The sequence below is a fragment of the Talpa occidentalis genome, unplaced genomic scaffold (genome assembly GCF_014898055.3).
Source record: "Talpa occidentalis isolate TD23 unplaced genomic scaffold, MPIMG_talOcc4v2.1 talOcc4.7, whole genome shotgun sequence".
NCBI lineage: Eukaryota > Metazoa > Chordata > Mammalia > Eulipotyphla > Talpidae > Talpa > Talpa occidentalis.
The window spans coordinates 82,578,903-82,649,555 of NW_023605083.1; the positions used below are offsets into that span (position 1 = coordinate 82,578,903).

General features: G+C 50.0%; 1 protein-coding gene and 1 pseudogene across 3 annotated transcripts; one reads left to right on the plus strand and one right to left on the minus strand.

Moving 5' to 3' along the window:
* Positions 1-3,953: 3,953 nt before the first annotated feature.
* LOC119231460 (galectin-9-like) lies at positions 3,954-19,520 on the plus strand (annotated as a pseudogene).
* A 1,649-nt stretch (positions 19,521-21,169) lies between these two features.
* On the minus strand, positions 21,170-53,395 carry NOS2 (nitric oxide synthase 2). 3 transcript variants are annotated; one of them, XM_054689023.1, is made up of 27 exons: positions 52,988-53,395; positions 52,691-52,854; positions 50,172-50,256; positions 49,295-49,417; positions 47,838-47,986; positions 44,030-44,192; positions 42,741-42,832; positions 41,424-41,565; positions 41,191-41,330; positions 40,494-40,668; positions 40,310-40,411; positions 37,447-37,641; positions 36,054-36,136; positions 35,569-35,713; positions 34,570-34,674; positions 33,624-33,673; positions 33,108-33,282; positions 32,208-32,340; positions 31,268-31,346; positions 30,325-30,506; positions 27,894-28,057; positions 26,616-26,823; positions 25,010-25,097; positions 24,459-24,580; positions 23,894-24,042; positions 22,820-23,014; positions 21,170-21,619 (listed from the first exon to the last, which is right to left on the minus strand). In XM_054689023.1, exons 3-27 carry the CDS (start codon positions 50,178-50,180, stop codon positions 21,500-21,502), a joined length of 3,288 nt encoding a protein of 1,095 aa, XP_054544998.1. In that variant the 5' UTR covers positions 50,181-50,256; positions 52,691-52,854; positions 52,988-53,395; the 3' UTR covers positions 21,170-21,499. The 3 variants fall into 3 exon arrangements, with proteins under 3 accessions (XP_054544998.1, XP_054544999.1, XP_037348505.1); XM_054689024.1 differs by lacking the exon at positions 52,691-52,854; XM_037492608.2 differs by lacking the exon at positions 52,988-53,395 and having other exon boundaries at positions 52,691-52,940.
* Positions 53,396-70,653: the final 17,258 nt, after the last annotated feature.

A 70,653-nucleotide genomic window follows, 5' to 3' on the forward strand; every position in this document is an offset into this window, starting at 1 on the left:
TCCTCAATAAAATTTTAGCTATCAGAATCCAACAATGTATCCATAAGATAATTCACCACGACCAAGTTGGATTCATTCCAGGGACACAAGGATGGTTTAACATCCGAAAATCAATCAACGTTATCCAACACATCAACAAAAAGAAATATAAAAACCATATGATAATATCAATAGATGCTGAGAAAGCTTTCGACAAAGTGCAACACGCATTCATGATAAAAGCCCTTGAAATTCTTGGGATACAAGGAACGTACCTCAACATCATAAAGGCCATCTATGACAAGCCAACAGCCAGTATCATTCTCAATGGTGAAAAGCTGAAAGCAATTCCATTAAGATCTGGAACAAGGCAAGGATGTCCACTCTGACCACTGCTTTTCAATATAATACTGGAAGTCCTAGCCAGAGCAATAAGACAAGAGAAAGACATCCAAGGAATCCAAATAGGAAAAGAAGAAGTCAAACTATCACTATTTGCAGATGATATGATAATATACATAGAGAACCCCAAAATCTCCACAAAAAAACTAATTCCACTCATCGATCAATTCAGTAATGTGGCAGGATACAAAATCAACATGCAAAAGTCAGTAGCCTTCCTATACACAAACAATAAATCTGAAGAAGAAGAAATCAAAAAACCATCCCTTTTATTATCGAAACAAAAAAAAAATCAAATATTTGGGAATAAATCTAACAAAAGAGGTAAAGGACCTATACAAAGAAAACTATAAAACACTGTTAAAAGAAATAGAAGAAGACACAAAGAAATGGAAAGACATCCCCTGCTCATGGATTGGAAGAATAAACATTATTAAAATGGCCATCCTACCAAAAGCAATATACAGATTCAATGCTATTCCAATCAAAATTTCAATGTCATTCTTCAAAGAAATAGAACAATTATTGATGAAATTCATATGGAATCACAAAAAACCCCGAATAGCCAAAGCTCTACTGAAAAAAAAAGAAGGAAATGGAGGCATCACACTCCCAGACTTCAAACTATACTACAAAGCCATAATCATCAAAACTGCATGGTATTGGAACAAGAACAGACATACAGACCAATGGAATCAAATAGAAAATCCAGAAATAAACCCACAGATTTAATGTCAACTAATCTTTGACAAAGGAGCAAAGACTATGCATTGGAGCAAAGAAAGTTTGTTCAATAAATGGTGCTGGGAAAACTGGGTCGCTACATGCAAAAGAATGAAGCTTGACCACTACCTCACACCATACACAAAAATCAACTCAAAATGGATTAAAGAACTAGACATAAGACCTGAAACCATAAAATACATAGAAGGAAATATAGGCGAAACACTACGTGATATGCACATCAAAGACATCTTTACAGACACATCACCCAAAGCAGTGATAGTGAAGGCAAAGATAAACAGCTGGGACTACATCAAATTAAAGAGCTTCTGCACAGCAAAAGAGACAATAACAAAAACAAAGAGAAACCCCACCAACTGGGAGAACATTTTTGCACCCAACACTAATGATAAAGGACTGATCACAAAAATTTGCAAAGAGCTGATGAGACTCAGCAACAACAAAGAAAATAATCCAGTCAAAAAATGGGCAGAAGAGCTAAAAAGAAACTTCTCTGAAGAGGAAATGCAAATGGCCAACAGACATATGAAAAAATGTTCAACATCACTTGTAATCAAGGAAATGCAAATCAAAACTACCATGAGATACCATCTCACACCAGTGAGAATGGCACATATTTAAAAAACTAGCAACAACAAATGTTGGCGAGGGTGTGGAGAAAAAGGAACTCTTCTGCACTGTTGGTGGGAGTACAAACTGGTCCAACCACTATGGAGAGCTGTGTGGAGATTTCTGGACCTACTAAACATAGAGCTTCCATATGATCCAGCAATTCCACTCCTAGGTATTTACCCAAAGGACACAGAAACATCAATCCCAAAGAACACCTGCACCCCTATGTTTATAGCAGCACTATTTACAATAGCTAAGCTTTGGAAACAGCCCAAATGCCCAAAAATAGATGACTGGATCAAGAAGATGTGGTACATATACACCATGGAATATTACTCAGCATTCAAAAAAGATAAACACATGCAATTTGCAGCAACATGGATGGCGTTGGAAGGGATCATGCTCAGCGAAATAAGCCAAAAAACAAAAGAAAAATACCAGATGGTCTCACTCATAGCAGGAATCTAGAAAACTTAAATAAGGGACCAGGAAAATGAATATAAGAAAGTGAAAATCAAAATCAACAAAAAACTATGAACCAGAGACACTTTTTGGGGGGGGGGGGGCGGGAGGGGAGGGATTGGGGTCAGAATGGGGCGTTTGCAATTGTATGGGGGAATATAAAAATAAAATTTATTATTTAAAAAAAAATAAAATAAAAATGAACAATGATGTAAAAAAAAAATTAATATTAAAAAAAAAAGTTGTGGCTGACCCAAGAACATAGTGGGGAGGGAGGAGGTTCACAGGGGACCGTGGCTGTGGTCTGTTGTGTACACGTCAAAGAGGTTGGTCTCTGCAGAGTCTGCCACTTCTAGGGAAGGTGTGAGAAGGCAGAGGGGGCAGGGATGCATGGCCCAGGGAACACTCTACCCGCTTGGCTTCCCTGGTCTTCGCAGGGTCACCTCTGTGCCTCCTCACTGCAGGGACCTGGTGGTGGCAGGGAAGCTTACATCAGCGCCCCTCCACCCCTCCGCCTCCCCTACCCAGCCCACTCTGCTGTCTGTGCACACCAGCATTTCCCTTAACTAGGTGCTGAAGTCAATTAAAGGCGGTGTGGCTCATGTTTCCCTGACTGCCCTGTCACCTGGAATATTCTTCACGTGCATTCTCAAGCCCAGAAAAGAAGGAGAGACAAGAGAAGAAAGACACACTCAGCGAGGAGGGTCAGAGTCCCCAGGGCAGCCTGTGCTCTTGGAACAAAAGCTGCATCAGGATAGATTTTAGATTAGATTTTGTATTTTAGAAAGTTAGATCAGGGCCTCCCCTGGTGGCACAGGTGGTTGAGCACAGCGCTGTGAAGCTGTTTGCAGCCTCTGCAGCGCCAGTTGGATCCTGACCGGCCGCGGGTGGTTGTGGGGGGTGAGGGTCCCACATGGCGCGGCAGACCTCTCCTGTCTGCCCGCTGCTCCCCTCAACAGTGTATTTCATCTGTCTGCGTGTTCTGTTCCTCACTCTGTCTCTGGTGAATCCTCTCACCCTCCTGCGCATCTGGCCTGTACCCCGGTTCTTATATAAATAAATAAATAAATAAATCTTTAAAAAAAAAAAGAAAGATTAGATTTTAAATTCATTAGATTTTCTATCTGTGAAACATTTCTTTCCATATGATTATATGTTTATGTATAAGGAATAGAATTTTGAAAGAGAGAAATACTCTGTGAGGACCTCAGTATCTTCATATAACTCAGGCTACCAGTGGTGAGCTACGTGTCCATGGTTTCTCTCGCTGAGCCTCAGTTTCTCTGTGAATAAAATGTGTCTAACCAGTCCTTCCCATCAGCACCAGCAGCACCACCCCGTGTACCTGCAACCCAGGAACAAAGGCCCTTTCCAGCAGGCCTGCCATTTTCTGGACACTGTGACGGACCAAGGTAGGGACACAGTCATATACTCCTGGATGATGACATCTGGAAACTTGTCAGTAGGGGCAGGCACTTTGGACCTGTAAGACTCAAATACTAGCTCTCAGGGTGGGGCACATGAGGAATAGGCAGCAAGGGTCACTGGGTGGGAGGGGGCAGTGGTTTCTCTGCCAGAGCCTGCCCCTCCTCCAGGACTCCACCTTGCAATATATCTAGACTGAAGTCTCCTGCTCCTGGCTCCTCCCCATTGATCAATTGCCAAATCGATTAGGCTTCTATTTCTTGGCTAAGTCCTCTCTAGTGCAGAGGACTGTCTGGTGGAAGTAGTGCAGGCCGCAGGAGTGGGGCAAGATGGCTTTCAGCGCTGCCCAGCCAGCTATCCACCTGGGCCCAGTGAGTTCCATGCTGCTGGCGGGTGGTGATGGCTGAGTGGAGGGGCTGCCCAGGCTGTGGGAAGCAGTTCTGGGTGTTTGAGGAAACAACTCATGGTTGGCAGCGAGTGTGTGTCAGGGGAGGCGTAGGGGCAGGTACCATCCCAAAGCGAACACAGAAAGCCAGATGGGACAAGCTGGCACAATTCTGTTCAGCAACGCCTTTCCAGGAGGATGGCGTAGTCAGCACTGGGGTCTGTGCTCCCTCTGGGTGTCTAACCTGTCCTGGGTGCTCTGGGGAAGGCAGGCGTCCGTGATAAATGGAAGAATGGTGGCTGGTAGAGTGGGGGAAGTGATAGGGCTTCTGGGGAAGGGGCCAGTCCAGCCTGGCAGTCAGGGGCGCTCTCCTTAGAGATGGCTTTTCTCGGTTCAACCAACCACTAGCTGGATGACCTCAGGCAAGTGGCTGTTGCCTCCTTGGGCCAGGGTTTCCACATCTGTAAAATGCGGATAATCCAGGAGCCTCAAGCCCCCTGGCTTGAGGTCAGGACTAAGTGGGTCTCCTGTCTAGAGAGTTTGCAAGGTACCTGCCTGTCCTGGGGGCTGTGGGGCTGTTTCGTATTCTAAGGAGTCTGGGGGCAGTAGGGAAGGCCATTTGAGGAATTGTCTGCTTCCTGAGGGGTGAATTAGTAGGTCAAGGGCAGGCCAGGGTGTACGTAGAGAGATCAGAGAGGACTGTGTGAGGGGAGGGTGTGTGTGAAAAGCCACATTTTGCCCCTTTTTGCAACATATGTAGACTCTGTCTGCAGGTGTCTTGTTCAAACCCAGGAGTCTTAATGTCCCCACTCCATCCCTGGGAAAGCTGAGATGAGAGAAGTGTGGTCACTTGCCAAATGGCCCCAATGGTAAGTGGCAGAGAAGGAAGGTGTCTTGACTTCCAGGAAAAGGGGGAAAGCAGAAATGGAGCAAGTCATGCAAGTGGCAACCAGGCCCAGGAAGCATCTGTGTTCACTGTGTTGTGGGCCCAAGCTTGTCACAGGAGTCTGATTGGCAAAGAGATTTCCAAGAGGCAGGGGCAGGGGAGGGGCAGGCAAGCTTCCAGAGCCTTTCTGGATGGGAAGTAGCAGGGTGCTGAGTGCGGGGAGTGACTGAGACGGTGCACTGTGTCCTGCCTCAACAGGGCCCCTAATTGGCCTGTGCCTCCCTGCTGGCCTGGTGCCCCGTGACCAGCTGGTAGAGACTTCTGGGGTGGGGCTGGAAGAAGCTGGGCCAGGTGTGATTAATGCCTCGGTGGGGCCTCAGGCTCAAAATGTGTCTTGGGCACCCACACTCTCCATATGGGAGATCCCAGAGCTCTTCCCAAAATGCCATTTATTTTAATAAATGTTTTATTCTTTCCAAATGTTTTATTCTTCTGCCCTCCTGTGGGCAGAAGAGAATTAAAACAAGCCCTGAAGGGCCTCCCAGGTGGCACAGTGGTTGAGCGCTGGGTTGCGAAGCTGCCCGCAGCCTGTGTGGCACCGGTTCGATCCCCAGCTGCTCCCCGGCCACTGGAGGAGGGTCCCACATGGTGCACAGACCTCTCCTGCCGCTCGCTGCTCCCCTCAGCAGTGTACTTCGGTCCTTCTGCCTGTTCTGCTCCCCACTCTGGCTCTGGTGAATTCTCTCACCCTCCCGCGCTTCTGACTGTACCCAGTGCTTGTATAAATAAATAAATAAATAAATCTTTAAAAAAAGAAAAAGAAAAAAAAAAACAAGTCCTGAAGTCCAAACAAGAGAAAGAATGGGGGCAGTTGCCACAGGCACTGGGACTCCCCATCCCACATGGGGGGCCTCTCCCGATGAACCCCTGACCCCGAGGAGTTGGACCCTCACTTTCTCCATAGTGTGACAGGAAGGGCACATGGCCCAGCCGTCTTCTGCAGAGCTGTCCACACCACTAGGGTCTGGCTTGGGAGCCTCAGCCCATTCTCAGCTCAGGCCTGGCCTCGTCTGGCCCAACTTCCTCCCACTGCCAGAGGGGCGGCTGGACTTACAAGCAGGACAGGACTCACTGTGGCCGTGGGGGGCAGCTGGTAAGCCAGGAGTGAGTATGCTCAGCGCTCACTGAGAGAGGCAGCCTGTGTGGCAGTAAAGCACAGGTGCTGGGCCTATTCTCTCTCTCTCTCTCTCTCTCTCTCTCTCTCTCTTTCTCAGACTCACACACACACACACGCAAACACATACGCACACGCATGCGCACACGTCAAATTTCCATAGCAGCCATGACCAGCCAAACTTAAAACAACTCAAATCCATTCTCTTACAGTCTTGGAGGTGAGAAGAGAAAATCAAAGTGTCAGTAGAGCTGCTTCCTCTGGAGGCCTCAGGGGACAATTCGTCTCCTTTCCTTTTCCAGCGTCTAGTGGCTGCCAGCTTCCCTTGGCTCAAGGATGCTTCCTCCTCCATCTCTGTTGTCACAGCTCCTACTACTGACTCTGCTCTCCTGCCTCCCTAGGGTGAGGAGCCTGTAGCTACACTGGCCCCCCGGGAAGAAGGGATGGCCCATCTCAAGACCCCTCACTCCTCACACCTGCCGAGCTCCTTTGCCAGGTGTCCTAACATTTTCAGATTCCAGCAATGGGAATGTGGATGTTTTTTGGGGGGGTGGAAGTAGTAATTGTTTATCCTACCATCTCCACCTGGAGACAGCTAGTGTTATCAGTTTCCTTGACTCCTTCCAGAGATACGTCATCCCTCAATAAGTAAAGACATGTAAAATAGATTTATTTCACCATAATTTATACCATAATTTATTTCACCCTTTTCTGATTTAGATTCTTTTCAGTCCTTTTTCTGCAATGAATAACCTTGTCTGAAGACTTATATTCAGTTAAATATAGTGTTGGGGACACCATTTAAGATATATTGAGATCTTACAAAACTTTTTAGGGGCAAGCATGTCTTAAGATTAAGCTATAGGTGCTGCTGGGGGATTGTGGCCTCCTTCCCCTCTCTGTCCTCACTTTCCTTCTGTGCCTGACAGCCCCACACCCACACCCTCCATCATTCAGTGATTTCTGTTCTGTGGAGATAAATCTTAAGTGAAGGCCACAAACTTGCCAGGAGTGTTCGAAATGTAAGCACTGTCTCTCCTGACTGCACAAAATGCTTCTAAGAGAATTTCAGACTTCTATACACAAATGGGGGAAGCAGTTTTCAGGAAGTGTGCCATCAGCTCACACATGTATCAGGCTGACTTGCTTCTCCAAAACCGCTGACATGGAAGAGACAACCATGAGAATAGAGATGGAGGGGACTTGTGAATTGCTCAGACCTGGCCTGAGGTACAACATGATGCCCTCCCTAATGTCCATGGGTAGCACCACCCACATGAGTGAGGACACTGTGCGAGTGTGCGTGAGAGCTGGATTCTGCCCTGGGTTCTGAGAGGTCATAGAACTCAAGGTCACAAGGCAATGGCCACTGGACTGTCCTTGGCTGCTGGGTATTTTTTTTCAAATTACATTGTTTTTGACTCTTCCTATAGCAAATGCAGAAGAATAATAAGAACAACACATAGGCATCACCTGACTTCAACAGTTATTAACTCATGACCTGTCTTGCTTCATCTATGCTCAAACTTACATCCTTTTCCACTCTAGAGTTATTTTGAGGCAAATACAGATTTGCATATACTTCATTATATCTTTCCATTGCATATATTTCATTATGTTTCTCTCAATTCTTCCATAATCCTTTTTAATTTAATTTTACCTTAGGAATTAGAAAGTTTTACAGAAAAAAAGACCAGATTTCTATCTTCTAAAAAAAAACTGGGAACTTTAAAAACCCTGTGCTTAGAGAGTAATCGTTGCTTTGAGCTGAGTGGATCCTGCCCTTCTAGATGAAAGATATGAGATTATTTTGTCATAGTCCCCACCATTCCCTATTGTACCCTAACTGAGGATCTCACATATACCATATGCCTGAGTCCTATAGACATTTCCTTTTTGTAGGGAGTTAACCCAAAAGAGAAGTATGATAACACATTAACAATTTGAAAATGTGAAACTTTACTAGGAGATAGAATTATGTTTCATGCAGATTGTAAAAATCCATATTAGATAAAATTCATTCTAGGAGTAAGATTTGAATGTTGAAAAGTACCCAATTTGGCGATCTTACTCAGAGACCATGGTAGAAAGAGATAGTGGTGGTAAACAGGCACCTACTATGTGTCAACCTCTTCACAGATGTTCTTACTAAATCAGCGAAAAATGTTATACAGAAGGTAACTTTATCCTTATTTTCCAGATGAGGAAACTGAGGCAAAAAGAGTTTAGTAAGTTTCTCAAGGACACTCAGATGATGAGCATCAGAATTAAGATTCACACCTGGAGTGGGCACCTGGATATGTGTGCCCACCATAACCATCCCTCCTTTAAAGAGGCCTGGGAAAGAGAATTTGACAAAGGGCCTGTTGATGGGGCCTTGAAGCAGTGGAGCGACAACATCAGAGCTTTGGAGGCTACTAAGGGCCTAGAAGAAGGAATATAGGGCCCAGAAGCAGAAGTAGAGGAGGGGGCCGCCCAGTGACTGCAGAAAAGATCTTGAAATAGGTGCCACTAGGTGGCTGGGAAAGTAAAAAGGTCATGATCGCCATTGTCTTATGGGTGGGGTGGGCAGGGAAGACATCTTTTTCGTGGCCCTTCCAGGTGAGCAGAAAGGTTTATCCTCTAGAATAGGTCAATGGGACCCTTGTCCCTGAGGCCGTCTAAGCCCCAGTCCAGGGCCCGGATGTTTACCAGGAACTTGGTGGGGGGCCCAGGGCCTCTCATCTCAGGACAGGGTGCATGCTCCTTCCCTTCCTAGAAGGCCCTCCTGGAACCCTCATTTCCTGCATACTCTCAAGGGAGGCCATCTCTCTGTCCCATCGTGCCCAAGCCCGTGTCTCCACATCACAATCTCAGAATGTCTGTAGGACTATCTAGATTCTCATTGGCTTCCTCCTGGGCCTGGAAAATCAGTGAGGCCCAGACACCCTCTGTGCTGTTCACAGTCACACCAGGCCCCCAGGGAGGTGCCAGGCATTCAGGTGACCTCAAGCAAGCACTGAAGGCTGAGGGCAGGAAGAGAAGGGGGTGGACCCACTGACTGACCTACATCTTCTCCCCGCAGCCTCTCCCTTACTACGCGCCTATCCCGGAGGGTCTCCATGAAGGAAGTAAAATCACTATCAAAGGGATCGTTTATTTCTCCAGTGAAAACAGGTACCTGGAACTTCTGTTTCTCTCCAGCCTCAATCCTTAACAAGTCCCAGCACTTTTAAGCTCTGGTCGATTCACTCAGTCCCTCCCAGTCCCCAGCATCACCCACAGCACCACTGTCACCTGCCGATCACACGAGGGCCTCACAGGGCTAATACAGTCTACGGGCAGAACACAGGCCTGTGCAGAAGCATAAAATGTTGTGGTGTTGAACTTTGTACTCTCTGACCCAGAGTTTAAAAATAAAAAGATCATTCCCTTTATCTCCCACACTGTCCTTCATTCTGCTGATGTGGAAATATTTCAGCTTTGTCATCAAATGTAATTCGGCCACTTTGGGTTTCAAGGTCTTTTCTGGAAAATGCTAAGTCAATTCAAAATGCAAAATCTCAGTACTGTTTCCCCTACTTGCTCCTGAGGAAAGTCCTGGGGGATGTCTGGGAACAGGAAAGAGTTTGGCCATCTCAGAAACTGGCAGGCCCCCAGATGCTCGGGCAGCCCTAGCTGACCTCTGCTAAGGTCCAGGGGTGCAGAAGTGGGAGATTTTTGCTCAGCTTGGGCCTACATGCTGCTTGCCTGTTGAAGTCCGCAATGCCCATGGAATCCCCCAACACAGGGCCCTCTCTCACATGACTTCTGTCTCAATTCCAGCCGACTTCTGCCCCCAGTGGTCTTGTCCTCACCTGGCATGAGGCCGGGACCTTCTGGATCCCTTCATGCCATTACCTCAGCTTGGCATCTGCATTCTAGGCAACTCCCCCTCCATGGCCTTCCAGCCAGGTGGACACAGCCATGCTGCCATACGTCTTCTTTCAGAGCCCTGAGTGCCTCACAACACTGAGGGAAGTGAGGCCCCTGGAGTCCCTAAATCCTGCCTGCCAGGGCAGCCCCAACCTCATGTCTAAACTTCTGCCCCTTTCTCTCCTCCTCTCTGTCTGCCCTCTCCACCCATCCTGTCCAGTAGAAACTGTCCCCACCTCTTCCCATGGGAGCTTTTGCTCTGTCCCTTTCCTTATGCAGGATTTTCAAAGCCCTAAGGAGTGAAACTGAGGGGCCACACGGGCAACATGTAGGCCTAGAGCTATTTCAGGACAATATTCTCCATGTGAAGAGGAACAGAGACATCCTGATTCAGGTCATGGGTCCTTTCCTTGAGTGCTCCTGGCAGCGCGTCCTGTGCCTGTGGATGGAGAGCTCGCTGAGCCACCTAGATTTGAGAGTGGCCTCTGGGACTGTCCTCTCCAGAGAGAAACCAAATGGGCTCCACAGGGATGTCAGAGACAGTCCCTTGGGGATGGGACAGTGCACCTCCCTGAGCTCCTCACATGTGGGACCCCCTGAAGGCCAGAGGGAGCCTCAGGGCAGGCTGTGTTGGGGCCAAGTTCTGGGAGGGCTGGAGTCGCCTCAGCGGAGACCTCAGTCTGGAGCTTGCTCTTAGGACAGTAGCAAGATATGTCTTGGCAAAGGCAGAACAGCCACTCCTTTTGAGTCAGGCTTCTTGGAAGCTTCTTTTAATTCCTCAACCTTAGAGCCACAACTAGACTCAAAGGACATTTTGATGGTGAGGAACTTTTTCTGAAGAGAGACAGTAACAAACATTTACTTGCATGGGGACCCTTTTGAACCCCATGTCATTAATCACTCCCAAAGGCAGATGTAGCAACTTGAGGTTCTAGGTCATTGAATGGTGGTGCAGAGTGGGGGCTCTGAGGACAGGCCTGGCTGACTCTTTTCACACCTCAGGGGGGACACACACCTCCTTCTGGTACAGGGCAGGGAGAGGGCCACCCCAGACCACGCTAACCTGCCTGCTCTAAATAGGTTCTGCCGTCCGAGCATCAACACAAAACATATGAGACTTTAATGGGAAGGAACTTTAATACAATTAGGAAACAATACAGAAAAGGCAAAGAATATAGTTTCTAAATCAAGCTCCCAAAGTTACCCATCCCCTTGTGGGTAAAAGTTCACCCAACCAGGATTGGCCAGAACTAGACCCCAAAGCCTGCCACAAGTCTAAAGCATCTTCCAGAGGGGACCCACAGAAAAGGATCAGAAAAAACCAGACAAGTCTGGGAGGAGAGAGCAAAATCAAAATCAAGACAAAAACCACCATTATCACCTCCCCACGGGTCTCACCCACATCTGTGTCACCCAGTCCACGACCAAAAGACAAGCACAATTTCTTCACGTGTCTCTAGGCTCCATGTGCCTCCTCCAGGTCTCCTTCTGGTTCCATCCTGCTTCCTTCCTTTCTCAGTCTCCTCTTTAGCTTCTTCTCTCCCAGCTCAGCTCTACCCTCCCTTGGGATGGGCAGAAAACCTGGAACCTCCCCCCTTTCCTGGGGACCCCCTCTGTTACATTCCCAATGAAGGACAAGCAGACCAAAGTTTCTGGTGTCCAAGAGCCAATGTTTATTCACAGCCTCCCTCTTAGCCACTGTCTTCATAAGGGCCTTCCCACCCATTTCACAGGTTTTGAAAACATGTTGTCTTTTTGCCAGCTGAGCAGCTGGGAGCTTGCCTCCGAGTGTTCCTGGGAGGTAAAGAATCTCACTTCTAGTCACCTTTGTCAACTTCCTTCATTGACTTCAATTTGTAATTAGTCCAAGACCTAGGCTTCTCATGGGTAGTATCCACATTTTTCTTCACCCACTTCCCACTTATTTTTAGAAAGTCACACTGCAGGGGCAAGATGAAATAAGGGCACAGAAACACTAAGTGTAACTAGCAGAACAGAGAATGTCAACAACTAGTCTCTGCCCAGCATGTAAGTGGGCAAGTTCTTGACGAAGTTAGAGGTGAGAGGCCCTGCTGGGCCTCAACGGAGCTGTTTCCCAGGCCTAGGTTTTGTGTGAACTTCCAGACTGGTAAGACCGACGATGACATAGCCTTCCACTTCAACCCGCGCTTTGAGGATGGAGGGTATGTGGTCTGCAACACAAAGGAGCGTGGATGGTGGGGGACCAAGGAGAGGACGCTAAATCCCTTCCAGAATGGACATGCATTTGAGCTGTGCTTCCTGGTAAAGAGCTCAGAGTTCCAGGTGAGCAGGGACTCTTGACACCCCTCCAGCTTCCTGTCCTCAGCCCTGGGACTCTGTGAATCACCTTCACAAACTTGCATTAACTGGGTCAGGTTGAACAATAATATGTAGCAACAAGACTGTTTCCTTTTAAGGGTGTTAGTGATGGCTGCACTCTGCGGGTGCACCTGTCGGTTCTTTTATCCAGAAAGAACTAGTTGGGGCTCCCTGGTGGCAAAGTGGTTAAGTTTCAGTGCTATCAAGATATTGGCAAGTACTGCGGCGTGAGTTCGATCCCTGGAGCTGGCCCACATGGCGCAGCAGACCTCTCCTGTCTCACCCGCTGCTCCCATCAGCAGTGTATTTCAGTCAGTCTGCCTGTTCTGCTCCCCACTTTGTCTCTGGTGAATCCTCTCACTCCCAGCATATCTGGCCTGTACCCCAGTTCTTGTATACATAAATTTTAAAAAATCTTAAAGAAAACCCACCTAGTTAAGTCACCTTGTTACTTTTTCACCTCCAGGGTCTTTAAGGTCCCTGTTAATTCCATTCCTTGATGCAGTCACTCTTTCACTCCAGGTCCCTGGGAATACATACTGTTCAGCCACATTATTATAACCTTTGCCCAGGTTCTACTAATGGCTGTTTTGCCAGAGGTTGCAAATCACTTTTGCCAGAGGTTGCAAACAGAGATGTGCCTTGTGTGAGGGGAGTTGGGCGAGTTTATCTGTCTATGGAAACGTGGAAGTTCCCAATCCCTCAATGTGCAACCCAAGGTCGCCTCTCCTTTGTTCCCTGAGAGTACTTGCATGCACACGTAAATGCGCATGTTGAATAACCCCCAGGTGAGCTACTATTAGAAAGACAAACCCTGCAATAAACAAACACCACAGAACTAAAAGCCAACAACTAGAGCCAAGCAGTCTCCACGCGCCTGGGCTCACAGGTATGTCCTGACACACTGTGCAGGTTGGGGCCCTCCCCTAAGGGAGACAGATGAGATAACCAGAGGCAGGTGCTCATGTCTAGAGGCAGGGGGTGTGCTGGAGACTGGGTGTGCCCCCACCCTGGGGTGGGACCCCTTTCCTGTGCAAGTGACTCTTCTCTGCAGGTGACAGTGAATGGGAGCTTCTTTTTGCGATATTCACACCGCGTGCCCTACCACCGTGCAGACACTCTCTGTGTCAATGGCTGTGTGCAGGTGTCCGACATCACAGTCCAGGTAATACCGTCCTCCTAGCACAGGCTGGGGGTGCGGTGCTGAAGGTACGGGCTAATCTCCAGCCAGGTGACTCCAGGGACACACCTCCCCTGTCCTGTCCTGCCTGTGTGGCGGTCTGCTCTCTCTGCCTGCCGGGCTCTCTCCCTCTTACCCCTGCTCCTGCCTTTTCTCTCTTCCTTGGCTCCCCTAACACCCCTTCCCTCTCCCCCTGATGCCTGCCTTTTGTTTTAACAAAACACCCACATGGCCCCGTCCAAGCTGCCTCCGCCATGGTGTGATTCTCAAAGCCTTCTCATTTCTCATCTAAGCCCAGGGGGAACAAACAGCAAGTGAGTGATAACCAGAGGCCCCGGGGACAGTCAGCAGAGGGTCCTAAAAGTCCTAGAGGCCCCAGCATGTCCACACAAGGGTGCCCTGTCTCAGCCACACCACCCAGCCCAGAGCTGGAGACCGAGGAGTCATCCTTGAGTCTCCCCTCCCCTCCTCCATGGCTCTCCACGTGCCAGCACTCTCCCTCCTGGAGCCTCTGCCTGGCTCCAGGCCACCTGGTGCCTCCCCACGAGGACCTTGGTCTAGTTCCCCTCCCTCAGACCCACCCACTGCCAGACACATCTTATCACACTTCTCCCTGCTTAAAAATCTTAAAGGCCCCCCAGCAGCCTCCCCTGCTCCCCCGAGGCTCTCTCTCTGTTCCTTTCACTTCTGCACATGCTGAAAGCCCCCTTTGCCTGCCTGCCCTGCCCACCCCCCACCAGCAAGCCCCTAATGACCCTTCAGTGCTCTATTTCAAATGTTCTACTTAGGTGTTTTATTTAAATGTCATTCCTGGCATCTCCCGCCTGGCAGTTGGCTGGATGCCCCCTCCCTCCGTCAGGCGGGACTTTGTACATCTCTGTGCTGTGCCATCACCTGTCCCGTTGTGCCTGTGCCTGTGTGTCTGTCCCCCCACACCACCTCCTCCTCCCCACACCCAGGACCCTCGTGGCTGGGACTGGGGCTGGTCATTAGCACAGTAATAGCGGCGTCAGTAAGAAATAAATGTGGAGTGTAGTTTGCACAGCCAGGAGAAAGAAGTCCAGAATAGTCTCTGGATAGGGACAGGTTCCGGAGCAGTGGGAGCTAGGGGCAGGGCTGTCTCTCTCCCTAGCCTTCCTGTGGTCTGTCAGGTACAGCTGGACCTCCAGGAATCTCTGCAGCAGCCTGGCTTTGCCTCTGGCCAGGGCAGGGCAGGGTGTGGTGGAGATTGTCAGACAGGACAGATGCCATTTTGGATTTTATCACTTGCTGCTTGGGTGAGCTTGGGCAACTTGCTTAGCCTTTCTGAGTCTGCTTGCCTTGCCAGTGAAACAGGAGCTGAGGATTCCTCCCTCAGAAAGCACTGAAGCCAGAGCCTGGCACATACTAGGTCTTCAGTAAATACCAGCCTTCAATTTATGGGTGAAAAACGGCACTGGGGGCCATGTGCTTGCCTCTGGGAGCTGAGCAAGCGACATGGCCTGCATCAGACTCATTGTCCTCTCTGCAGCAGCCAATGGGGATGGCCCTCACCTCCAACCGTGACACCCCCCACCCCGTTTCATAACCGTACTGTACCTGCCAGGGTGAATAAGATTCTGGGTGCCACAGGCCCAGGAAGGATTGCTTAGGAGCAAGAGGAAGATGAGCAATAGTCTGGGATTGTGTCCGCGATTTCTGCATCATCAAACTGCCGTGTGGCTCCAACATTAACCACCATTTTGCCTTTCTCATCCCCTCAGTCTACAGGTTTTTTGCCGGACAACAGTCAGAATTCCGTAAGTCTCTTCCTCTCTCTTTGAACCTCTTTGTTTTGGATCTTCCTGTGGGTTAGCAGGAGGACAGGCAGCATTAAGCCTCCCCCAAGGGAGGGGGAGTGGGCAGTGAGGTAGGAACCCCTTGACCACCTGCCTGGCCAAGGTGGGGGTGGGAGTGGTGGGTGTGAATTGGGAGAGGGGTGGCTGGCCCTGGTGCATTGGAGAACAGCCTGAATTGACACTTTTTGCTCAAGCCACTGCCGTCCTGCCGCCAGTCACAGAAAACCGAGGCCCCGTATTTGCTTCCTCCTACAAAGCTTGGCCATGCTGGGAAAGTGCCCTGAGAGGGAAGATGGGCCGGGGCCACAAGCACAGCCATATTTCTTCTCCAGAAGAAACTTTGTCCATACCGTGCTCCCTTGAGTGAAGCAATAGTCCCATTTGCCCGTTTTAGGGTCTGGTCCTGGTGATGGGGATGGTTACAGGCCCAAGGTGCACTCGCCACCCAGCATCTGCCCTCTGGTGGCAGTCAGTGGTATTGCTGTTGGTGCTGGCGAGCCTGGTTAAAGCAGGGTTTCTTCGAGACTCAAACAGTCGTCCACACCATGCAGGGCACCCCTGGACAGATATTTCCTGTAAGTCTGAAATCTCAGGGCAGCTCACAGCCCCATCATTACCGCTTCAGTACGAACTGGGTTTTCTAGTCTCAGAGTTAGGAAGAGGGAGTGTAGCAGGAGGGTGAGGACGTCCGGGTCAGGTGTCTGCTCAGGTAGGCAATTGTGAATACTGGACTCTCAGATAAGCATCCACAAGTTTAACAGTTTGTCTTTTCCCTATTTCTTTCAATTACCCCCTTGTTTGACAGATTTGTCTTTATAGCCAAGGAAAAATGAGTTAAACATCAGCTGTTGAAGAAAGCAAGCTGGCGCCCACCTATGTCTGTGCCGACTCCTTCCCCCTCCCCTTTTCAGACCTAGCCCATCTCCCCCTTTTTCCCCTTTGTATAAATACCCCTGTAGCCTGCCAAAGAGCAGGACGGTGATCTTGTAGACACGAGTCTGCTGCCCTCCTCATTTGTCGACCAATTAAACCTCTTTCCTTTTCGTCAAACTCTGTTTCCTTATATTGGCTGAGGGAAACTGGGGCAGGAATTCAGTATCAAGGACTCAGCAGTCAAAACTTTCCTTGGGACAACAGACAGTCTGGGTTTACCCAGCAGCCCAAAAGGTGGGTCTCCTGGGGACCAGCAGGAAAACCTGTCCTTCTGGTATGCAAAAGGAGGTGCAGTGGCCCTTGGAAGTGAGGTTCATGTCTCTGCCACCTGAAAATAAGTTCCCAAGATGTCACTGCTGGTCACAGGCTGTAGGTGCTTCTCCTCCTCCTGTGGGAAGCCTGGGGATAGTGGGGCTACCTGTTGGAGTTGCTGGGGAGACTGAGGACCACTGTGGGGCTGGGGGACAGGGCAGGAAGTACTATCATGGCTGACATGAGAGGGAGGAGGATGGGAGAATTCAAGGGCTGAAGCCTCAGGACCCCAGGATCACATGGAGCACCCCTAGACTGTGTGGGGGCCATGGGCACACATGCCCACACTGGATTTCCTGGTCTCTTTCAACAGAACACTATCATCCCCCTATGGTGTACCCCAACCCAACTTACATAAGCGGTTGCCCTGGGAGGAGTGGAGGTTTGGTTTGCATTGGGCAGCGTGGGGGTGAAGGGCACCTCACAAAATTAAAGGCGGCGCTTCAGTCAGCTGACGTTCTTCAAACAGCCAGTAAGTAAGGAGAGTGTTGACAGGTGCTGTCAACTGTAATGTCCCCTGACCGTGAAGGGAGGCCGTCCCCTTCAGTCAGCTACCCTCTGCGTCTGGCCAAAGTGCCTCTGGTGACAGTTTAATCCCCCTGACTTCAGGAAGGCTGAACAACTTCCTTGAGCATTTAGTGAATCAGATAAAGCGACCATGGACTCTTATCATGGTCCACAAAAACACACTACTCTAGGCGTGGTAGTCAGCTCAGCTAGACACTCTGCATTCTTGGGACTTGGTACCAAGGGCCCCGTGCAGCAGGGCTGGGCTCTGGCTGCCCCTGGTGACCTGCCCGGCCCCTCCCCCTGTCTAGACCCTGCCTTTCTTTGCCTCCATCTCCAGGAGGGGGTTGGGGGGCCAGGTGCTGTACCCTTTTAAGAACCTCGTCATGTCAGGCGCCATCCTGCCCAGGGCTCAGAGGTAAGCCAGGCCTCTCCCGGAGGAGGCAGCCCCACTATTCTGACTATCCCCTAGGCTCTGGGCTGTCTGGGGAGGCCCAGTAGGCAGAGGAGGTCCATGTAAGTTCCTCACCGGACCCCCAGTTTCTACATCAACCTGTGCTATGGGAGTGACATCGCTTTCCACCTGAACCCCTGATTCAATGAAAATGCCATGGTCAGAAACACCCAGATCAACAGCTCTTGGGGGTCTGAAGAGAGAAACCTTCCCCAAAATGCCCTTCACCCCAGGCCAAGGCTTCCAGGTAAGGTCCCAAAGCCTAGACTCAGAGGAGCATCCTTGGGGCCAGTGAAGGAGGACATGGGGGGACTTTGGATGGGTTGGGAGCTGATGCCTCTGAGGTGAGGTCTGGACCCTGAAGAGAAAGTTGCAACAGATTCTTTTCTAAGTATTTCCCACAGACGGTGGGTGGTGCTGGCTCCCTTTCACAGGTGAGGAAATAAACTCACAAGTGCAGGTTACTTACCTCCGCTCATGGAGCCCCAAAGTGACCCAACACATCCAGAAGGAGGCGTCATGCTTTTCCTCACCCAACAAGCCCTCATCTGCTCTGGGACTGAGGGCCCCTCTGCGCAGAGTAGCCAGGGGCTGGGGCACAGCAGGAAGCTCAGGCAGCCCTGCCCCTGCTGAGGTTACAGTTTAGGTGGAGGAAGAACCAGCAATGGGCGGGCGGGGGCAGCTCCCTGCAGGCACAACAGGCGCCATGCAGAGAGCAGCACAGGAGCAGGGTGGGGGGCAGCCCGCGACCAAGGCACCTGCCTGGCCTGGGGACCGCCGGCTGGCACGGGCGCCACAGTTCAGTTGAGACCTCAATGGCAGAAGGAGGGAGCCAAGCAAAGGCCTGAGGGCGCCTTCTCAGTGGGTGGAAGCAGCAGGTCCCATGTGCAGAGCCCTGAGCCTGGGCTCTCTGGGATCAGGGAAGCAGGGCTGCAGGGGAGAGAGGGGAAGGGGTGTAGGGGTGCCACTGGAGGCCCCTCACACGGGGCTGGTGTCTCAGCCCTGACCACACACTCAAATACCTGCAGAGTTTAAAAAAGAAAAATCAGTGCCTGACCTGGTCCCCAGCCAAAGAAGGAAGGGTCTGGGCATCTGTGTTTGAAAACATGCCCTAGTTTTCTGCCCAGCCTTGAAAAGGACTGTGTGGGCCTCGAGGACCAGGGAAGGAGCTTGGATGTTCACACAGTCTGTTGGGGTGTTTCAAGCCAGAGAGCCCCAGCTTGAGTCTAGGGAGCTGTGTGACGTTGAGCAGGTGGCTTCACTGCTCTGGGCTCAATTTCCTCCTCGAAAAAACGACCTGGGGCCGCTGGCCATAGAGCCCGTTATTAGGGTGAAATGAGGTGGCGCTTGTGACAGACTGAGCCCTGCCCCGCAGCGGGGCCCAGCCACCTTGAGGGAGTGTTGGGGTGGACCTGGTACCTCCGGACATGGCAGCGCCGGCTCTGAGCACTCGAGTGTGCCGGGCGCTGAGGACTGGGTGGCTTGAGCCCCGGTGGGTCAAGGTCTAGCAGGAGAGGGAGGAGGGCAGGACAGGCCTGGGAGGAGCACGGCTGGACTGGGAGGCAGTGAGGAGGCAGGAAAGGCAGGGAGGTCTTGCCTGGAAAGGCTGTGAATCCCCCGGGGGGTTAGCAGCGCCCCCATGTGTGCAGGGCAGGAAGGGCGACCTTGGCAAGGGACACAGCGTGATGAGGCCTGGGAAGTTGAGGGCAAGTGTTCAGTGAGGAGCGAATCCTTGTGCGGGGCTAGAAAGCGGGTTGGGGCTGAAGGGAGGCTTGAGGAAGCGGGTTGCTGGGGTGAGGACACAGGAGCCCGCGCTTAGCGCTGAGGACTTCCCAAGCGGGGCGCCAACGACGGCCTCTCCGCCCAGGTGTGGATCGTGTGTGAAAGCGGCTGCTTGAAGGTGGCAGTGAACCGTCAGCCCCTGTGTGAATACAAGCACCGCGTGAATGACCTGCGGGCCATCAACACCGTGGAAGTGGGGGGTGACATCCAGCTGACCCAGGTGCAGACATAGGCAGGATCCCTGACCCTGGCGGTGAAAGCTGGGGTGCTGCTGACTAGATCTGCTCACCAGCACCTCCTCTGTCCCAGCGCCCTCTGGTGTCCTCCTCCCCTTAAAAAAGAAAACGCTTGGCACAGGCCTGGCATGGTGTGGCTTATTCAATGTGCGGGGAGATATTTTGGCATCTCTGGGATTAGGGGGAGGGTGTCCTGGCCAAGGGCCGTGGAGGGAAAGTTTGCTCCTTGCTACTCATTGAGCAGGAGTGTCCAGATAGCCCCACCTGCTCCTATGGATCCCCCACAAACCTCCCAAGGTGAGAAAAGACGGGCCAGCTCCACTGGGGCAGGGAGCGCTGTCGGGGAGGCTTGGTGACAGGCGAACAGAGGAAACACCCCTGCTTCTGAGATGGGACTGAAGGTCCCCCCACCTCTGAGGAACCCGCCTTCCTCCCACCCGCCCTCCCCGTGTCTCAGTGGGAGGAAGCAGCAGGTAGGGTTGGGAGAGGCTAACTCAGAAGAGGCCTGGCTGTGTTGTTCCTTAGAGGGTTCCTGCATTGGCTACTGGGAGTGGTGGGAGTGGCTCAGTGTGGGGTGTCCTGCCAGTCACTGCGCCATCTAGGGGGCCTGGCTCTATGTCCAGTTGATGCCAAGTCATCCTGCCATGCCAGCAAGAGTCCAGTGCCAGGGGAGTTGGGTGTGCAAAGCCCAGTCCTGGCAGCCCACTAGCAATGCAGAGTCCCAGCCCTGCCGCAGCCCCCTGCACCATCCTGCAGGGTAGCAAGATCCCAGATCCTGGCATCTGTGTGCCTGTGACCATGTCAGGGCACAGGCCCTGGTGGCTGTTCTTGGCAATGGTGCTCAGATGCTTTGCCAGGACAGGGGAAACTGACATAGTCCTTTCTCACTCCCCCCTGCTCCAGGGGAGCAGCTGTGGCCAGGAGTGGAAGGGGGAGAAGGGGAGGTCGCAGGAAGGAGAGGGAAAGAAGGGGTGGGGGGGCCGTGTAAGGCAGGGAGAGGGAGGGGAGAAGAGAGGAAGGGGCCTGTGAGGAGCAGGGGAGGGACTGAGATGATGGAGGGAGGAGGGAGAGGAAGGAGAGGGCAGGTGGTGAGGCAGGAGAGGAGGGAGGGAGAGGCAGAGAAGGGGAGAAAGGGCCAGGAAGCCAGGGGAGCAGGAGCCACCCCAAGCTGGGACCAGACTGAGCTGACCAGCACCCAGCCCTGCTGAGTCCTCCCTGCTCTCTCTGGAGGAGACGCGGCTCCGCCCTCAGGAAGATTGCCCTCCCTGCTGCCCAGTCTCTGAAAGGCAGCCTGGCCTCACCGGGCGCCCAACCATTTTGGCCAAACTCTCATGATTGGCCCAGGGAGAGATGTTGGCGTCTAAGGTCGGGCTGGGTCAGGGGCTGTGCCCCGCCGTGGCTTCCTGTGCGGCCACGCCCCGCGGGCGACCTGCAGCTCCTGACCCCACAAGGGTTTTCAGATGTGGGGAGAAGCGTGGCCTGGTGGGAAGCCCCGTTTGACCAGGTTGTAGGACCACCAGCCCCCATTCTATGTAACACCCCACCCCTAAGACATCAATGTGGTTAAAGTAAAATGCCTTTCATATAACAACCTCCATCGGGAATGAGACAGGGAAGGCCCAAGGGTCCTTGGGAGAGACTGGGTTCTGTTGTTTGGTTTTAATACAAGGCATAAATAACTGTACAGGGGGCAGCTATATACAGAGTGGGCGACATCGCCCCCTGGCGGTCACTCGAGGCGGTGCGCTCAGACAGTTCCATCCTCACACCCACTTGCCAGGCCTGACACAGAAGATTTGGTTTCTATGGAAACGGGGAGGCTCCACTCAGTCCAGGCTGCTACTTGGTAGCAGGTCAAGTAAAGCATTTTAGGTAAGAGGAAGAAAGAGGTGAGACTCAGAGACGGAATTTCCCTCCACTCCTGTGACCGCAGATCATCAAGAGCTGTGGCCATCCTCAATCCCGTGCTTGCACTTCAACTTCTTATGTGGGCTGCGGGAGATCTGATGTCACTGGGCTGCTCTGCTGCTGCACCCTTTTTCTTCTCATAGGGAAATAAAGCACCAAAGATGTCTTCATGATAGCGCTTCTGGCTCTTTAGGGGAAAATAGAGAAGATGCATCAGCACTGCTGGTCCAACCACCTTCCACTCATCAGGTCTGGGCTAGGAAGAGGCCCCGGGGTGGCCCCAGTTCCCCCATCATACCCACACTCAAGGGAATTTGCCTTCCCAACTGTCATGCTTTGTTATGCTTGGATCTCACTTGGAATTGCTTCCATTTCTGTCAGCACCTGCTGTGGTGCAGACCACCATCTCCCCAAGCTTTATCTTGGGAATTAAAACCTGGTAAAGCCTGCCTAGGGTTTGTCCTGCCAGATGCTCCAGGAGATGTGGGCTCTGATGTTAAAAAAAAAAAAAAGTGGGGTCTAAGTTTGGGAAACATTTATTGCACACTTTCTGCTAGTCTTCAAAGGCTGGGATGCACACAGCAGAGCAGAGGATGGAAGTCTGGCATTAAGCAACAGCTTTGTCTATGCTCAGCTGCACGTGTCCCAAACGTCTTTGACCTTCCTTGAAATGTTTCTCATGGCAAATATCTACCAACCCACTGAGCACATTTTGGGAAATGCCTGTGATCGCCTGGTTATTCTTCAAATACAACAGACTAAGCCTCATGCCAGGGCCTTTGTACATGCTTCTCCCTCCAGAACAGTCCAGCACTCTGTCTTCTCACTCTCTTCACTACCCACAGGGCTCACTTCCCACCTCCTTCAGATCTTTTCTCAAATGTCACATTCTCGATGATGCCTTCCTTGATCACCCCATTTAAGTGACACCCCTCCAACTCTGTTCGGTTTCCCTGGTTAATTTTTCTCCAAAGCACTACACATTTTACTTGTTTTGTTTTGTCAGTCCTATAAGCATGTAAGCGCTTTCCAGGCAGGAATTTTTGGCCTGTTTTGCTACTCTTTTATCTCCCAGCACACAGCAGATGCTCAATAAATATTCAGCTGTCTCTGGTGTTCATATCCCTGCTGCTTTGAAGCCTTTGGCTACAGATACTTTCTGAGCAAGGAAACTTGAGGGGAGACCAGGAGTCTTTGCTTCTGTTCTTCAGATGGAAACAACAGAAAGAGTTTCTGGTGGCAACCTGAGAGATGTATAGTCGGACCTAGGGCCCACCAAGCTCGGACCTTCGGCCACCTATAGGGCTCCTTTGGGGTCCAGGATGATGAGCCTGACTTCCAGCCTATGCCTTGACCTGCATCCCTCACCACATACCAGCTGCCATACCTTAAGCTGGAAGAAATAGTCCTCCACCTGCTCTTCATTCAGGCTCAGCTTGGCAGCCACCAGCTGCTTCAAGGTGCAGGCCACATCCCGGGCCATGCGCACGTCCCCACAGATGTAGATGTGGCCTTGATCTTCATGGATCACGCGGAGCACCTCTCCGGCCAACTTCTGCCGCAGGATGTCTTGAACATAAACCTGAAGACAGAGAAGAGGGTAGATCCAGGCCCTGCACTGGGAGTCCTTGTGAGGCAGTAGGGGGCACAGTGCCTGAGGGGAAGCCCCCTCCAAGCCAGGTCCTTACATGGGCCCAGGCTCAGAATGAGGAGGTACAGGGGCACATGCCTGGCCCAGGGCTGGATTAGGGCTAGAGACAGAAATCATTCAGTGGGGCTCCCACATCATCTCTGAAGTCACCATGATTCAGTAAGGCATCAATCAAGCCACTTCCTCTGCCCAGGGCTCTGACACTACCTGCCTCCACCCCAGAAAAGGGAACTTCTCAATACAGACCCTCCGTGGGATCCCCACTATAACTCAGAGCCAGACACAGAGTCCGGGCTCCTCAATTTCATAAATCCAGGAGTCAGTGGGGATTCTGCTCTCCTTCCACACAGTGACCCCAGCGCTGGGCTTAGAGCAGAGTATGAGATGAGCCTTTTGGGGACAAGTTCACCAGGGGTGGCCCAAGAGTCTGTTCTGTCTTCCGGGGTTCATGGGGCACAGTGCTCCCTGGGGGCGGGGGGGGGGCATCAGTGGGCTATGGCTGGAGCTGCAGTCTTCCAGCTTTGCTGTGCTTGAGCATAAGTGGCCTGGACCATCTCTCCCAGGGCTTTGGTGGCTGGGGTAGGGCTGCCTGGGACTTTCAGCAGGCTAGGCTCTGGGGATAAACCCAGTGTGTGACCTTAGCCCTGAACCTTGCCGAGCATGGCTCTTCCGGAAGAGTGAAAGTGAGCAGCCGACAACAATGCCCACCGCACCCATTGTCCCGCTAAGCAGAGGCCCACTCAGAAGGGAGGGGTGGTAGAGAGCTCCCCGCACTGCCCTGCCCACTGCGCCAGCAGCTGTCTCAGTCACCTTGGGCTGACCAGGCAGGCGAGAATAGGCTGTGTGGACCTCAAACAGCACCCCCTTCTTTTTCATCTCCAGCGCCTCCTCCCGATAGAGGTGGTCCTCGTCTGGGCGCCGGCACCCGAACACCAGGGTCATGCGGCCTCCACGGAGCCCTGTGAAGACCCGGCAGGCTGCAGTTACCAGGAGGGCCGCTAGAGGGCGCGCCAGGATCAACCCTGACAAGCTGGCGCCCAAATTGAATTTTCATTCCAGCCCCCATAAGTCATTATCTAGGAACTGCCCTCATCTTGCAGATGAGGGACGAAGCCCCAAGATGTCAGGTCCCCAGAGTCACACAACTAAAGCGTGCAGAGACAGGATTTCATCCAGTCTATCAGAGATCCAAAGGTCTGGGGACATCTCCAGTGTGGGCGGGAGGAAGAGATGACTCCAGCCCCACAGGGGCCACTGACCGAGGCAAACTGGGAGAAAACCAGATAAACTGGGGCCGTGGCCCAGCTCTCCCGAGGCTCCAGTTCTACCCCAGCCAGGCGCTGGCCACCCGTACCCCCTGGGCACCCAACCCTACCTTTGTGCTCAGCTTCATGGAGCCGTTGCTGCCAGAAGCTGCGGAAAGGGGCAATCCCAGTGCCAGGCCCGATGAGGATGCAAGGACGGGAGGGATCCTCGGGGAGCTGGAAGCTGCTGCCACTGCAGGGGACGGAAGGAGAGAGGCCCGTCTGCAGACACCCCAGGCTGGGAGACTGTGCAGGACAGGGCTGGGTGGGTGGGGGTATGTCTGGGATCAGGGAGGGTGTTGAGGGTGGAGAAGGAATGAAGCTCAAACTTGATCTTCCACATCTTGTAGACTGTTTCATTTCCCCGGCCAGCCACACCATCTCCTCACCCTGGGGTTTTTGAGAAAGGACCAAGCCTCCTACTTTGGACCCCATCACTGCTGTCCCCTCTATCCCTGCTGGGGACTCAACCAGGCTCTACTGCCAGGCCGGAGAGGCTCCAAAGGGAACTAGTGCCTTCTTTATGGGCCAAAGGACACAGAGTGACACCAAGCCCCAGATCCCTCCATTTCACCCAAGAATCCTGGGGACTGGTAGTCACACAAAATGTGGGGGTATTTACCTTCGCACAAAGCAGGGCACTGAGTCTTGGGGCTTCAGGCTGTTGAGCCATGTGCTGCAGACACCATGGTGCAGGGGACCCTGGCCATCTGCAAGGACAGCACAAACCTGACCCACAATGCCCCCCATTCCTGTGGCCCACACTTGAAGCATCTGGCCCAACCGACACCACACATCCCCTCCAAATGCCTGCCCAGACACTCTGCTGTCTGTAATGAGGGGACTGGTTTTCTTCCTGGTACTGAGATCTACCCACTATTCACCCAGGGCTGGTAAAGCTGAAAGGGACTTAGAGAGTGGGCAAGCCTCTCTTTTTGCCATTGCAGAAACCGAGTCTCGAGAAGGAAAGTGACTTATACAAGGTCACCCAAGAGGTGATAAAGGCAGGTTTCGGCAAAGCTTCCCTGACTCCAGCTCCGATGTTCCTTATAACAGTTTCTTCAGAGACCAAGCCAGTCCCTACACAGCTCCACTGACAGCAGCACAAGGGGCCTGTCAGGGTGACCTCACTCACTGCATAGAGTGTCTCCACAAGTCCAGCCTTTGCTGGTAGGAACCCCACATGAGGAAAGCTGCTGAGTGTTCCCATCTGTACTGACAACTCACCGTTTCTGCAGTGGCCACTCCTGGCTTGGGAAAACCTCAGCTTCTCTGGATTACACTCCTTTCTTGGAGGCCCATCTCTAAAGGAGCCCTCCACTACTTGAGAAGTCCCTCTGCCCAGTTTTTAAAAACTGTGGGACTGTGCTTCACAGAGCACAAAGGGTTCTAAGGTTGGGCCAGCCCCCGAGATTGTCAACCAAGGCAATGCTCAGTTACCGGGACAAGGCAGGGCCTTTGCCATGCCATGGAGTAGCCAAGGGCAACTGGACAGGTTTTGGGCCTCCCAGTCTGTCAGCCCACCTCCAGCATCTGCCTTCAGAGCACCCTGTACTTTTTCTCTTAACATCCAAATAATGATAACTGTTTACCTATTTTTTGAGACTCTCTCCAGTGTTCCTCTAGATGCGAAACTCCACGAGGGCAGTGGCTATGTATGCTGTATTTCTATATTCATGAAGTTGCCAAGCACAGGGAGGTATGAAATAAGTGGTCACTGAATGAGTGAGTGAAGGAATGCACTGTCAGCACAGCTCCGCCCCTGTGTTCTGGCTGGACTGTCAGGAAGGCTTGGAGTCATGGGGCTCCAGGAAGGACTGTGTGCTTTTCACATTTGATTTCATTAAACTGTCCCAATAGTAGGACAACAGAGTGGAGGAGGGTGGTTAAGAACATGGTCTCAGCAGCCATACTACCTAGGTTTGAACCTCAGTTCTCCACCTACTAAGAGTATGACTTTGAACAAGTGGCTTCAATTCACTATGCCTCAGTTTCCTCACCTGTAAAATCCACACAGTCCCCATCTCACATGGTTACCAACAGGTAGTACCTATACCAAAGGGTTAGCTCAGTGCCTGGTTCATAATTACTCCCTCTGACTATCCACAGCTCTGTAAGGCAGGTGCTACCACCCCCACTTAACTGGTGAGAAGATCAGAGATCAGGGGTGCTGAACAGTTACCCATAAGTCACAGAGTTGGACTGCTGTGAAGTCTGCCCCACCTCACCTTGGGTGTGGTATGTGAGCACAGCCACAGTGAGGTGGACCTCCGTGGGGGTGCAGTCCCTGGAGGAGCTGATGGAGTAGTATCGGGGTTTCAGAAGAGGGAGCTGGGAGAGCAGGAAGTCAGCAGACACCCGCAAGGATGGAAACTCCTCCAGCACCTCGAGGAAGGTGGGGCTGTTGGTGAACTTCCACTTGTTGTACTCTGAGGGCTGAGAGTCAATGGCAGTGTCAGGGACTCAGTGCACCTACCCCACACTGAGGGGAGAGGCTGACACAACCCAGTCCTTACTCATTCATTCATTCATTCATTCATTCATTCATTCCCTCAACAAACACGTCCTGTACCAGGCACTGTCCAGGGTGCTGAAACTGGACAAGCTTGGAGGGGAAATAGTTCCTTTGCTGGAGGAACTCAATCCAGTGAGTAGCATTTGTCTAACTTATGTGCTTAGTACTTCACTGTCAGCAACTCATGGTCAGGAGTCAAATTCACCCTTTATTTTGGGGCAAGTCTTTGGAATCACACAGATCTGGGTTCAAATCTTAATTGCATGCCCTAACTAACTGTGAGGTTTTGTCCCAATTACTAACCTTTGTAAAATGAGGATAGCATCACCTACCTCATGGGAATGTTGTGAGAATTAAATGAGAAAACATGTGCCAAATTAGTACAGTGCAGCCAAAGGATGATGTAGAGGAGGTGGCTGGAATCAAAGTAATTAGTGATAATGATGAAGGTAAAAATGATGTCCCATGCCCTTTGCAAAGATTTGGGCCTAGAAAGGTCAATTAATGCATTATTTTAAATAAAGTAGTGAATTAATTTATTACACTTCATGATAAAGTCATTATAATGAATTAAATCAATTATGATTTATTATGAGTAAGTAATCATTAATAAATGAATGGACTAATTGGTGCAACTACCCATCTGTCACTGTGCTCATTTATCCTTTAATCGACACCATCCACTGCCAACACTTCCTATGTTCCAAGCTTGTTCCATATTTTGGGAACATATAAACAGACAAGATATAGGGGCTGTTCCCTAGCTAATTTCTGAAGTGCACTTTAGATGCATCCCGCAGACATGCACAGATATTCAGTTCATGCAACACCAATGTGTCCTAGAAATGGGACCAGTCCCATCAGTCTGTGTCAAGTCTCACTTTGGGCAGCAGGGTGGACTCTCCCCCCCGGGAAGCTGAAACAGAGTTCTCGGCTTCAGCTCCCCCATTGAGTCCCTGTCCCTGCCTCTCCCACCAGCCCCGGCCTTCACCTGGCACAGCTTCTCCAGCCTCTGCCTCTCGGCCTCTTCCGTGGCCAGTTGTGACAGCTTTCGGAGCAGCAGCTGGCTCGGGGGCGTGGTGATGTCCAGGAAATAGGTGAGGGCCTGGCCGAGTGAGCAGGGGGGCAGTCGCTTGTCCTTGACCCAGTAGCTGCCTGAATAGAGAAGGAGTCTGGGTATAAGAAAGGCCCCATCTAGGCTTCCCAAAGGGTGGTGAGACATTGGGGGCAGAACCCTCCCACCCTCCAATGGTAAGGGAGCAAAGACACCGAGGCTGGGCACGAAGAACAGCAAAGGCAGGAAGAAGACAATGCCCAGAGACAGGGCTGCCAGGGAAGGCTGACCAACAGCCCTCCAAGGGGCACCCAAGTGGACACAATCATACAAAACTAACCACACACTGGAGTCCAGTCTCCCTTTGGCCCTGGTCTGAATTTCACAGGACACCCACAGTTGAACAACAGACTCACAGCAGCTAAATCCATCCAAAACTAATGGATGCCCCAGTTGTTCCTTTAGAGAGAAGTCCACGTCTGCAGTTCTCTGGGGTGATGGACAAAGAGGTGCTGGGGGAGCCCAATCAGTGGCAAATCTCCAGGAGTCCCAAGAGGCAGTATGTAGGGCAGTCACAGCAGAGAGCCAGGAGCCAGTAAATATGTATTCAAAACTGCTCCCAGCTTACTAGCTGGGTGAGCCTTGGGTTGCATCTCTGACGTGGATGTCATAACAAAACCAGCCTCTCTGGGTTTGTCTGAGTATTGAATGAAATTGTGCATGTAAAATAGCTGGTAAAATGCCTGGTAACTGTACTCAATAGATATGTGGTAGAAATAGCAATATTACATTATTTTGTCCAGACCTGAGGCCCCATGAGCCATGTTTGTCTCCCTATAGTCAGGGGACATCTCTGTCTGCTGGTCCCCGAGATTCAGGTTTTCTCACATTCTCCTGGACAGCCAGGTAGACTCTGCTTCTCTGACCCCCACCTTCCTTTTTTGGCAGCTCTCTCTAGGGGGATACAATCCCTGGAGGTGTCATCGTCACTGAGGAAGCCAAGGTGGGGAGCTACTCCCACAGGCGGCCATGACTGTTATTTCCTGAGTTCAGCTCTCCTTGTGTTTGTCACTGCACTGTGCTCCCCACCTGAACACAGGAAGTGGGTGCTTGGCCTCCCCATCTGGGATGGCCAGGAGCAGGCTCACTCTCCTAGCCGCTCAGATCTGATCCCCTATCACCCCAGGAAGGTGAGGCTAGAGGAGACCTTTGTGGGGGAAGCATCAAGAAAGTAGAATGTGGACCTCCCTGGTGGTGTAGGTGGTTGAGTGCCGCACTGTGAAGCTGTCCGCAGCCTCTGCAGTGCCTGTTCGATTCTGGCTGGCTGGCGAGAATCCCATATGGTGCGGCAGACCTCTCCTGTCTCGCCCGCTGCTCCCCTCAGCAGTGCATTTCAGTCGATCTGCCTGTTCTGCTCCCCACTCTGTCTCTGGTGAATCCTCTCACCCTCCCACGCATCTGCTCTGTACCCCAGTTCTTGTATGCATGAATAAATAAAACTTAAAAAAAAAAAAGAAAGTAGAATGCTATGAAATGTGAAGTCATACAACTGGGATCTAGGAGGCTCCTTCTCTCACCTGGACAAAGCATCACTAGCTTGTGGGAAATGGACATTTCCCCGTTCTGGCATTTATATGGTGCCAGGAATTACGGTGAAAGCTGCCATGTACCTACACATTTGCTCCTCACCATACCCCTCCACGCCAAGTTCAGCTGTCTCTATTTTAGAGATGATGAAACCAAGCTTGAGAGGTTTGGCTGTGATGTCCGAGGTTGCACATCTAGTAAGTGATGGGTCCGGGCCTCGAGTCTCAGAGCTCACCATTTCACACGGCTGCCACCAGTTCTCTGCCAGTCACCAAGCAAGCTGCACACACGTCTGTTGTGGGGACACATGTGTGCAACTGCCCAACAACGCTAGCTGCAAGTATTGTTCTCTTTATAAACATGTTTGCAAATGTTATCACATACCTGCCTCCCCTACTAGGTAGTAGCTCCCTCAGGACAGACAGAGTCTCATTCAGTTTTGCAGTCTGTGCCCTGCCTGGCATATAGTTTAACAAGTTAAAATTTCAACTGAAAAATATTGAGCCAATCAACAACAACAAAAAAAAAGTGCCAAAATGAGCAAAAGACTGAATGGGAAAGACTTCTCAGCCTCTGGCATTGGCCAGACTGCTCCAAAGAAGCATCCTCCTTGCTGGCCTGCTGGCATATCGAGGACTATTTACTTGCAAGGTGGCTCTAGTGCAGGAGGAAGTCACCCACTCAGAGGACGCAGCTAGCTCTTCTCAGCACAGCTCAGAGCTGGCCTATGAGTGGGGCTGGATGCTGGGGCCTGGGGGAGGCTGTAGTGCAGAGGGCTCACCACTCTCGTCGAGGGTCTCCAGGCGCACAGGTTGGTGGGGTGCAGGGCCATCCACTACTCGGTCCAAGATGCCCTGGACCAGCGCTGGCTGGTTGCCTGGGAAAACTCCAAGGTGTTCTCCGGGCAGGTAACTCAGATCTTGGCTGCTGTCACAGGAGAGCTCCACCAGGAGGATGGTGCGGCTGGAGGAGGGAAGAGAAGCCTCTGGTGACGACACCAGGATTTCCTTCAGGGCTCCCTGACGGATGGGCCCATTTCCCCAGGAAATGCACCCTCCTTCCATTTTCCTGCTTTGGCCCATGAGGGTGGGTCTTGGACTAGGGCGTGGGCCAAGGCAGCCCCTGGGGCTGGGGTGCTGGAGAGGACTGGAGGCTGGCCAGGCTCTGTGGCCTAACCATGGGGAAAGGGAGGTTGCACCCCTCCTGGGCCCTCCCCCTGAGGACTTAACCACAGACTCTGCCTAAATAAGGCATCCCACTCAGAGACATGTGGGCGCTGGGACAGATTTTCCTTGTCCCCAGCACAAACCCTGTTGTCACTGGTACAAAGACCAGCTTTCCTAATGCATAGTGGAGGAGAGCAGATAAACAAAACCTTCAATACTCACTTTCCCTGGTGGGAAAATGTCCTTTCCTGCCAAAACTTTTCATGAAAGATCTTAAGAAAGAGCCAAATGGTTTGAGTTTCCCTTGGCCTGCCCTTTCGGTGAAAGAGTCAAGTGATGAAGGAGAGGCAGGGAAGCGAGTGCCTACTTCCCAAGCTGGAAGACTGGCCCAGGTAAAGGCACCATGGCCACAGGGTTCAGCCAGGCTGGTCCTACCAATAGCCTCATCAAAGTGGACAGTTCTTTCCTCTCCTTTCAAAGACCCACTTGCTCCAGTCTGTCCTTCCTGAAAATAAACCCTGCAGAAAATCATCCATGAAGCCCTGTGCTCTCTCCTACCTGGATTTTGGACTCTGCAGATTCTGCTTCGACTTGAGTTTCATAGTGAAGACATTCTTGGCGTGCATGCTGCTGAGGGCTGTGGGGGACAGAGAAACGGTGAGGTGGCAAAGTAACCCTAAAACGGTGGTGGAGGCAGCCTCTACGTGTCTGAGGTGATTATACCCAGACACTACCCTTGGGGTGTCCCTCTGTGGTGATTCTGAGCTTTTCTTTCCTTTCCCCCGTGTTTCTGTATCACAGACAAAGACCCTTAGTCTTACAGAGGGTGCTTGTGATGCTGCTGGTATTGGGAAATGCAATTTAGATGCCCAAACATGGGGCTATGCAGGACGACCCCATGACTGGGGAGCACAGTAGAGCACAGATGAAGTTGGGGATGTGCTATCCATGCGGAAACCTGCAGGACCCCTGTACTTGTGCTCAAGGAAAGCAGAATCGCCGAGTCATGGCATCCGGAGGGCATGGAGCTGAAAGTTCATGGACTGTGGCTGGAACTACCTCCGCGAAGGGTCCTTTACGGTGCATGCTTGGCTGCCACCAGATCTGGAAGGCTGGAGCTCAAATCCCAACCTGGCCAGAGGCTAGTGATTTGCCTCACCTCCCTGCACTTTAGCTCTGTGCTTTCTCAAAGGATGAGTGTCAGGGCTCACTTAGACCGGATGGGCAAAGAGCCCAGCACCCTGGCATACCTCAGTTGGCATTAGCTACCTTTTTTCTTTCCACTATCCTCCCAAGGTTCCTCCGAAACAGCCTCCAGACACAAAGCAAGCCCGTGAGTCTTACACTCCAACAGGCTCTTGAATGCAACAAGAGAGACGCCTGCAGCCTCAGGGCAGCATCTGCCAGCGGGGTCTCCTTGACCGCAGCTCAGGGCTCACAGAGTCCCACCCAGGCAGGAAGGGCAAACAAGCCCCGGGTGGTGCAGAGAAGCAGGCACCTTTGCTGAGGTCCAAGGGCTGCGAGTCCTGCATCAGCCTGTAGTGGCGCGGGTCCCAGTTCTCATTGGAGGTGTAGAGCTTGGGGATCTGAATGTGGTTTTTGCCTGGGACATCAAATGTCTCACAGGCTGCCTGGAAGAAGAGAGTGCAGACTGATCATCATCATTGTCGTGGTCACCACACCACCACCACCGGGGCTACCATTTTTACATCCTCACCATTGAACTAGTGTGTCAAATAATTACTAAGCACACTTATCTGACAGAGCTGATGTGAAGTTTCCAGGCTCGGCCCACCATAGCTATTGCTATTATTGTGAATGTGGATATGAGCAGAGTCTCATTTTATCTGCATGTCCACACCATCAGGTAGGTTGGATCACTTCCATCTTCCTGATATGGAATCATGTGGGGGAGGCCTAGGCTTGGGAACATGTCTGTCCCAGGGCCACTGAGAAGTGGGATGCTTTGCTTAAATGGGGAAATCTCTAACTCAGTGGGGTCCAGTCACGGGGTGATCAAGACCCACAGAGTTAGGTCCAAGGAACCATGTGGTCCCTGTCCCCAGACTCTCTGTGGCTGGGAAATAAGACTAGGTCATCGAGAGGTGACCTGGATTGTCAGAGGAAGAAAGATCTTAAATCAGACGCTCCCTGAAGGCAGGGAGGTGTCCTGGCCACCTTCTCCCACTCAAGGGGACACCTTCTGAAAAACGAAACTCTTCTGGGGCCTGAGGGAGAGCAGCAGAGCCTGAGCCCAGGCCCGCAGCCTGATCCACACCTCGGGCCATGCCTACAGGACCTGCGGGGGTTGTGCTACACAGGATGCCAGGCACGGGGTCCTGGGCAACCATGCACCACAGCATCCCTGTCTGTGCGATAGGGCTGGCTGTGAACTGACCTTGAAGGTTTGCACGGCCCAGCTGCGGAAGGGCTCCTCCTGCCCACTCAGCTCGTCCCCTTCCCCTGTCAGGGTGAGTTGAGAGGCTCCCAGTTGAGACAACTTCTGGTCGATATCATGAGCAAAGGCGCAGAACTGAGGGTACATACTGGAGCCAAGGCCAAACACAGCATACCTGCCCAAGGAGGACACCCAGACGCTGGAGAGCCAAACCCTGCAAGTGCCACCCAGCGCCCACACCTCCTGAGGCGGGCCAAGGCAGCCCCCTCCAGCTGGGCCCACGCACACCCCTTTCTGGTTCTCCCTAGCTTCTAGCCTTATCACCAACTCTGCTGACCAGCCCCATGCTTGGCCTACACACCTGAAAAAGGCCCTTGGCTTGACCCTTGACACAATCTGAAGACAGGCTCCCTCTGTCCTGGACATCTCCGATTAGAGTTCCTCATAAACCCCCAGTGACTCAGAGTCTGGGCCCACAAGGCAGTGCTCAGACAGTGGGGAGGGGGAAAGCCTTACCTGAACTTGTTGGTGAGCTTTTTCAACATGAAGAGGGATTTCTTCAGCTTCTAGAAAAAGAAAGAGCCAGAGTTCTCAGGACAGGATTGACAGCATTGCTTTTTCTGTTCTTCTGGTGGCCTATTTATAAATTGACCTCATCTGCCAGGAGAAGGTTCTAGATCCACAAATGGAAATTGGTTTATGGGTGGGGCCTGGCTTGGGACTCAGGGACGAGTTCAGTCTTAGTAATTCATGTGAGTCTGCCCCTTGAGGGGGGCCATCTAGTCCTGGCAGAGGTGGGGGGGCCTGCCTTATGCAGAGCATCTGCAGAGGGTCTCTTGGTGGGACACAAGTGTCTCTTCTTGTTTGGAACCTGGTGAGAGTGACATCTGGTCCCATGTTTTCTGAAATAAGCTGCTTTTCCAGGAAGTCAAGGTAATTGTAGGTGGTACATGACGCAGCAGAAATAGTATCAAATCTCACGTCAGTAAAGTATTCTCTTCTCTGTAATTTTTAGGTTATTCCTGTCGCAGTCATCTGGGGAGGAGGGTATCCTTCAGAACGTTAGGAAGAAAGTCTCAGACTCATTCTGAGACTACACACCTCTAAGTGCTTGCCTATTGCTTTTTTAAAAAAACAAAGAGAAAGCCAGGATAGGCAACAGTATCTACCTAAAATTCACTTTGTTTTTGGCTTTTCTTAGTTTTACTTTTTGCTGGCTTTCCATTTGTGAGAGTGATAAAAAATGTTTAAATTCAAAAAGGTAGATCAAGTTACTGAAGCGTACTAAGAATGTGGTAGGAGAGATGGCACTGGCACATGGTGATGACTATGAGGGAGGTGATGGCAGATAAGAGGGCCTGGCGTACTCTGAGCACTCGCCCCCAGTGTCTTCCTTAGAATGTGCTAAATCCCCCAAATCCTTTCTTGGAGCCCCCAGACCTCTGGGACCTTGGCCACCCACCTCTCCGTTGCCAGGGGAGTCTCCGTTCCCAAATGTACTTGTCACCACCAGCAGCAGCTGCTCCTGCTCCAGGCTGTCCAGCTGGTACTCGTCCATGCAGAGAACCTACAGGTGCCCAGGGTGGACATCAGCCCTCGGCTTCCCACCTGGGACTGCTTGCCTGCCCCAGACTCCCTGGGCTTCCCTCCCCACCCCACCCAGGTTGAGAGCCCCCTCCATCATCTCTATACCCCCTTCTTCCAACCAGCACTGAGAGGGGAGCACTTAACCTGTCAAACCAGCACATCCTCTTGATGTTCCTCTCCCCTCAAGCCCCACAGCAAACACATCAGCCAGCCTTGGGGATGCTTCCTCCCAAATACTGCAGACGCTGTCACACACACCCTTTGGAAGTCTGAGTGTGTGGATATATTTTCCATAAAAAATGGCATCAACCGCACAACAGCGCAAACTAACAATGCCTTTGGCCCCTCAGAACCCAAACACTTTGCCTGAAGCAAATGCCAGTGAAATGCGTTGCTTCCTCGCTTTTCTACCCAGGCCGCTGTTCTACCCAGGCCGCTGTTCTACCCAGGCAGACCTACACTGTAGAGTCCTACACTGATGGGAGGAGTCAGTCACCCTTGAGGTTTTGTGTTATTTGTCTTATTGATCCTTTGCTCCCCCTCACATTAGCACTGCACCCTGTACCAGGGGCGTTCAAGGTGCAGGGTGCAGGAAGGTGAATAACATTCATCTAACACAGCTCATATATGTTGAGGTTTGGATTCTTTAGGAAAGTGCTTCTCAAACCATGTTCCCTGGAACAATGAGGAACTTACTTGCTGTGTGAGTTTAGGAATTCCTGGACACAAGTCTACCCTTTAAGCACATATATGCAATGTTCATCAGCACTAATCCGGCTCTGAGGCCTCCAGAAGCAGAGCAGCCATTTTCACTTTCCCAGACATCTCTGCACACAGGCAGAGAAAAATGGCAGGCACCAGCTGAGTGGACTACCTTGGGGTTGAAGGCACAGCTGAACAAAGCCCCCAGGTCCCTCGCCAGTGTCTCTGACTTTCCCGTCTCAGTTGCAAAGAGGATTGTGGCTCTGACTCTGGACGCCATAGACTTGCGCATCAGGATTGAGGCAAAGAACACAGCTCTGTAGGGAGAGACAGAGAGATACTGTGGGCTGAGGCAATCTTCCAGAGGAAAATGGTGGTCCAGGAGAATGGAAGTGGACAGCGTTTAAAATGAGGCAAGTTGAGGGGAAAGTAACCCTGTGTCTCACCAGCTGTCAGCAGTGACTAATGACCCTTCTCCTCCACTCGCCCACTCAACCCACACTCGGGCCCATGGCAAAGGGGATCCTCCAGATTGGTGGGAGCCAGAATCCACAGCCAACACCTTTCTCTTTGTTCCCTGCACTCAAGTCCTTGAAGAGGAGGCTGACCAGAGGAAGGGCTGCAGGTCAGGTGTCAACACTGGCCACTCCCACTTACTTAACCAAGACTTTGAACTGAATCTCTCTTTTCCGGGGTCTCCGCTTCTTGTCCTTCCACACATGGGTTTTCCAGGCGTCCACCTTCAGAAAAGAAGGCAGATGTGAGGCAAGGTGGGGCCTGGCTCAGCATGGGCTATGCAGAAGCAAGCGAACCATTTGTGTGTTCCCAAATTGGGGAATGTCCCCACCCCCACCTCACAGAAGTCTCTGGGAGAACTTCATGTGGGGATGGGGTGGGGAGCAGTGTCTGTCTCCCCAGATTTGCAGCTCCAGTGTCCAGCACAGAGTCTGTACCTGATAGGTGGTTGGTTATATTCTCATTAATGTCCCCCCTGGAGCAAAGAGGCCCCCCTTCTCTCTTGTTTTAGGTGGCTTACTACAAGGAAAACTATATAATGTGTAGTCAGAACTGAGATACCTTTGGGAGTAAAAGGAGCTATGACAACAGGCACAAGCTGATCAGGGCCAACACCTTTAGAGCAAGAAAATTTATCCCCAAACCAAACCAAAATCCTTTCTGATAAAAAAAAAAAATGAACTTGTTTTGATAGATAATGGTTACTAAATACATTCTGGGTTGGGCACCAGCTCAGCCATTACATATAGCTCACGTGAGCCTCACAACCCCTCATCCTGTCATGGACTCAATGCCCATCCTTTTAGGGTTGGGAGATGAATTAGGGGTCAGAGAGTAAAATGACCCACTCAAGATCACACAGCGAAGAAGTGGCAGAATCACTCTCAGGTGTGTCCCTGTCATTGTTTATGGTCTTCTGGAAAGGTAGGCACAAAGGTGGCCACCCTCAAATATCAACCCCATCAGAGAAACGGGCCATGCAAAGAATAAGAGACATTTCCTTATTCTCTAAGGAACTCTCTCTCTAATGGAAATGGACAAAAGCTGCTCAGCAGCCTGAATGAAACCTAAAAACCATTAAAAATGTATGGTGAGGGCCTCCCCGGTGGCGCAGCTGTTGAGCGCTGGGTTGTGAAGCTGCCCGTGGCCTCTGCAGCGCCGGTTCGATCCCCGGCTGCTCCCCGGCCACCGGAGGAGGGTCCCCCATGGTGCGCAGACCTCTCCTGCCTCCCGCTGCTCCCCTCAGCAGTGTACTTCGGTCCTTCTGCCTGCTCTGCTCCCCGCTCTGGCTCTGGTGAATTCTCTCACCCTCCCGCTCTTCTGACTGTACCCAGTGCTTGTATAAATAATAAATAAATAAATCTTTAAAAAAAAAAGTATGGTGATCCTGATCCTCCCCCACATGTCCTGTAGGAGTGAGTGTGCACAGGTACACACACCAGCACGTCACACACATGCAAACCCCCCAACACGTGCATGATACATTTTCCACCACTGAGCCTCCGAGACAGAAGAGAGGAAGCCCCTCTCTTACCTGGTAGTAGTAGAAAGGGGACAGGACGTAGTTAATCATTTCCTGGTGGAACACAGGGGTGATGCTCCCAGAGATTGGGGGGACCAGCCAAACCCAGTCAGCCGGGCAGCCTCCCCGGGTCCGGTACTCGTTCTGCATGTACTTCATAAAGGACTCTGCAGCTGAGTGGTGGTCCATGATGGTCACGTTTTGCTTCTAAATAAGAAGGAGCACTTGATGGTAAGGGGCGAGGAAATCAGGAGGGTGGCCTGTGGCCTGCAAGATTCCGGATGGACTGTGGGAAGGCCTGGCAATCTATAAGGTGAGAGACCAACTCCTCCTGGCTGCCTTCTCATTGAAAACACCCAAGTGAAAGGCACTTTCAGAGCATCTTGAAGGAGGCCAAAAAGTCACTGCAGTCACGGCCAACCCACTGGTCACATGGTGGCCTCCCCTTGGCTCTCTGGCCAGGACTACAAGCCTCCCTGAACTCCCAACAAATGGCTCTCTGGAAGCTGATAAACCAAAGCTCAGTGTCTTTTGGCCCCTTATTGAGAGAGAGTTCCAGGAGTCTTCTCCAAGGTTGAGGCTTTCTCTGCCAAGAAGAAACTAGACATTTGTGAGGAGTATTGATGCCCCAGGGAAACCACAATTCACAGAAGACAAATCACCACCATGTCCCATGGCCTAAAATTAGAAGCCAGTGGGTCTGAGCCTTCCTGCAATAACCCAGCAATGGCAGCCACACCCCTCAATGTCTGGGGCAACTCCTTAGGTCAAGAGACCTCCCTGTTTAATGTGAGTAGTTCAAACCTTGGCCTCTTATTAGCCATGTGACCTTGCACTATTAACTTCCCCAAGCCTTAGTTTCCTCATCTGTAAAATGGGTAACAGGTCCTATATCCTGAGGTTGTTGAAAGACTGCAATGAGTTAATACGAGTAAAGCAGGCCATGCTCAATAAAAGTCCACTGCTATTATCACTTCTATCTGCCAGGCACTGAAGCACAGGAATGATGGAAGTGAAAGAAATGGGCTCTTCTTTTCATAAAATGATGTTGTCACTCGGGGCAGCAGAGGAAAGCCAGTCATGTTCATGTGGGGTGATGGAAGATATAGAGAGGTGAGGGCAGAGGACGGGGCTTAGCGCAGACAGAGGCCTGCTGGAAAGATGGGACTGGCAGAGATGGCTTTTAAGAGGAGCTGTCTTGAGAAACAGGTCCAAGTTAGGCAGGGATGGGCATCCCGAAGGAGGACACGGCATGAGTCAAGGCCAGAAGCACATGAAGAGCCAGCTGACAGAGGCCCAGAAGGCCCAGTCACACCTTCTCAAATTTCATGGATACACACACCGCCACTCCCGGATGCCAGCCTAGATCTAAGCTCAGGAGCCGAGGCTAAGGTGATAAAGATAGTAACAGTGATAAGCAATGAGAACAACACTGAAGCTTACTGAGTGCTCACAGCGGGGCAGGCGGCACAGCTAAACATTTGCCTACATTTTCATTTCATTCTTAGAACCCTGCGAGGGAGGTAATGTCATTATCCTGTTTTACAGACAAGGAAAGACGGCCAAGCCTTTTGAAGTTTATCCTGAAGGAGGTTGACAAGGAAGTCCTGGAGACTCGCGCAATGGAGGGGCAGGGAGGGCGGTGAGGATTAGCAGCCTCTTGGAACACATCCACATCCTGCCAGTGTGGGGGCTGCGCAGAGCCCCCAGAGTCAGGAGGTTGTGGTCCAGGGCCTCTGAGCTCTTCCGTCTCATCTCAGAACCTCACCCCACCCAGCACAACGTGACCTGCCTATGGGGTGACCAGCCCTGGAGAGCAGTGTGTGAACGTGTTTACTGGGTGACTGTCTAATGTCCACTCCCCGTGTCACTCCACAAGGAAAGGGACTTTGTCTCTTCACCGCTCAGATCTTGGGCACGTGCCTGACACATAGAAAACGTGCGATAAAACTGCTGAGGGAATGAATGACTCTGGCCCGTGTTCCGGCCTCCAGGGCATCTGCCAGCTTTGTGGAGATGGTCCCAGTTTCTAAAGCAATGTCTTCACACATCTCATGTCTTGTTCCCAAAGGGAAAGGAAGTATTTATATGAATAAGAGCAGCAGATGAATCTGAGAGGGCTCAATCCCACACAGGAACTGCGGGTGTGTGCAAAGCTGGGGGGTAGGGGGCTTATCAATCAGACAGGGAAGCAAAGGCAACCCCTGCTGTATGCTGGGGTGCTCATTTATTCATCCAATAAATTTCGGGGGAAGGCTAGTATGGCCAGACACACTTCTAGACTTGGAGGGAGAGCAGTGAATGAGAGACAGGGCTCCCACCCCATGGAGCTCACATTCTGGTGGAGAAACACCACAATGAAGCAAGAAAGACGTACTATATACTGTCAGGAATTAATAAGTATTATGAATAAAAATAAGGACAGAGTTAAAGGAATGAGAGACAGGATGGAGGTGGGGCGAGGGCACCCTTTTACAGGCAGTGGTCAGGAATGGGACTCCGAGGAGGTGACAAATTGAGAACGGGGTGAGGGAAGGAGCCAAGCATGGGATGATTTGTGGGAAGAGTGCTCAGAGGGGAAAGCATATGCAAAGGCCCTGAGGTGGGAACCATCTTGGTGAGGTTGAAAAGCAGCAAGAATTCCAGCTATCATGGGAGACAAGGGGTGGCCTGTTTCTAGAAGCATTCAAGTTGACCTAAAGTGAGTGAGTGGGCTGATGTATCCCTAACCCCTAGCACTGTGACTGGGCGTTCAATACCTATTTGATGCATGAATAAATGAACAATGCTGTAAGGGGAAAATCGAACATGAGATGAGAGGTTGCACCAGATGACCTAATGGAAAGCCTTCAGACTCACAATACGCCAGACACACCTGGAAACTGTGGAGCACGGCAACATTGATCTCGATGACAGCCTTGTCTTTCCAGAGTGAGGCCAGCTTGTGTGTTTCCAGGCCCATCCTCCTGCCCACTTCCTGCAGAACCAGAGAAATGGGGGTGAGGTGGGCTTTAGGATGCCTATCCCTCTAGCTGGCTCAGCTGAATGGTCCCAGTTACCTCCAGGATATTGTAGCGCTGAACATCACAGAAGTCCCGGACCCCGATCTCTGTGCCCATGTACCAGCCATTGAAGGGGCACGCCGGGAACTCGAGGCCACCCACTTCCAGCAGCATGTTGGCCACTGCAGGCAGGGCATACCATTTTAGCTCCAGCTCCTGGAACCACTCGTACCTGGCAGGGAGAAAGAGCCAGCTGCAGTAAGAGTTTTCACTTTTGCCTACCGTCAAGCCCCCCAACAAAAAGCTTCAGAGAAAGAGTCGAGAAAGAAAACGCCCTTCCAAGGTTTGATCTCTAAGGTCATCCCATCTGGAGAGGTGAACTGGGCACGTTCATTCATTATGCATTCACTTATGAAAACATTTATTAAGCCTCATTCACTTATGCAAACATTTATTAAGCCTCATGTACACGACAGACCCTGAGTTAAATGTTGAGACTCCAACACAGCAGTAAAGAAATCTAGTTCTTCCTCAGAATCATCATTTCCCCATAAAGCTGGGGCCCGAGATGCAATGCAGAGTTGCTGTACCAGGTCACTAGGCAGGCCTTGCGGCCAGCCCTTCTGGGCATCATTTGATATCAGCTGGGCTTTGGGAGAGGTGGTCCTGGCAGGCGCCTGAGGATTGGTCTCACTTAAGAAAGGAGGGGGCCATGCATGTTAACACACACCCCTGACACCCTCAACCAACTTACTTAGGATGCTCCATGGACACCTCAAGCACAAGGTCAGGTGGGATTTCAAAGAGCTCAGGGTCTTGACCATTAGCCTGCAGGACCAGTGGCACCACATCGAAGCGCCCATACTTGGGCTTCCAACCTAGGTCGATGCACAGCTGCGGGTAGGAGACGCCCAGTGAGTTCACAGAGCCAGGCACCTTGACCCTTCTGGGCTCCACTCTGTCACCCCCAGAGGGTGGATCCGGTACCTGGGTGAACTCCAAGCTGGCAGGGTCCCCTCTGATGGTGCCATCAGGCATGTGGTAGCCGGCGTACCGTATGAGCTGAGCATTCCAGACCCGAAAGTCGTGCTTCCCATCGCTCCGCTGGGGGAACACCGTGATGGCTGACCTGCCCCAAATCAAGGACAGTGTTGTTCACCACCTGATCCAGTGGGGGCTCCCAGCCATCCCCTGTGGGCCTCCCCCATTCAGCTCCTGCAGCAGCATCCCAACATGCCAAGCTCCCACTGGCCTTTGCATAACCTGCTGCCCTTGGTGACACATGTTCTCCCTTCTTCATTTCCCTCCAGCTCCTTCCTTCCCTTAGGGCCAGCACAGGGACTGTTTCCCTCTGCGAGGGCCTCCCCATCCCTCAGGCAGGGTTAGCAGACCCTCCATAGCCCTTCCTCTTGCTGCATCATATTTCTTTCCCTGCAGTCAAGTTAGTTGGATGCTGATCTAGTTCACAACATAGGTTCAAGAAGGCTAGAAACATCTTTGTGTTTTATTCACCTCTGTATCCCTCCACCCCACTCCCATGCCTGGTCTGCAGTAGATCCCCATGAATGTCTGTTGAACAAAAAAAATGAATGAATAACTGAATGAGCTGTTCAGTCCTATCAGCCTTGACCTCCATGGCTGGGGTAGGAGAAGGTGAGGCAAGGGATGGGTGCTCAAGAGAAGTGATTCTCTTATCTCTAAGAAAACACCATGGTGGGGTCATCTTCTGGGAAATCAGCCTCTTGCCCCTCAAAGAAAACTACTTTAGGGGGTCCTAAAGTAACTCCTTTAAGAAGTTACTTCTTAGGGCCTCCCTGGTGGCACAGGCGGTTGAGCGCAGCGCTGTGAAGCTGTCCACAGCCTCTGCACACCAGTTCGATCCCAGCTGGCCTCGGAGCAACCCACATAAGAGCAGACCTCTCCTGTCTCACCCGCTGCTCCCCTCAGCAGTGTATTTCATCAGTCTGCCTGTTCTGCTCCCCACTCTGTCTCTGGTGAATCCTCTCACCCTCCCGCGCATCTGGCCTGTACCCTGGTTCTTGTATAAATAAAATAAATCTTTAAAAAAAAAAAAGTTACTTCTTAAAGTTACCCCATCCCTTCCAGGTGATATCAACTAGAAGGAACCCAAGGAGATGGGCTAGTGAGCAGGCTAAGCCCTTGGAGGCTCTCCAACGAAACCTGAGACCTTCTCCCTGCTTTCTCCTCGATGCAGAGATGCCTTCCCAGCTGTATCTTTTGGCTGAGACTGGGGACAGGGTGGGCCACCACCCCTACTGTGGCCTCAGAGGAAGGTGCACCCACCTGATGTTGCCATTGTTGGTGGAATAACGAATGTGTCTGCAGATGTGCTCGAACATTTCCTTGGCAGTGGAACAGTTTCGGGCATCGAAGACCTGCATACAGACATGGGTCAGGGACCACCAGGACAGAGGCCTTGCATTGATTCAAAGTTAAAGCCACAGGGGACAGAAGAAGCAGACCAAATCCTCGTCCCCAAAGCCCCAGGTAGAGGAGTGCAACCTCCTTGCTGCACGGACCTGGACCATCTCACCCATCCTGTGCTCTCCCAGAGCCCCAGCAGTGCCCTGAGGAGACCCTAGCAAATCCAAAATCCTAAGAAAACCTGATTTTCAAGCACCATAAGTCAAGATTCCCATAGCCCCAGCCTCCTTTACAACACAAGCACATTTCACACAGCCTTTCCAGTACTGTATTGTAATTAGAGTTGGTTTCATCGGCATATGGCTTGTGGATTTGTCTGTGCAAGTGCTTTCACTATTATCCAACAATAAGTAATACCCCAATGTAAAGATGACCTAAGCTGCTCGGACAAAGAAAATATATTCAAAGAGCTAAGAGTTTAAATATGTTAGTGTGAAAAAGAAAATGACAGGCCCAAAATGGAGGTGCTTGTGCTAAGCCCACCAAGACTGAACACTTAACCTAACTGCATTTCCACCTCTCCCAGGAATGTCATCCTAACTGATCAGGATGGAATTTTCTGGGCAGCACGTATGAAGTAATTTTTCCCATTCCCCAAAAGACGAGATAATGTGCCACAAGACCTTTATCCATTCCCACAGGTGGGTTATCTTAACCTGAAATGATTCCCCCCTCTTTTATCTTTCCCTCTATAAAAACCTTTCCTTCTTTGGACCGCCTTTCTAATTGCTAGGGAAGGTGCTGCCTGTTTCATGAATCATTTAACAAAGCCAATTAGATCATGAGATTTTTAAAATTAACTCAGTTGCACTCTTGTTATTTAACACGAAGGAAATAACCTCCCTGCAGCACCAGGGTCGCAGTGACAATAAGAAGATTGTTTTGGTCTAAAGTTGCTGTTTAGTCTCCCAAACTTAACACAAGAGAGAAAGGTCAGCTAGAAATCCTGGTGCTGAAATCAGGTTCCAGGCCTGGGGGAGGGGGGGGTGGGAGTTTTGAGGCCCCATCTTGTGTTCAGGAATGTGAAGAGAGAGCCTGGGGGTCTGGCTTCAGGCTGGGGACCCCCGGGCACAATTCTGCTGGCTGTTCGGGCCACCTGACCCCGGGGCTGTCACCTCCAGCTTCCACCCGGGTCTGACGAAGCCCACCTGTAGGTTGGACCACTGGATCCTCCCGATGCAGCGGGGGGCATTGCGCCAGGCCTGCTTGGTGGCGTAGATGAGCTCATCTCCCGTCAGCTGGTAGGTTCCTGTTGTTTCTATCTCCTTTGTTACCGCTTCCACCCTGGCCAGATGTTCCTCTATTTTTGCCCTGGAGGACAGGAAGACATCAGGAAGATCAACAATGAGAAGGTCTTAAATGGGGATTGATTCAATCCACAGAAGCAGGAACTGAAATAGGACACCAGGCGGGCATGAGGTCTCTGCAGAGGCTCTCCCCTCCAGAGCAGCTTCACCGCTGTGTGACATGGCCCCCCAGAGCTCAACACTCCACCATCGCTGTCTTGAACTGCCCGATCGTTTTTTGAACAGCCTGCCTCTCATCTTTAGGGACCTGCAGCAGTCACGTGGCTGGTCCTAAGCCCTGTGTTACCAGGGGCTTTTTCGCTATTCATAGTCATCTCTGCTGGCAGGCACACGCCAGGGGGCAACCTCTCTCAGATACTTCCTAGACCCAGAGGAGCCTCTACCTACTGAGCCACAGCCACAATCTGCCTCCCGGCCAGGGGCACCTGTACACCTTCTTATGGGAAACAGATGAGCCAATCCCTGCCATGGCAGTTCCATGTGCCACTATGAGCCAGGTACTGGACAACAGCTACTCTCAGTCAGGGCCTAACTCAGTCTGTGAGGAAAGCATTTCTGTGACCAGGTTATAGGCCAGGTAGCAAGGCTATAGGCGGTTAAGTATCAGGCACGGGACATGATGTAATGAACAGCGAGGTCAGGACTCAGACTCGGACCGCCCTGGTGCCAGAGCCAGGCTCTCTGCCATCCACCTTACCCTACAGGGGAATACAAGCCTGGGGCTGACGAGGGCCTGCCCATACTTCCCTGGTCAGGCCTGGACAGGGTCAGTTTCTCATGCCTCAACCTGCAGGGCCCTGGGGCCTGCTTTGGAAGAGCCCCACACATCCGGGGCCGGCATTATGGGATTTCTACATCGCACTGTTTCTCAACCTCCGCTCAGCCCATATGGTATCTCTAAGCCATCTTCTCCCCTCCCTCTCAGACTTCAAAATTATCCCGCAGTGAAGGATTCAGTCAGAAAAGCTTTGAAACACACACACACACACACACACACACACTGCAACCTTGAGATTTCCAATCAGCACCAAAGACATTTGAAATGGCAACAAACAAAACTATTTAAGGAATGAACTGATTAAGGAGAGTGGACAACTCAGAACAAATGCCTTTCTGTGGGTGAAGAGTGCCTCCAAACTCTTCCTAGATTAAAGAAAAAAAGGCACAAAGACAAAACACTTGGCACTATCTTCAAGGACACTCCTGGCACAAGGAATTGCTGGGTGATGGTTGCTGTTGCGCCCCCCCCCCACCCCACCAGACCCCTGTCCTCTTTCCCTAACAAAGCTTATAGCCATACCCTCCAACATCCCCCATCCAAATGTGAAAACAGTAGCCATCACCAAAACACCGATGCCTCAAACACACTTGGTCCTAACACACGTCTATTATAAGAAAGGATTATTTTTACATCTTCCCTCAATTCCTGTTGAGTTTTTTATTTTACCACTCTTTTCTGTTAGTCACATTTCTGAGGCACTAAAAATGCTAAAATGCCTATTAGTTCTGAAAAAAGAACTAGTTCTGAAAAGAGAACAGCTCTTGGCATCAGCAAACTAGATTTGAACTTAACATTCAGCAATTTACAATTTCTAACTATAGATCCTTCATTCACAAGACGATGGAACCCACCTGCTTTCATGTCTTTGGCCACTAGCAGAATTGTGGGGGTGAATTGCTACTTGCTATTCACACCCCTAGGACCTCTTGGGGAGCCCCAGGTATGAGATTATATCCCAGGTATTGTGACCATGAAAACAGGACAGCCTTCTGTAAGAAGCAATTGGGTTTGAACAAGCCACCAAGAGCCATTCTCTAGCTTCTGGGGCAAACACCCATCCAACTGCCTTCCAAATGCCAGCAAGAACTTCCAGGTCTAGAATGGAATTGGAATCGTTGGGGGTCAAAGAGCTGGATGCTTGAACATGAACTAAAAAACTGGGGCTCTCTACTAAGATGTCTGGGTTGAAATCCCAGCTTTGGGACTTCAGAATGTATGACCTGGAGCAAGTTACATCACTACATGAGACATCCCCCGCTGGCATGTCTCCTTGTCTATATTCCTTGTTGCTAATATGTGGAATACAGAGTAACTAAGTTAAAGATCAGATAAAGACAAGCTTAAAAAACAACCCCTGAAAGCTGACTACAGAACAGAAGCATCCAAAGACAAAAGAAGATGGGGAGGAGCCCGAAGAGCGGGAAGGTAGCATGGTGGACTATGGAGGCAATGGTGGTAGACTGTGGGTGCTTTGGCTACAGTGATGATACCTCATGGGGGTGTCCAAATATTATAAATATTTGAAATTAAAGTCATTAAAGAGAAAGGAGGGGAGGGTAGCGATGGCACCAATCTCACAGAGCTGGAACGAGCAGTATGTGCAAGGCACTCACACAGGGCCCAAAACATACTTAGTATCAGCCAATGTTAGCATTGAGAGTGGCCCACTGAAGCCCATCAAGAAAGTTCCTGGACCCCAAAAGACTCATTAGTCAACAACAGAGCTGAAAGTTCAAGAATCGTGAACCTCCCAGTCACAGAGCGCTTCTGCAAAGGTTTCAGTTACACAGCACACACAAGTTGCCCCCCAAGCCCCTCGCAGGGTTCTCAGGACATGCATTTAAGACGTCTGCCACCTCACCACTTCAAAATTCTGACACCCTTGCCCCAGAGAACTCAGGCCTCAGCGTCTTGCCAAGTTCTCAGACAACTCTACTGCACAGCCAGGATTGGGGGTCAGTGGCCTGGAAGATAAGAGTCTCTTTCTCAGATTCAAGGTCCCTCCTAGCTCAGATGTACGGTCGTAGTAGAGGCATCTGGTGTCACAGGAGTCACTGTTTCTGCCCCAGCTGCATAGCTGGGTCCCCCAGCTGCATAGCTGTTGCTCACTTCAGGCAGGGAAGGGCCCCAAGAGGCTGCAGGACAAAAGCCACACTCCCTGCCAGTCCATAAGCAGCAAATCCAAGCCCTCAGCCAATGTGTCTTACAATCCCTTCATGAATTTTTATTTTAAAGTTTGAAAGGGTCCTAAGTTCACAGCCATACATGTCACGAAGCCTGGGAATGTAGAACCCCACAGAGTATAGAGCAAAGAGCACTGGCCAGTCCTCTCCAAGTCAGGTAGACTGAATCCAAGGTGCACTGGGTGACCCCTGGTATGTCACTGGACTTCCTGATTCATACCTGTAGAAGAAGGGGCTCTGCTAGGTGGCTTCAAGGCCCTCTCTATCTCAAGCATTTCATAATCAAAAGGTTCATATTAACTATAATCAAGGATGCTATATACCAGGACACTGTCCTAAACTTATTTAATCCTCACGACAATCTTATGAGCCAGGGTCTAATATCACTCCCATTTTACAGACTAGGAAGTTGAGGCACAGAGAGGGTAATAGATTTTCCAAGGATATAGGACAATCAGAGTTATACTCCCAAATCCCACTTTAACCTCTATTGTTATACATTTTGGTCTTATGAGAAAGCTATGAGAACCTACTCTGGAATATTTCCCCTTAGAAAACTATACTTTATGCCTAGATCCATTAGGAGTCTGGGAAGGAAAGGGGTCCGGGGTCAGAAAGCAATGACTGTGGGGGGGGAACTTAGGAGAAGGGGGGAAGAAGCAACCCTACAGGAAGCGAGCCTTACTCTTTGAAGGAGCCGTAATACTGGTTGACAAATTCGATAGCTTGAGGTAGAAGCTCGTCTGGGGAGGTAGGCTTGTCCCTGGGTCTGCTGACCAAACTTTTGGGGTTCATGATGGCCCCCAAGCAAGACTTAGACTTGCAAGCGAGATCCTGGAAAGAGAGAGGCAGATGGTGAGGTAGGCTGGTGGGTCTCTCAGCACAGGAGTGAGGGCCATCCTCCTCCAGGGCCGGCTTTCCCAGCCCCCTCCTTCCACTCCACTCCAGCTCCCTGCCATACCGCTCCACTCCTGTAGCACCTCTTCCTTGGGGTCCACCCAGATTACTCCCCATCCAGTTCTTCTTTCCTCTATTGACTGGACTCTAAAGGGTGTGAGCAGGGGTTTCTTACCCCCACCCCCACCCTAGGGTTCAGTCTCTGGTCTGCTCCCTAGTCCTAGACTCAGAGCTAAGCAAAGCTTGATCCTTGAGAACATCTCAACCTCATTCTCATTTAAAGAGATGGATGTGGGGCCTCCCCCGGTGGCGCAGTGGTTGAGCGCTGGGCTGCGAAGCTGCCTGCAGCCTCTGTAGCACCAGTCGATCCCGACCAGCCGCCGGCGAGGGTCCCACATGGCGCGCAGACCTCTCCTGCCATACCCACTGCTCCCCTCAGCAGTGTATTTTGTCACTCTGCCTGTTCTGTTCCCCGCTCTGGCTCTGGTGAATTCGCTCACCCTCCTGTGCTTCTGACTGTACCCAGTGCTTGTATAAATAAACAAACAAACAAACAAACAAATAAATAAATAAAGAGATGGATGTGGCTCCAGGGGACACACCATTTGGTTTTCGGCTGTCATGAATTGAAATGAGAGGGTGAAAATCCCAAAGTCAGAGGAAAGCATGGAAAAAATACTGGAAGTACCCCCAAATGTTAAAGGAGGTGATTTCTGCAAGGTATAGAAAATCATTCTACTTTCAGGGTCTTGAATTTTCCAATTCTTTACCACTTTATAATCACAGAATGTCTTCTAAAGTTGGATTAAGAAACTTAGAAGATAAGAAGAAGTATTAAAGGATACCAAGTCCAACTACTCACTGGATGCTCAAACCCCACCCAGCTCCTTGTCAACTAGCACTTGTGTCCTTCGAGGGACAGGGAGATCACTACCTCAGACCAGTTGATTGAGTTAGAAAGTCTCCCTGATACTATGCTGCACTACATCCCAGAAAGAATTGATTTGTTCCATCACACTTTCTGGGTTATCCATTATCTACTGGAGGGGGACTCAACAGAGAGGTGGTATCACCTTCTTATCATAATTCATGAAACATGGTACTCCCAATAAGTAATACTCCCTTTGCCCAAGCAGATGGCTGTCTGGTCTGCCCAAGGGGACATCTGTATGACCCACAAAGGGCCCAAATGGTTTCTCTGGCTTGGGACAAAAATGGTTCTCCATGATACCCCAGACTTCTCACCCCTTTGGCCTTGTGGTAAAGTGTATCTTGGAAACTGGTCCCATTGCCCCAGTTTTTGATCTTCATATGCTGTTGGCAGGATGAAGGGGTCATCTTTGGTTTATCCAGGGGTTCTGGAGACTTCTAAGAGGGAAGAAAAACACAGATTTTCAAATGCCTCCAATCCCAGGACCCCACAGGTCTTTCCCAGGCCCCTGGGCCCTGCCTGACCTTGGCAGGGTGGGGAGCTCTGGGCGGGTATATAGGTCAGAGTGTTCATCCATGTCCCTCCCTCCTTCCTGGCAGCTTGGTCACCTGGGCCAGGGCCTGCTTAGAGTCCCAGGTGCCTGGGCTACAGGCCAGGCTTCTCTTCTCACCCAGCACCTTGCCAAATGCTTTCTCACAGGAATTGCAACAAGAGAGTGTAAGGTTAGTCTCCAGGGAGACTATTATCACTGTCAGTACTGCTCCCACAGAGGCATTGAAGAATACCATAATTACCTTCTCTCCCACCTCTCACCCATTTCTCTGCCCACCTCTCTGAAACACTGTGGTCCAAAGCACTTAGGGAAGATGGAACCCATAGGACAGGGCAGGAGCTGAGCCTGAAGGCTCAGCTACTGAGTCTGGGATTACTTTGCAGTGTCCTACCCCAGCTCCGAGAATGGTCTCCCACCCAAGCCTGCCAGCCCACACAGGCACATCATCCAGGAGCCAACACACCTTAGGCACCACTGCTGATCACTATGGTCATCCTGCTTCCCCAAAGTTTTTCCTCACCACCACCTGTGTCCTCCCGTCTTTACTCACTGCCAGACCCCAGCTTCCACTAGGCTGCTCAGCCTGCCTCTCTGGGCAATGAAGGAAGGGGCTTCCCACACCCAAGTGACTCACTGACCTTTGCCATCTGTGGGATGGGGTGGGGAGGCTCATCTCCATGCTTGCTGGAGCTGTGACACTTGGGGTCATCCTGTGTCACTGGACTGTGAAAGGAAACAGCCATTATGAGTTGGAATATCTGAGGACACAGAGGGATCTTGGAGTCCCCTCTGCCAAACCCTCATTTGTTGGATGGGGGACCTCCGGGGTAGAGGGTGGGGGTAACTTCTCATGGTTTCCAGTCAAGGGGGATGTGTGCATGTGGCTAGAGGCAGCTGGTCAGACCGGCTCTCCACATCATACCTCCTGCCCTCCGCTGCATCTCTCCCTCTCGCCTTCCCTCTCAAAGCCAAAAGACACTGGGGAGCTGAGCCAAAGCCAGTGGTCCTAGTGATGACCCACAGAAACTCCCCCAAAGTGGAGTACAAGCATGGCACAGAGCCTGTTGGGCAGAGACTGGCTCCCTCAACCCTGCCCTTCCAGGCCAGGGGCACTAACTACCACCCACTCACTTTTAGGGAACTTAAGCTTTTTTGTTTAAAGGACTTGATTTATCTTGGTGTATTTATTTATTCTAAAATGTTTTACTATGGAAAGTACTAAATATACAGAAGTAGAAAGAATAGTGTAATGAGCCCCGGGGCCCTTCACGCAGGTTCACCTTCAAAACCATTTCAACTCTTCTCTCCCGGCCCATGCCACCATTTTATTTTTAATTTTTTAAAAAAGATTTATTTATTTACACATATAAGAACTGGGGTCTGGGCCAGAGGTGCCGGGGGTTTGGGGGGCAGTGGGTGTGAGAGGGTTCACCAGAGACAGAGTGGGGAACAGAACAGGCCGATCTACTGAAATACACTGCTGAGGGGAGCAGCGGGTGAGACAGGGAGGTCTGCTGCACCATGAGGTTGCTCCCGGGCTGGGGATCAAACTGGTGCTGCAGTGGCTGCTGGTAGCTTCATAGTACTGAGACTTAAGCCCTTGCGCAACTAGGGAGGCCCCCCTGCTACCATTTTAAAGCAAGTCTGAGACATCATGTCATCTGGAAATGTCTCTCTAAGTATTTCTGGAAAATAAGAACTCTTTAAAAACAATATTAATTGCATTTATTTTAAAAGAATAGATTTTAAAGACATTAGACTCTCTTTTGAAAAGAAAAAAGATACACTAGTCTGAAATCATTCAGAAACTTTTGGCTCTTGTTCGGGATTTCGGGTTCGCTCTGCTGGCAAATGCTTTAGGGGATGGAAGACAGGTGACCCTTCTCAGCTGCAAATGCTGAACACCCCACACATGCCTGCTCCTGGGGCCAGTCACACTGGCATCTGAGTTTGCAAGCTCATTGTCTTGTGTGGGAGCATGTGTATCCACACACAAGGGAAAAGGGGGGCAGGGGCGCTCTCATTTCCCACTTCATACATGTCTGTGATCTTGGGCTACGCACTGCTTTCATTATTGGAAAAATTATTGAGCATATATTTATAATAGTATTATACAACCAACTACATATATTATATATAACATTATGAGATTTTGAATTCTAAAGAGATAATGTTCCATTAAGAGAACATAGATATGTATCAGAAAGCAATTTCTAGCTCAATCAAGTGATCCAGCAGCCCTATAAAGTGCCCTCCATGTGACTGGCTTTCATCACTCCTTCGGCCTGAACTGGTGTGTACCATCAAAAAAAAAAAAAAAAAATAGCCAATACAGGGTAGTGCAGACATCCGGAACAACAACAAAGCCATGGCTGAGAAGTCATCATGGGGCTGCTTAATAGGTAGATGACCGGGGCCTCGGGGAAGGATGCCTTACTACTTTTCACAATTTTATCCCATCGCCCCGGTACCCCAACCTCATCCTACTGGTTCTTGTTTCCTCCCACTTCTGGCCATAGAACTGGAGAATATGAGAAGCGTACAGGTTCGTGTTGACATTTACATTGAGAAACAATGATTTTGTCCACTTAACATAGTTATTGTCCCCCAAATATTAAAAAGCTCTTTGATAATCCACTACCTAGAAGGACCATAGTTAATTTGACCTCATCGCCTCTGGTTGGATATTTTTGGTTATGCCCAGCTTCTCCACTATTATAAATAATGCCCCAGGCTGTATATACAGTCAGATGCTGGCTGTGTGTGTACACAAGCACAGGAAAGCAGCCAGGGGCATGCCGGGGAATGCTAACAGTGATGGGCATGAGGTGAGAGACACAGGAGATGAGTTTTTCTCTATACTTTTCTGCATTTTCCAACTTTTTACTTTGACCATGAATTCCTTTCATAGTTGGGGGGAAAATATCTTGAAAAATAAATGAACAAAGCTACGCACAGTCCCCCTTCTTCCACAGTGAGCAGATTTCTTTGGGCTAGCTGCTGGGAGCTAGGGTGACCAGAGACCAGGTAGGCATATTAAGGATCTGGATACTTAGAAGTGAATTAGTGCAGTCTGTCCAAACACTGGTGCAGTTTTGGCTAAATCCACAGCTGTGCTGGGTTCTGCCTGCCCTACATGGGAAGGGCCGACCCTTACCCACAGGCCCCCAGGAGTGCTGGAGTGCGGTGCTTGCTTAGCCCCAGAACTATCCACCAGCCCTGAGCTGAGGAGGCTGAGATGGGAGACGCGTCTGTGGTTTATCTGAGTCAACACGGGTCCGGATTCCCCTGCGGTTCCCTTTCTTTCTCCTCAGCCCATCTCTGCAAACACCAAGAGAAGGGGTAAGGGGCCAAGAGGAGCTCTGGGAAATGAATCTTATTTGCAAAACAAGACCCTCTTTGCGTGTGTTGGGGGGGGGTGGGGGGGAACCGTCGCCGGTGGCCGGGAACGAACCAGCGCTGCAGAGGCGAACCGGCGCTGCAGAGGCTGCGGGCAGCTTCGCAGCCCAGCGCTCAACCGCTGCGCCACCAGGGGAGACCCTCCTTCGCTCGCTCAGCCGCATCTATCCTAAAGAGTGTAGTGGATCCAGGATGAAACATGTCGAAAGCTTCCAAGTGTCGAAACACCCACAGCTCCTACTCCAGGCGGCACCGACGGCTCTGCAGGGTGCACATGGGCGTCGCTGGGCTGTCTGGGGCTACTGAATCGCAGTCTCGCGTGCATTGTAAAGGAAGAAAACGCTTTAAGCAAAAATCTCACTGGACTCCTACAGCGTGGATGCGCCAACCCCATAAGTGCACAGAAAAGCGAGGCTCGGTGCCGCAAGGGCTGGAGTCGGGTCCCCGCGGGCGCCACCCGCTTCCCTCCCCGCGAGCTCGGGCCCTGAGGGAGTACCTGGCTCCGCAGGGGCCGCGGGCGGGCTTCGACCGGAGGATCCTGCGGAGCAGCCGGCAGAGGCGGGGCCGGGCGGCCTCGCACGCGGTGCTCAGCCCGTCGCGCATGGCCCCGGCCGGGCGCAGCTCTCTGGACGCCCCATCCCTGCAGCGCCCGCCCTTTTATCAAGGCCGACTCGCCACCCCCGCCCCGGGGCGGGGCGAGCCGGTGTAGCGGCTGGGAGTTACTTTCAGCGCGCGGGGCTGGGGGCCGGGGTGTTGTGTCCGGGGGCGGGGGCCGCGAGGCCCCACCTCGGCCTTCCTGGGCCCCACACCCGGACGTTTAGACTGGGACAGGTATAGCAGACCTCGGGTTTGTTTATTCCACACTAAAAAGCGATTCTGATGATAATAATAACTCCCATTGTAAGGTGCTTTATAGGTTAAATAGCAAACTTTACTGTTTTTTATTTCGTCTACATCTTACCAAATTCAGTCAAGAAAGAAATTTTGTACTGTTAGGGTCACTTCTTGAGAAGGAAATTAAGGGCTCAGAGAGGTTAAGGATTTTGCCCGAGGCCACACAGCGGCCCCAGGGTCACAGTCCAAGCTCTCTCATTTCACAGGGGTGCCCCACGAAGTGTTAATTTTTCGGTGTTTTCTGGGTAATCCCCGAAAGGAAGCCAAAGAAAGTGCAGGGTTGGCATGACTTTTAGTGGGACCAAAAGCCCCGTCCAATTCCTGCCATGCTCCTAGTCCTTAAGGAGCTGCTGACTCTGCGCCATCTTACGCTGCTCTGCACACTGGGAGCAGGATAACTTCTAAGCACCAGCCAAGGGCAGGGCAGTAGACCTCCAGCTCAGAGTACAGGGAGCCCACCTGGATATATTCCAACATATTTAATCCCAAACCCAAGTTTAAGTGACTGAAAGAGAGTATTCTGAGCCAACCACAGCCCAACTCAACTTTGTTCCAAATTCTGTATATCTTCACTAAATGTTCTGCACTAGCTTTAGTCTGTAAACTCCACCTCCCAGACACACACCATCCTCACGTCCTAATTGTTCAGATAAAATATAGAATCATCAACCACATATACTAAGTTCTTGGTCTTATGACCCCGGGGGTTTTAAAAATTACTTTTTAACATCAAAATATATAAATTGGCTCTCATTGCTTTCAGGTGAAAATCCTTAGCATCAATGGTTCCACTTCCAGCAGCATGGCTCCCTGCCCCTCTCACCCGCAGCTTGCAGTCCAGCTGGTCCCACCTCCTCCAGAAAACCTCCCACCTCAGTCCTTCCTGCACTGCAGCCAGGCCAGGTCCTGAAACATCCCCAGACCAGATGCCTTCCAAATTTTCCTGTAACCTTCTACCTCTCCTGCCTCTCCCTAGTTTATGAAGCTCTTTAATAACCCATCATTGTGTGCTCCTCCCCCAGTCAGTGAGGAGAGCATCAAATTTCCCTATTCCCTTCTTGACTGCCAGAACTGGGTCTTTTTTCCCCTCTGTCCTTTTCTTAATCCAACACATAGTAGGCCTTCAGGGAGAGCCCATATAATGCACAGGTTAGGAACTTGGACTTGGTTCAAACCTCAGCTCTCTCACTTTCCAGATAAAGACCTTGAGTAAATTGTTGAACTTCTAAAATAAGGGTAATAATACTTTCTAACTCACTACTGACACAGTAATAAGGATTTTCTGAATGTTATCTGTTCTTTTTGGCAGCTTCCTATGCAATCAATAAATGACTTTATTTATTATTTATTTAGTTGATAAACAGAAAGATTTCAGGGATATCTCCATGACTCTCCAGCACAATGCCAGCAAATAATTGTTAATGGACTGAAATATGCCTGGGATCAGAAGAATGCAGCCTGATTTAGTAATTTGGAGCCAGACCACCTGGTTTGGCTATCATTTACCAACTGTGACATCTTAAAAATCACTGAAACTTTCTAAACTTCTGTGTCCTTAGCACCACAGTGGGAGTGTAACAGGGTGGTCCCCAGGAAAGGGGTTTCCTGCCCCACCCAAAAGAGGGGTGGAGCTGAGCAGAGAGAGAAGAAGCTGCAGAGGAGACTGAGGAAGGAAGGAAGCAGGATGGAGATCCAGAAGGAGACCTGGAGGAGGCACCTGGAGCCGAGAGACACGTGAAGAAACTACGTTTGCCTTTTGGTCGTGGACTGGGTGACACAGATGTGGGTGAGAGACCCATGGGGAGGTGACAATGGCAGTTTTTATCTTGATTTTGATTTTGCTCTTTTCCCTCCAGCATCAGTGGTTCCACTGGTTATTTCTGATCCTTTTCTGTGGGTCCCCACTGGAAGACGCTTTAGACTTGTGGCAGGCTTTGGGACCTTGTTCTGGGCCAATCCCATTTGGATGGAGTTTTACCCACGAGGGGACGGGTAACTTTGGGTGCTTGATTTAGAAACTAGATGCTTTGCCTTTCCCGTATTGTTTACTAATTGTATTAAAGTTCCTTCCCATTAAAGTCTCATATGTTTTGTGTTGATGCGGTGGATGGCAGAACCCATTTAGAGTAGGCAGGTTTGCGGGGTCTGGACTGCCCCTCTCCTTGCCCTGTAACAGGAGGATAACAAAAGCCCCTTCCTGGAACTTTTGGATTATTGGGAGAGTTAGATGAATTCATCATGTGATAATTCCTCTCCTCCTAATATATGATTTGAGCACTTCCACCAACCTACCTTGGCTTAAAAAGATGGGTTCACTTAGCAGGCTTGCCTCAAGTCAACCTACAGCCTGGAGTCTGAGTTCAGGCCTCCTGAATGATCCCAAAACCCAAGTCAGGAATAACTGTCAATGCCTTAGAAGGTGTGGGATCTGGGGATACACGTACACACTGTAGGTTGACTGGTTTCAAATGTCCTCCCCTTCAGTCCAACCCACATACCACACCTGAAATGTCCTACTCAAGAATCAACAGTGGCTCCCAGCTGCCAAGTAGAGCAAGTCCCAGACTCTTCCTCTGTGTTCAGTCCCTCCATGCTCTGACATTGGCTTTCCACCCGCAGCCCCAGGCAGCAAGTCCTGCTTGCTTCTGTCCCTGAGTCTGCCCACTCTGGAAGGTCCTCACTTCTTCTCTTCACCTCCTCACTTACTCCCCACTTTTTCAAGTCCACCAAGTCCACTAACTCCTGTGAAGTTATTAGAGGAGACTCTGTACAATACTACTGAGCCCCATCCTAGCTACCAACAGCAACAGCATCAATGGCAGCTACTACAAACGTCATTTATTGAGCTCTTGTTCTCTACCACACAAGGTGCGAAGTTCCTCACATGTGAAAACTCATTTAACACTTACCACAACCCCAGGATATAGGCAAATCAGGTCACTACTCTGGATTTAAACTCAAGGGTTCTTCATTATGGGGGTGGTGAAGGGGAAGGAGACTGTGAGGGAAGGTTGAGGAAGAGTCTACAGAACTGGACTCAATATGGTTAGCTGACTAAAGAAACTACTTTTGAACAAAAGACCAATGAATGGTTATCAGAGGGAAGGGGAACAAGGGATGGGAATATCAGCGAAGAGGGGACAGCTGTATAGTGAAGGATAGATTTGGACTTTTAGTGGTTCTTATCTTTTTACAGATAAGGAAACAGCCTCAGTTTCCTTATTACAGATATGTAGGAAATGTAATAAGGAAACTGAGGCTTGATTTTGTTATGATCCTCTAATTAGGATCCTCTAATGCCAAAGGTCACAGAGGCAAAGTGGCAATGTTACCTGCTTATTCCCATACCCATGCTCTTATGTAACCATGCCCCTGGTTAAATGTGCTTTTCTACCACCTGATAGGTCCAGAGTTGCCATGCCCCCCACCTCTAGGGAGCGCCCTGCCCAGAGTAGTCCTCGGAAGAGGCTCCCTATGGGGCCGTGGGCCTGTGATGCAGGCAGTCCAGTGTAGACCAGGCTGTGATTTGATTCATGCTTTGATGTTACTTCAGATGCCCTTGTCTTTGCTCTTGAGCAAGCCTCTACCGCCCTGTGCAAGGCTATAAACTCTTCTGGCACACTCTAGAAACCTGTCTAGAAGCCTGGTTGGTTGGCTTACTAATTCTCTCAGTTCTGCCCCAGCCTTACTCCTTCTACATGCAAGGGTTGGGGAACATATAGAACCCAAATGGAAGCTCAAATTCCAACTCTGTGATTATAAGTTGTGTGACCTGGGGAAATCATTCTTGTCTTAGAGCTTCCGTTTTCTCATTCTGTAGAATAAGATAACGTGTGCTTTACAGAGCCGCTGTAGAGATCAGTTATGTCATACAAGTGAAGTCCTGCATAACCCTAGCACAGGGCCAGTGCTCAGTAAATTAGATAAGCCCATTCAGCCAGTGTTTTACCCACACTCTCTCATGTCATCCTTAATTGCTAGGAGGCGGGTCCCGTTAGTGTTCTCATACTGGTTCAGAGAGGCTCACTTGCCCCATGTCTCCCAGACAGTGACCTAGGACAATGCAGGGTCAGTCAGGGTAGCTCAAGGCTGGATGCAGTTTGTCTGACTTCCTAGTACTCTTCACCAGGCAGGTGAAGGTATTTAAAATACCTAACAAGCGGTGAGGTACCTGCTCTGTATGCAGAACAGACATCAGCCGGGAGGCAGCCTTGGCTCCAACCGCTGGGCCCTACTGCCCCCCATTCTCAAGCCAGGTATTCAGTCTCTGCCCTCAGTTCACATTCTTTGAGGACCAGGACTGTGCCACGTCCCTTCCTTCTCCATATGGTGTCAGGTACAATAAGCAGTGGCTGCATAAAATTCCAAAAAGACATCCAAGAAGCAACTGGAGAGATCGGACCTCAGATCTCAGAGCCAGAAGCAGAGAGAGGAATTCTGAGTCGGTGGCGCCAAGGAAGGAATGGAAGCCAAGAGCAGACAAGCAGCAGGGAAGAGCTTACCTGGAGAGAGTCTGGAAGGATTTCCCCAAATTATTGTTGATGTCTGCTCCGCCAGACAAATCATATTGGTTGGACTTGGCCTTGAACAGAAACCTCCAGGGACAAGCCATCTCTGCGGCTTTGCAAATCAGGTCACTTCTCTGGATTTAAACTCGAGTGTTCTTCACTGTGGGGTGGTAAAAGGGAAGGAGACTGTGAGGGAAGGTTGAGGAAGAGTCTACAGAACTGGACTCAATATGGTTAGCTGACTAAAGAAACTACTTTTGAACTAAAGACCAATGAATGGTTATCAGAGGGAAGAGGAACAAGGAATGGGTATATCAGGGAAGAGGGGACAGCTGTATGGTGAAGGATAGATTTGGATTTTAGTGGTCAACTTAACCACATGTTGATTCTCAATGATGCACAACAGACACTTTTATGATGTTACCATGCTATGCTAATTCAATTTAAAACATGTTGAAAATAGACACAATGGTAAGTCTTGAACAGCTACTTCATAAATGCTTTGCAAACTCTGTTCCTATTTTGGGGTTGGAGTGGGGGACATAACAGAAACGTGGACATAGGCTTTAATTCCACAAAGGCACATAACAATCTAAAGGAAAAACCCTGGACCTGCTGCTCAGCGAAGACAGAGCACTCACCCTATAAAGCCTCCTTAATGGGACTTGCTGGCTACCTGATCCAGGTAAGCTTCACCACTGGTCTGAGGCAGGGTTGGGGGAGCCAGGTGGTCCCTGAAATGTGGGTGCCTTTGCCTGACCTGAAAGGTCTTTTCCAGCAGCTCTAACTAGCAACTGTTATCATATGCACATCCTTGAGGAAAGTGCTGGAGTTGTAGCTGTCTTTCTTTTTAAGATTTTGCAACTACCAGTGCTACCACCTGCTCCTTTAATATTATTCAGGGAGAAAAATTGTATGAAAAGGCCATTCAGCTCTCAATATTTGAGACCCTCTCCTTTTTTTTTTTTTTAAAAAAAAAAAAAAGACCAAAAAAAGAGAGCTAAGGGGAGGCCCACGTCTGGTCTGGGATCAGTGTGGTGATGTGCCCCATGGAAGAATTTAACCCCTCAAACACAGGTTCCAATTCTGGATCAAGCGATTTCACTGAGATTCATTTCTTCATTCATAAAATGCACTTAATGATATTCACCTTAACAGAATTTGTTTGGAAGAGGAAAGTTGCATGTTATAAGGACTGGATAGAATAATAATCTATATAAAAACAATTCTGAGATAACTCCTACTTTCCATTACGAATTTTCTTAGAAGTTTTTCCTTGAAATGTAGCAACCACAACAAATATGTGTAGGAAAGAAAACTGAACAAGATGCCTTGTTTGGATGTTAACAGTGCTTAAACTTGCCACCAGCTTATTCGTCAAGGCAGAAAATCCCCACCATTTTTTGAAGCTCCCCAAATGGGAAGAATCAAACCCCTCTCAAAACAGAGGCTTCCCCAGAAATGAAGACAACTCACCTCACAACGGGTTGTGCTGCCCCTGCAGGGTATGAGCCAGATGTGGGGAGATCTGCACCTTGACACCTTCGGGATCTTCTATACCTGCTCAGTCCTCTCACCAGGGGTGGTTGAGAAATTGCAAACCAGTGATTCTGAGTTCTCTGGGGCCAGAGAAACTCAGTCTTCAACTTGCTGCAAAGTTAGCTTCACACTGGCATTAGAAAGTATTTATACTCGCCCCACGCCATCCGGGGAGAGGATTTCTAAAGGGTGTGTCCCAGGTTGGGTGTACAGTTAGCTAATGTATGACTGAGCCTCTGGCTGTGGGTGAGTTCATCTTGCTGTTTCATCACTCGTGTGGGGTATCCTCAGTCAAACCACCTTTCCTGGTCCCAGGTCCAGGGCAGCAAATAGTTCATTAGCTGGGTGGCACCCTGATAAAGAGCCGTCATAGAGTCCGGTTGCTGTTAGCCAAGCCACATTTTAGCATCTGGGGATTTATTATCCTCAACAGGGAGCAGACTGGGTAATTCCTGTCTCTCCTTTCTGTTTTCCAGTTTGTAGCAAAAGTCCAGGAAGCTGGGGAAGATTGACAGTATGGAAAACTGGAAAATGCCCAGATGATGGAAGCCCAGTGATGCTGGGTGATGTCAGTTTTCCAAATAAGTTCCTGAAATATCCAAGTTGAGGTTTTGGAAAGGAAAGGAAAGAAAGTTGATGGTCCAGAGATGTTGATGTCACCAATGTCTCACACGTCAACTCTAAGTAAACGATGACAGGACAGCAGGTGGGATTATTTTCTATAGGGAAAATAGTCTTTTTCTTAGAACAACAATTATGGTATGTGGAAAATTATAATCTGTTATAATTCCATTTATTATGGGCTTCCAATACAGTGTTCCTATATGGTATGAATTATTCCATTATACACGTAAAAGCAACAACTAGAGAGTTGAAAAAAAAAAAGAGGGAAAATAACCACCCTTGATATCATCCTCACGCTTTGTGGTCACCAACCACTTGTTTTCTTCTTTCTTTCCCAAATTAAATGCAGAATTTGCCTAAGATAGATCAACTGAGTCACCAAAAAGACACAAAAGATCGAAGCTCACAGCTTTCCATGGAGTGAATGAAGGAAAAACAGTAGCAGATTACAATGGGGTTCAATGAACCTACAACATTCCTTCTCCCAGGCTTTGGCCAGTTCAGCTCAGGGAACCCAATACTGCCTGAGGAAAGACTCAAAGTCCCTAGACTCAGGAAATGCAAAATCGAGAGAGTGTGACATGCAACGGGGCAAGGATGGCACCACAGCGCCTGACTCTGCATTGCTTGGGGAAGGTTCACCGGGAGAGGACCCTGGGGTAGGATTTGAGGGATGATTAGGAGTTTACCTTACTCTGTCCCCGACTTCCCTTTCACTGCCTCCATATGTTCTGGCTATGCACCTGCCAAAGACACATGTATTAACCCTCTCCACCCTCCAACAGCCCTATGAAGTGGGTACGATCACTTGCCATTCACAGAAGTCCCTGTCTTCCCACCTACTTGGCATCGAGTCATCTGGTTGGATTTTCTTCAGAAAATACAATTATTCAGCTGTTTGATCTTCTTCTAGCTGGACTTGGGGAGCATGGGCAATGAGATCCCAGGACAGTGTGCTTCGCCCTTCACTTTAGGCTGGAAACCTGGCTTGTCCTCTCAGATGCTTCCATCCCTGGTGGAGATGGCTGCTCCCACATGCAGTCCCCAGGGTGTCTCTATGTTCCTATCAGCTTGTCTCCACCGGGGTCCTCCCTTCAAATGACCCCCCCAAAAGCGTGTGGTGCTCATAACCACAAAGCTGCCTGGGTGTCCATGTCTTCTTTTGACTCTCCCGCCTCTGAACAGGTGTGGAAATCACGGCACCTGGAGTCTCAGCTGAATCTTCAGTAGGCCTGAGAAGGACCCCAGACCTCCCGACTAATTCAAGAACCCTGGGGGGTAGAGACTCTGCTGTCCTCCCCACCCAATAGCTCTACACCTACTTATTGACTTAGAATGGGCATCCAGGAAGCATTAGCGGAATGGAATGGTGAATGAATGATGATTATCCAAGCAAAAGGCTTCTGGAGTGTCTGGCACGGAGTAAGTGCTCCACAACTACTTCCTTCCCTGTTCCAGTGTGTTCTGCTCATGTTACCAGGCGGAGACCTTCAAAGCAGCCCTGTCACTGCCAAGTCCCACTCCAGCTCAGCACCTGCCAACTGTGAGGGTCTTGGGCCATGGACAGCTTGGGCCAGTAGTTACTGATTAACCTGTGCCCCAGCCTTTGAAGATGTAGCCGCAATTAGCACAGAAGGACCTAGATTCCAGGGACAGCTACTCCAAGGAGCGGCTGTGTGACTTCTCCCCTCTGGACCCAACTTTTCCCGACAATCAATGGCCAACAAAAAGGGAGGAAATGAGATACAAGGAAATGCTTTGAGCTATACAGCAAAAAGGCATCTGAGCAGGGTTTTGTTTTTTTTTTTTTTTCATTCAAAGCAGTTTATTGGTGAAAAGATACATCATTGCAATGAATGAAAACTTCTTGACATTAAGAGTATTATACTGCAGGTGCATTATCATTTGTCTATGCAGATTAGAAGTACATTTTTCACTTAAAAATTAATAGTTACTGAAAGAATGCTAGTAACTAATGTAAAGGTATAGAAGAAACTATCAGGGAAAGCATCTAATAAAATTATGCTCAAACCTTATTTTTTAAACATCCTTGTCATTTTTTCCACAATATAAGATTTCTCCCATCAGGTGGGGTTACCACAGTTTTCTCACTACCAAGGTTCCCACAGTCACCACCACACTCCACCTCATGCTCCTCCCTCCACGTTCTCTATTCTCCCCCTTCCCCACCTCCTCTCTCCCACATCTCCAGTATCTCAGATCTATGATCAGCTTTCAAGGATCGGTCTTACAGTTTGTCTTTATCAGATCCTTTGTCTGGTTTCTCTAAATTACACATATAAGCAATACCATCCTGTACTTCTTTCTCCTTCTGGCTCACTTCGCTTAGAATAATCCCATCCAGTTCCATCCATATTGCCACAAATGGCATGAGTTTATCTTTGTTGATTGCTGAGTAGTATTCCATTGCGTATATATACCACATCTTGACCCACTCATCTATCTTGGGACATTTAGGTTGTTTCCATGTCTTGGCTATTGCAAGTGGCGCTGCAATAAACATAGGCGTGCAGGTTTCCTTTCAAATTGGTATTTTTGTGACTGAGCAAGAATTTTCAGTCCCTGAGGTAGGTCAGAGAATAACAATTTACCTTTTGACAAAAATATATAGGTGGTATGTACTGCAGCCAACATACCCTTCCCCAAATGGCTCAGCGCTTCAACACAAAAACTGGTTTTTAATTTCCCACCCCCACCGACATTAAATTTATTTATTTATTTTCATTGGGATACAACTCATGCAACATAAAATCCACCATTTTAATAATTTTTAATTGTTTTTCATTTATTTATTTTAAAGATTTATTTATTTATGCATTCAAGAACTGGGGTATAGGACAGAGGTGCGGGGCGAGGTAGGGGGTGGTGAGAGGATTCACCAGAGACAGAGTGGGGAACAGAACAGGCAGATTGACCGAGGTACACCGCTGAGGGGCGCAGCGGGCGAGTCAGGAGAGGTCTGCTGCACAATGTGGGTTGCCCCCTGGCCGGCCAGGCATCGAACTCATGCTGCAGAGGCTGCAGATGGCTTCACAGTAATGCGCTTAACCCCTTGCGCCACCAGGGAGGCAGCTTTAATGATTTTTAAAACGTACACGTAGGTATATATTCACAGTGCTGTGTATCACCATCATGATCATCCCAGTACTCTCATAATTGGCCAACAGCAAGAAGTGAAAAGAGCAGTAAGGATCATGAACACAGGCTGAGAGATTGAGCACACTCCTCAGCAAACAGCCTCCCAGCCAGGACGGAGGGAGGACCCTGTCGCCCACCCGGAACTCTCGTCTGCAGGAGCCAGGGCTGGCCCCACCCTGGAGGCTGTCTTGGAATCCCCTCCGCCTGTCCTGTGGCTTCCTGGGCCTGTGTGGCTCCCTCTCCCTTAGCCCTTGTCCCTACTCATCCAGAAGTCATATTCCTGAGCCTCTTCTGCTGATGGATGAGGAGGGCGAATTCTGCCAAAGAAAATCAAAGGGGGACAGATGGGCCCTGGAGGGTGGGGATGGAAAGTCTGAGGGTGCTTGGAGAAAAGCTCCCCTCCCTCCATTACCAGCACATCATGGTAATAGCAACCAGCCCTTGAATTTCTCAGCTCATCATCCTGGGACTGATTTTCTATCAAACAAAGATGATCTGTCCCCAGATGGGGAGAGTCAGCTCCACTTGACTCTCAGGAGTTAGCAACTTTGAAGCTCTTTTTACAAAAACAAGGCACTTATATTTATCAACCATTTCATCCATAAAACAGCCTAGAACGTGGATTTACCAAGCCCATTTTACAGATGGGGAAATTGAGGCTCATTCAGTGAAGTTAAACGACTTATCCAAAGCACACAGTGAGGTGGTGGTAGAGTGCCAACTTCCAGCTGGAGTCACTTGCCCCATCCCCTCTGCTCTATACCCCTTGGTCCCCAGGTCTCAGCCCCAGGGGACCAAGGTTCCAGCGCCACACCCACCACCTTTCTTTTCTTCCCCCACCATCCTGGAATAATTCCCCATGATAAAATATCCCCATGACAAAAATAATTGCATCTACTATGTATGGAGTCCTTGCTCAATATCTGTAATGAGATCCTGGACTTGCCAATCGTTATCTCAGTCTCCTCCAGCAGACCTCTGAAGGCACTATTGTTATGCCGATTTCACAAATAAGGAAACAGAAGAAGAAAGTTTGAGAAACCATCAAATAACACAGCTCTCAAAAGGCAGAGCTGAGGCTCAGGTCCTGTCTGAAACCCTTGTCCTCTCTGGGCTCTCCCACTTGCCACCTGGCTGCCCCGGTGCGCAGGCCCATTTCACTGCATGTGGGCACACCTCTGCTGCAAGGCGAAGTAGCAGGAAGCCGGTGGGAAACTGAGGTCAAAGTAAGATCTGAGGACTACAGGGGGTGAATGTTCCCCCCACCCATCCTTCCCATTCCCATCCTCACCAGCGTCTGGTACCCAGCACTGTGTAAGGCAAAACAGGTGCGGAGGGGGGGGTGGCTGGGGCAGAAAGGGAGGGGGAAGGAGTCCCTGCCGGATGTCCGCGCTTCACAGAAGTCCCAGTGGAATGTTCTTACCAGCTCTTTAAAGGGAGTACCATTATCTCTAGATTTACAGAGGAGGAATGTGCCGTTCCACAGTGATACGCTCCTCACCTGAGGCAGAATCAGAATTTGAACCCAAAACTGTCAGACTCCAACTGATAGGTTCTTGCTTTGCTGAGTGTATATATAGTTAGGTAACACTTAGCACAATGGTGGGCAAATAGGTGACCCCAAAGATACAGCTCTTGTTCATCTAGAACATGCATAACAGTAATGTACTCTGCTATACCTTGAGCTCAATGAGGACAAGAAGTCTCTGTCATACCTGTTGCTATGTCCCCATGATACACAGTAGGTCCCCAAATATTGATTACATGCAAAATTTGTGCACTTACTCTGTGTGTGCATGGTGTTTCCCCAAGCTCGTGCCAACCCTGCCAGGTAAGTGTCACTGCTCCCACTTTATAAGCAGGACACTGAGGCTCAGGGAGGTGACTCGCTGCTTCAAGGACCCATGAATGGAAACTGGATAGCCAGAAATGCAGACCTCTGTCCTCCTAACTCCAAAGTCGAGGAACTCTCCCCTGCCCCTCCCACAGGGATGCTGTGCTGGCTCCTCTACTCTGCAAAGCTGCCCAGCTGCCTTCGGGGGCAAGGGGGGACTTGCAGAATAGAAGCATTTAGAGGGAGTGAGGACACAGAGGAGGGCATCTCAGGCCAAAGATAAAGCCTCACTCTCCATCATTGCTAAATGAGAACATCAATTTCCCATCTCCCCGTGGAGATTTTGTGTCACTTGACACTCAAGGAATTCCCATTGTCATCCCGAAAACTCCAGCTCATCCTTCCTGCCACGTGGTATCTTAGGAAAGTAACAAGGCATCACAAGTGAGCTTACAAGGCACAAGGAGGTAGTGCCCTCAGGGTGGCCAGGAGGATTTGGAGTACCCCCCACCCCCAGCTTAAGCTGGGCCAGGCAGCTGATTGCAAGATGGCATTTCTGCAAGGCCAGCTCCACTGGGCTTATCTTCACTGTGTACACTCAGGGCTGTGAGGCCAAACTGGATTGTCTTCCGATCCCAGCTCAGCCAGGTGAACTTGGCCAACTCTCCTGTCCATACCCAACCTCAGTTTGTTTGACGGCAAAGAGTTCAGAAGGAGCCTCTTTATAGATTTTCCTGAGGATAAAATGAGATCCTGTCTTCCAAGTGCCAGGCATTCAATAGTTACTATTAGCTCCTGGTGGATGGGAAAACTGAGACCCAAAGTATCTCAGTCCCAAGCCTCATAGAAATTCATCTTGGTTGAATTCATCTTGGCTCTTCTGGTTCCGAAGAGCCCAACTCCCCCACTCCCAAATTCCCTTGCATTCATCTAGGCCTGTCCCTCCCTTCCCTGGGCTCCCTGGAGCCCTCCACCCTCTTTCTGGATTGTGACATTATTGATTATTTATCTGGTTTGCTCAAATGTTCTATACCTCAGCACTCAGAAAACAGTAGGTGTTCCGTAGATATTCTACTGTTGATGCTAAAGGCAAATTCCATACCTGTGTGAGCTTGGACCTGGTTTTCGTCAAACAATGAATGTCCCTAAGGCGAGATCAGTATACCTAAGGCAATCCACAGGGGATTTGCCCTCTGGAATAATAGAAAAATGGAATGCCATTTAAAAATGTTAATAGCTGAGGTTTTTTTTTTTAATTTAAATTTTATTTTTATATTCCCCATACAATTACAACCCCCTTATTTTTACCCCAAGCCCTCCTTTCCCCGCCCCCCACCCCCCATAGAGTGTCTCTTGTTCATAGTTATTTGTTGATTTTGATATTTTCTTTCTTATAGTTATTCATTTTCCTGGTCCCTTATTTAAGTTTTCTAGATTCCTGCTATGAGTGAGACCATCCGGTATTTTTCTTTTTCTTTCTGGCTTATTTCACTGAGCATGATCCATTCCAGCTCCATCCATGTTGCTGCAAATTCATGTGTTTATCTTTTTTGAATGCTGAGTAATATTCCATGGTGTATATGTACCACATCTTCTTGATCCAGTCATCTATTTTTGGGCATTTGGGTTGTTTCCAAAGCTTAGCTATTGTAAACAGTGCTGCTATAAACATAGGTGTGCAGGTGCTCTTTGGAATTGATGTTTCTGTGTCCTCTGGGTAAATACCTAAGAGTGGAATAGCTGAGGTTTTTATTGATGGTATTACTATAGGTGGCAATTTACTGGTTTTCCACTTGTAGAGTATGAAAACAAAATTATTTTTAAAAAACACTTTTAAGGGCCTCCCCTGGTGGCGCAGCGGTTGAGCGCTGGGCTGCAAAGCTGCCCGCAGCCTTTGCAGCACTGGTTCGATCCCCAGCTGCCAGCAAGGGTCCCACATGGTGCGACAGACCTCTCCTGCCGTGCCCGCTGCTCCCCTCAGCAGTGTATTTCGTCAGTCTGCCTGTTCTGCTCCCCACTCTGGCTCTGGTGAATCCTCTCACCCTCCTGCGCTTCTGACTGTACCCAGTGCTTATATAAATAAATAAATAAACAAACAAACAAACAAATAAATAAATAAATAAATCTATCTTTTAAAAAAACACTTTTAAGTTAAAAAAAGAGCTTATTTTAGGAAAAATATTTATTTATTTATTATTTTTTTTTTGATAATTCTTTTTTTTTTTTTTTTTTATAAATTTTATTGTTATATTCCCCATACAATTGCAGCCCCCCATTCTGACCCCAATCCCTCCCCTCCCGCCCCCGCCCGCCTAAAAGTGTCTCTGGTTCATAGTTTTTTGTTGATTTTGATTTTCACTTTCTTATAGTTATTCATTTTAGGAAAAATATTTAAGTGAGTACTAGCGGTGGTATGGAAGTGTGACAAAAACAATGAGAATGAAGGTGGGACACAAATAATTACAAGGAAAGGGTACTAGAGGACACATGGCTCTGCCTTCTCGAAATTCGTGTGTGTGTGTGTGTGTGTGATCTCTGGTTATTTCAACTTCACTCCACTGGCCTGTCAAAGAGAGACCTTGAGAAGACATTTTCTAAGAAGCCTCCCGGTTCTGCTAGACTCAGGCCAGAGGTCTCACCAGACCCTGAGCCCCACGTCATTTATTGTCTGACCACTAGAGGGCGTGAATCACACAAATTCCAGCAGCTCTGTGGATACTGTCTCCCTAGTTGAGTCATTTAGGATGATTTGGAAATGACAGAAGCAGAGGGATTTTTTCTGGAAATGCCCAAGTGACCACCTGTGGTGGAAAGGCCTAGGTTGGGCCAGGAGATGGGCGGCTTTGGCCACTGAGTCTGTGGAATGTGGGGTAGGCTGGTGCAGGCCTGGCCACACCAGCATGGTCAGCAAGGGGCTAAGGACTGACCCACACATGGGGGTGTCCCAGCCATTCATTTTCTTTAAGGGCCCAATTACTTGTTGATGCTTCATATTCCTTTCACCCTTCCATTCTACTTCCTGGGTTAAGGACAGCACAGTGTCATCTGTGTGTCCTGAGGTGTGGTTGTGCAAGGGTCAAGGATTCAGGTGCAAGTAATGTACTTGCAACATGCAGGGGACGTGGTAGGGGCATGGGAAGGGTAGCCAGCCATCAAAGGTGTGCTGGTAAGCCAGCTGCCACAACAGGCTGCTGAAATTTAACTCTATGGGGAAACTGAGGGAGCAATATAGAAACTGGACCTCGCAGTGGTCCCATCTGCAGCTGTGGGCTGTTTGCCCAGAAATTCCAAAGCATCACTGGTTTAGGGGCTTCAGGAGGGCTAATTTCCAAAGACCTGCTGTGGGAAGAGTGACCTTTCTTAGTTCTAGAAAAGCCCTCAAACCCAGAGATGAAGATACTGGCAGCTGGAATTTACCGGGTACATGGAATGAGGTCTGTGAGTGGAGCACTGACTGCAGGACTATTAATCTTTATGATAAACAATGGTAGAATTATGGGTGATGGTCCTTTTCTATTTTACCCTTCTCTGTATTTTCCATGTGGGCATATGTTAGTTTTATCATCAGAAAAAAGTAAATCTTTACTTTTTGAAAATGCTCTTTTGGATATGTGGTAGTGCTAGGGGATCACCTTTCCTGAAAGAAGACCTCTGGTTCATATTTTAGTTACAGGACGTGAGAGAGGGCAGAGGCCCTGGTTCCTGCCTGTCCTGCATGCATTCAACACACCTTTTGAGCATCATTAGTGCATCTGCCAACCTGGGAGCTGGGGATCCCTGGCGTGCAGTGAGACCAGCTGGGTCTCTCTCCACTTGGGGCCACTGTCAGGGCAAACCTCAGGCCAAGTTTTGGGCCTGCCACCTACACTCATCTGTAGACCTCAAAGAGGATGCTCTTGCTTTCAGTAGTCTCCTCTTAAAATGGGTGTGTAATATTGATCCCCCATCCTGGGTCTTTGTGAGGGTTTAATGAGATGGGTATTAAGCTCCAGCATGCTCTTATTTTGACTGAGTGTGGCTTTCTTTGAACGGGAGCAGCTCACCTTCTGCTTTGTCTGTTACTCTTCTGCCAGTGTCTGGCACACACTCAAAACACAATGCCTGGCTGATTGATTCAGGCACTTTTCATAGGTGATCTCATTGAGTGCCCACCACAACTTTACCAATGACAAAACTGAGGCTTAAGGAATTTCCCCAAGGTCACACAGCTAGTGAAATTGCAAACAAGCCATGATTCAGGTTCATTTGATTCCAAAAGCATTTGTGAGGTGCTCCACGGGGTGCAGGACTAGGGGTCAAGGCAGTCCTCTCTCGTCCAAGATCCCACTCCTGCCTGAATCATTTTTAGGGTAGAAATCAGTCCGGGGAAAGAGGCAGGAAAATAAAAGAAAATGCCCTATGACCTTGGCAAGCATCTAGAGGAAGGAACAAAAGCCAGTGGGAGAGTTTCCCAAGAGCTCTTGAGAGACCCCAAGAGGCCAGGCAGGTGTATGACTGGAGCAGGCAGGTTTTTGCTGGGTATATAAGTCAAAACCTGCAGGGATGCCCTCAGAGCAGGTTGACAGTCCCCACTGAAGAGTTGCATTGTGTCTTTCCACCCTTGGCTACTGGGCACCTGTGTTCCTGTAGGAGAAAATCTTGGCGTTCAGCATCTGACGGTTGCACGTTTCCTGACTCCCCCCTCCCGCCCCCACCATCTCTGGACTCTTCCCAAATTTCAGGAGCTCCCTAGCAAGACTGCTTTTCAATGAGTCGTTCCCTCTGCTTGCAATACCCTTTCTTGAGAGTGCCTGCCCCCACCCTTCTAGCTAACTTTAATCCCCCTCAGACTCTGCTCCACTTCATGGTACTGCCATCTCTAGAATGTTCCCTGACCCTCCTTGCCCAGCTCCCTGAGATCCTCCTGTAGCTCAATGCTGATCACACTGTTTTTTGTGTTGTTTGTTTTTTAAAGATTCTTTTATTTATGCATACAAGAACTGGGGTACAGGCCAGAGGTGCGGAGGGTGAGAGGATTCACCAGAGACAGAGTGGGAAACAGAACAGGCAGATTGACTGAAATACACTGCTGAGGGGAGCAGCAGGAGGGTGGGGGTTGAGACAGGAGAGGTCTGCTGCACCATGTGGGTCACCTCCCTGGCCAGGGATCGAACTCGTGCTTCA

Excerpts from the sequence above, each read along its gene's own strand:
- NOS2 (XM_054689024.1), bottom strand. Across the intron at positions 47,987-49,294 it reads TTTACCACAAGGCCAAAGGG|GATCTCGCTTGCAAGTCTAA; the intron begins GTGAGAAGTCTG and ends CTCTCTTTCCAG. Across the intron at positions 34,675-35,568 it reads GCTGTGCCTTCAACCCCAAG|GTTCTCTGCATGGACGAGTA; the intron begins GTAGTCCACTCA and ends GGGCACCTGTAG.